The sequence below is a fragment of the Prionailurus bengalensis genome, chromosome E1 (genome assembly GCF_016509475.1).
Source record: "Prionailurus bengalensis isolate Pbe53 chromosome E1, Fcat_Pben_1.1_paternal_pri, whole genome shotgun sequence".
NCBI classification, from domain to species: Eukaryota; Metazoa; Chordata; class Mammalia; order Carnivora; family Felidae; genus Prionailurus; species Prionailurus bengalensis.
In genome coordinates, this window is record NC_057347.1 from 39,752,194 (window position 1) to 39,822,227 (window position 70,034).

The window sequence follows — 70,034 nt, forward strand, 5'->3', positions numbered from 1 at the left end:
TTAAAAGGTTACAAGTGTAGAAATTGCGAAGTGTCCAAAATATTGTGCGCTTACTCTACTTTGCTCCATTTATACACAGGATGGAGTAATTGTCCCTTTTGTTCCTGCATGAATACATTTTATGTTTATTTTAATTTTTTATTGAAGTATGATTAACATACATTGTTATATTAGTCTCAAGTGTACAATATGATGTTTCAACAATTCTATACATTATTCAGTGCTAATCACGGTAAATGTACTCTTTTTAATTTTTAAAAAAATTTTATTATTTTTTGTTTTTAGACTGCAAGCTGGGGAGAGGGGCAATGGGAGAGAGAGAATCTTAAGCAGGCTCCACCCTCAGCGCAGAGCCCAACATGACCCTGGGATCATGACCTGAGCTGAAGTTGAGTTGGATGCTCAACCCAACTGAGCCACCCAGGCACCCCATGGTAAATTTACTCTTAATCCACTTTATCTATTTCACCCACATCCCCATCCACTTCCCCTCTGGAAAGTGCCACTTTGTTCTCTGTATTTAAGGGTCTGTTTTTTCATTTGTCTCTTTTTTCCTTTGTTCATTTGTTTGTATCTTTTATTCCATATGTCAGTGAAATCATATGGTTTTTGTCTTTCTCTGATTTACTTCATTTACCGTTATATCCTCTAAATCCATCCATGTCATTGAAGATGGCAAGATCTTGTTCTTTTTTCTGGCTGAGTAATATTCCATGCTTTAAACATACCACATCTTCCTTATTCATTCATCTATTGACGGACACTTGGGATGCCTCCATATTTTGGCTGTTGTAAATAATGGTGCGATAAGTATAAGGGTGCATATATCTTCTCAAGTTAGTGTTTTCATATTCTCTGGGTAAATACTCAGTAGTGGAATTACTAGATCATATGGTAATTCTATTTTTAATTTTTTTTATGAGCCTCCATACTGTTTTCCACGGGGGTTGCACCAATTTGCATTCTCACCAGTAGTGCATGAGGGTTCTTTTTCTCCACATCCTCACCATCACTTGTTATATATTTTCTTTTTGGTTCTAGCCATTCTGATAGGTGTAAGGTGATATCTCATTGTGGTTTTGATTTCCATTTCTCTGATGATTAGTGATGTTGAGCATCTTTTCTTGTGTCCATTGGCCATTTGTATGTCTTCTTGGAAAAATATTTATTGGCATGTGTTCTTTTAAACTGCACTTCAAAGCAAATATTATAGTTGTCAAACTTCTTTGAAACCTTTCTCTTTACCATTAAATGTAAATATACTATCTGCAGAGAAAGCTTTTTTATCAGCTCTGTCAACAGATTTGGAGCTCAGCATGTAAAAGACTGTCAGTTATACTCAAATCAGTCCCCTGATGCAGGAAACAAGATACCTAATGAAGTTGCTTGCTACTAATACATTTATCAATTACTGAATTTTGTGACACAGATGTACATCTTGTGAAAATATGGCTTTAGTTAAAAATGTGTTAAAGTATGTTTTGAAGTCATCACCTTTGTTTCATCTATTATCAGAAGTATATCCCTAAATAGTTAGTGCCAAAGGAAAAAAAGTAGGTGGTGACAGTGGTTCTGACTTCTCCACATTAGCTTGAATTGTCAGGTGACCAGAGGATGTATTCTGTCTTAAAAAATAGTGATTCATAATTAAATGATGCTGTTATTGCCTACTGCCTCTTCCACTTCTGAAAATAAGTTCCTAAGGGTTATCAATTAACTAGGGGAACAGTCCTACCATTTACATTCAGAAGCTCATAATCTTTAAGGGACTCTTTCTCCTTGGGTAATTCTCCATGTATCTAGAAAAATATATTATAAATGATACCAGGAAAATTCTGATCATTGGTTCCAAATTTGGAACCAGTGTCTGAAAGGCCTAGTGGAGAAGATAATTTCAGTGGCTTAAAAATTTATCTCTGCTCAGAAACCCAACTCTGCACATCTGAGACCATGATCTACTCTGGCTGCAGCTCCTGCTGCCAGCCTTTGTGCTACAGGACCACCTTCTGTTGGACCAGTGGCTGCAGACAAACTGTTGCGGGGCCAGCTGCAGTGGACAAACCCACAGTGGGGCCAGCTGCCATGGAGCCAGCTGCTGCCAGCCTTGTTGCCACCCAACCTGCTGCAACACCACCTTCTATAGGACCTCCTGCTGTCACATATGCTGTGTGTCCAAACATACTGCCAGCCTTCCTGCTGCTAATTGCTTTGCCAAGAGGCACCATCTGCATAAAACACCAATTTGTCATTTGGGAAACAAAGTCACTGCCAATATTGCTGAAAGCCTGCGCACAGTCAACAACATTACAGGCTTGTGAATCACCTTGAGGAAGTGTGGACCATTTCTAGCTGAGTCTCATCTTCCTTCATCTTTGGATCATGTGCCAGCTTCATGCATACTGATATGGAGTCATGACCTCTGCCTTGACTCCACAGTCAAGATTGTCACCCTCTCCCTTTCAATAACATAGAGAAAGAAATTCTAGTGACTCACACATAGGTGTCTACAACTACTCAAAGTCTTCAAATCATGTTTCCTTTTTCAGTGTACTCATGGTTCTTATATACTTCTTTCTTCTTCTCGTGATCCATGTAAATGTCTCCTGAGACACAGGGAGTCTCACCTTTATTTCTCAATAAAGCCTGTACCATTCGCGTCCCATATGATGTTCATTTCTTTGTACAGTGTTCCCAATGTAGGTATTTGTACACAGGATACATACCAAATGCAGTACCCATTTGGAGCCTCATACAGTGTCTCACAAATTATTATCTCCATTTTCATACGAATAAACTTCCAGTGGCCTGTCTTAAGCTGATATGCACAGACTCAGAACCCAGACTGTGTCTCCTGCCCTTGATGAAGCGCACATATGTTCATTCTCTCCAGATGAGTTAGAAAGCACCCTGAGTCTCAAGAGTAGCAAGATGTTCATTTGAGTGTCTTCTTTGGCCAAGGAAGTAATATTCTTTTGTGTATGCAAGTGACATCTGGGAATAACTTGTGGATATCAATGTCCAACAATTCAGCTGACAGTAGCCACATGTGGGAGCAGCAGGACCTGCCCTTTGAAGCTCTTGTGAATGTAGGAGTTTTGTTGCTTTAGACTCCTAGCTCCTCAGCACTCCTCTGCATCAGACACAGGCGAGCATGCAGTGTTCCCACAAGAAACACATGGAGCTGACCACATTGTATTTGGTTCTTGGGAATCACATTCTTGCTTGGCTTCCTGGTCCTCAGGGCATATTAGCAGAGTAAAAAAGAATCAGGTAGTTTTGCCAAACCTATTTATCTCCCCAACTGTAAGGTGGTTTGTCATCATGATCAAAGTGTTACCAAGGCAATTAAAGAAGAATGATGTCAGGGACTGAGAGATCGTGCAATGGTCATGTATGACTTTGAGTAATTCGTAACTTCTGAACCATCAAAGGCAAAGGAACTCCCTCCGGATTTTGTGAAGGAACTGTGAATAACAGAGGGGGAAAAATGATGCCTGCTCTGTGGGGGTGAGGAGAATGTGAGGAAGAAAAAAGAGACAACAACATGGTCATTCCTAGGAGTCAAGAATGAAGTCTGCTGCTTCTGGTCCTGAACTACTGGTGCCAACTCAGCATTCAGGGCTATGAGGCCGATTCAGGCTCTGAGAGGAATAGGAGACAGGGCCCCGGGTCACTTCCTGGGAGCAGTGGAGGGACCTCTGATGAGCTTCGAAGGCCCCTATCCAGGACACATGCCACCACTGGAGACTAGGTACCCAGGATGCTCTGGAGAGACTGCCAAGGCCAAACGTGCCTACCGCTGCTGGTTCTCAAGAGCGCCATGTTGGCAAAATGAGATGAAAACCTGACACGACCCATGTTTCCGAATATTTGCTGGATGTTGACTAAGTGCTTCATGAGCATTCACTTTAATTCTTGGAGGAACTTACAAAGTAGGTATTAAGGTTCCCATTGTGGAAGTGAGGAAATTGAGACTGAGTGGGGTAAAAGGAAGGTCAGAGTTTTGTTTCTTCCAGAGGCTACTTGGAAGAAAAATGTCCAGGAATGTGGTTTTGCAGGGAGGTCATATTGCACTGGTCTGAGTGTAGGTAAGTGTCAAGGGAAAAGGCACTTTGAAGCCAGAATCACGGGTTGCAACTAAAGCTTTAACCTGAAAGATATATCAGAAATGATGTCTCACACATATACAGACACAGACACAAATACTGAGATTCTCCTATATCAGCAATGAGAGAGCTGGAATCTTTATAAACCAGGTCTCCAGAAGAACAGATGGAGTGTTCTTTCTCTGAGTGGCATACTGAGGCAGCCTGACATTCGGCTGTGCATGAAGAGCCCTTAGGCAAGGATTAGGAGTCAGGGCGTACCTAGGGCTGGCAAATTCAAGACATCATTGACAATCCATGGTTTTTAACGTTTAACCCAATATTTTATAAACTGGATTGGTGGATAGACAAAGTAATTGGAAGAAACAGAAGAAGATGGTGGAATATGAATGGGGGGATGAGAGGAAGTAGGAATAAAAGGGGAAGGGAGGGAGGAAGACAGAAAGCATAGAAGGAAGGGGGGAGGGAGGAAGAGAGGGAGAAAGGGGAAGAGAAGAAAGAAAGAAAATAAAGAATGAAGGGAAGGAAGGAAAAAAGAAGGGACGGTAGGAGGAAGGAATGGACAGGCATGCAGGGAGGAAGGGAGAAAGGCAGAAAAAGAAAGACAGCCTGACAGAAAAAAGAAACAGCAACCATAAATAAAGTTGTAATGAGCTCCGTGAGGACACAGACGAGGCTACCTAACAAGGCTAGGACAAGAGTCCCCAACTCACCTGGTTTTGCCCATACTGCCCCCTCCTTTATGCCCCTGAAAGCCCCACATCCTGTGAAAGCATTCGATCCTAGGTAAATCGGGGTACTGTTCAATGCCCCACCTGCTTTGCTTCTGCCTGGCCATGTGGCAGAGAAAACCCCAGACATCGGCTACGCAAGGGTCTTTGATTGAACTGAGATACGCAGGTGGGGTTGGATGCTACAGGCGACCGACATACCTATGGGAGTCTTGAATCCGAGTTCTGTCGGGAAACATACCTGGGCCCTGGGATCTACCACATTTGTCCCAGTGAACATATCAGCATCATCCCCTCACCTCAGAGATACTCGCAATCCACATACAATCTAAGGGCAAAGACGGGGGAGGGAAAACTGCTGTGACCCTAGCCACCCCAGCAGAACGTGATCACACGATGGATGCCATGATCACTGAAACAGGAATGATGCTGCTGATGTGCCCACCTTCCTCTCGTTGGAAAATGTTTCTGTGAGTTATTATCAAATAGGAAACCATTAAACACATATTTGTAACGATTCCTAACATTTAGGAAACAACTTCCTCATTTATGATTCCCCGGTGACTACGGAAATGTAAACACCAATAAGGAAAGTCCTGCCCATTGGTCTAAACTTCGGGGGTCCAGCGCATAAAAGCCCCAGAACCGGAGGAGGCACCAGAATCTGACAACCTCACCTCTGGACAGGACCTGCCCAACCTCCACCCCTAACACCATGACCCACTCGTGCTGCTCCTCTTGCTGCCAGCCTACGTGCTGCAGGACCACCTGCTGCCGGACCACCTGCTGCCAGCCCACATGCTGTGGGTCCAGCGGCTGGGGGTCCAGCTGCTGCCAGCCTTGCTGCCGCCCAGCTTGCTGTCACACCACCTGCTGCCGGACCACCTGTTGCCAGCCCTGCTGCTGTGGGTCCAGCGGCTGTGGACACAACTGTGATGGGTCTAGCGGCTGTGGGTCGAGTTGCTGCCAGCCTTGCTGCCGCCCAGCTTGCTGTCACACCACCTGCTGCCAGCCCAGCTGCTGTGGGTCCAGCGGCTGTGGACACAACTGCGGTGGGTCTAGCGGCTGTGGGTCGAGCTGCTGCCAGCCTTGCTGCTGCCCAACTTGCTGTCATACCACCTGCTGCCGGACCACCTGCTGCCAGCCCAGCTGCTGTGGGTCCAGCGGCTGTGGGTCCAGCGGCTGTGGACAAAACTGCTGTGGGTCCCACTGCTGCCAGCCAGTTTGCTGTACCCCCGTGTACTGCACGAGAACCTGCTACCACCCCACCTGCTGCTGCCTGCCTGGATGCCTAGCCCAAGGGTCTGGATCCTGCTGCCAGCCTTCCTGCTGCTGACTGCCTCGCCAAGAACCACCATCTGACTTGCCGCTTGGGAATTGGTCACCGCCAAGCGTTGCGGAAAGCCAGCCCGCAATCCCCAACATCTCGGTTAGTCGCCTGCCTGTCTACCGTCTTGTGAATCGGCCTGATGAAGTTGTGGACCGCTTCTCCCTGATTCGCTTCTTCTTTCCTTCCTCTGGGTCATGTGCCAGCTTCACCCATCCTGATACAGAGTTAGGATCTCTGTTTGGTCTCCATAGTCAAGAACTGTATCCCGTCCCTCTGAATCCGTCAGCGAAACAACTCCTCAGGAATGACCTACACCTCGTGGAAACTGCTGAAAGCCCACACGGGTGTGTTTCCTTTCTCGGTGTACTCACGAAGCTTGTACGCCTCTTGCTGCCTGTCATGTTCCCTTTCAATGTCTCCCTAGACGCGGGGAGTCTCCCCTGTACCTCTTAATAAATCCTAAGCGTTTGGAATCCCGTATTGTCTTTGTGTTTTTGTACCCTGTTTCCCATGCGAGGTTTTGTACGTCCATTTGACATCACATGCAGTGTCCGTGTGGAGCCATACACAGTCCTCCACGAGTCATCGTGCGCATTTTCAGCTGAGGAGATTTCACAGTGGAATGTCCCACAGCTGACATGGACACACTCGGATCCAAGACTGTGGTTCGGGCGCTTGCTTGAAGCGCACTTACGTTCAGATCTCCAGACGTGGTAGCGCACACCCTTAGTCTCAGCGCCGGCAAGATGTCCATCCGAGGCCTTCTTTGACCGCAGAAGTGTTATTCTCCTGTACAGGCGGGCCATCACTGGCACTAAGTTGTAGACATCAGTGTCCTACAGCTCAGCCACAGCGGCCGTATGTGAGGACAGCGGGACCTGCCCTTTAGAGCCCTGGGGAACACAGGATGCTCCTGTTGCCTTGGGTGGCATCCAGCCCCTCAGCACTCTTCTGCCTCACATACAGGTGAGCCTGCGGTGTCCTCGTGAGCAGCAGAGGCAGCTGAACACGCTTGTGTTTGGGTCGTGCAAATCACATTCTTGCTTGGCCTCCTCGTCCCCAGGACCGACTGGTATAGTAAAATGGCATCATGTGATTTTCTGCCAACCCTATGTATCTCCCCTCCCGTAAGGCAGTTTGTCATCGTGATCAAAATGTTGCCCAGAGAGTTGACGAAGCATGGTGTCGGGGCCAGAGAGATCGTGCAATGGGCATGTAGGACTTTGAGTAATCCATGAGCTCTGAACCATCTAAGGAAACAGGATAAGCTCTGGTATATTGTGGAGGAAGTGTGAGCAACCGAGGGGGGAAAAAACGATGCCTCCTCCGGGGGGGTGAGGAGAATGTGAGGAAGAAAAAAGAGACAACGACGTGGGCATTCCTAGGAGTCGAGGACGAAGGCTGGTGCTCCTGGTCCAGAGCCACTGGTGCCGCCTCAGCACTCAGGGCCGTGAGGCCGATTCAGGCTCTGAGAGGAATAGGAGACAGGGCCCCGGGTCACTTCCTGGGAGCAGTGGAGGGACCTCTGATGAGCTTCGAAGGCCCCTATCCAGGACACATGCCACCACTGGAGACTAGGTACCCAGGATGCTCTGGAGAGACTGCCAAGGCCAAACGTGCCTACCGCTGCTGGTTCTCAAGAGCGCCATGTGGGCAAAATGAGATGAAAACCTGACACGACCCATGTTTCCGAATATTTGCTGGATGTTGACTAAATCCTTCCTGAGCATTCCCTTTAATTCGTGGAGGGATTTGCAAAGTAGGTATTAAGGTTCCCATTGTAGAGGTGAGGAAATTGAGACTGAGTGGGGTAAAGGAATGTCAGACTTTGGTTTTCCAGAAGCTCCTCTTAAGTAAAGAGTCCAGGAATGTGGATTCTTTGGGGAGGTCATATCACACTGGTCCGAGTGTGGGGAAGTGTCACAGGGAAGAAACACTTTGAGGCCCGCATCACAGTTTGCAACCAAAGCTTTAACCTGAAAGGTATCTCAGAAACAGAACAACTCCAAACACGCACGCGCGCGCGCACGCACGCTCACACACACACGCTCACACACACACACACACACACACACACACACACACACAGGTTGAGATTCTCTTATTTCAGCCATGAGGGAGCTGGAGTCTTTATAACCCCACTCTCCGGAAGCAAGGGTTGAGTGTGTTTTCTCCGTGTGGCATGCTCAGGCAGCCTGACATTCTGCTGCGTGTGAAAAGGGCTCTTAGGCATTGAGGTGCAGAGCTGGTAGGCAGAAGTTGTCCCAAACACACCAGTACCCAAGAGATAGGTTTGGTGGCTTCAGACGTCTTGGGCAGACTATGGTTGTCACCCTTCACTCCACTATGTTCTTAATTAGCCGGGCGGATGGAGAAAATCATTGGAAGAAACAGAAGGAGATGGTGGAATATGAATGGGGGGATGAGGAGAGGAGTAGGGCGAAAAGGAGAAGGGAGGGAGGAAGAAAGGAAGCACAGAAGGCAGGGGGGAGGGGGGAAGAGAGGGAGAAAGGGAAGAGAAGAAAGAAAGAAACTAAAGACTGAAGGGAAGGAAGGGAGGAAAGAAGGCACGGTGCGAGGAAGGGGTGGACAGGCATGCAGGGAGGAAGGGAGAAAGGCAGAAAAAGAAAGACAGCCTGACAGAAAAAGGAAAGAGCAACCATAAATAAAGATGTAATGAGCTACGTGAGGACACTGACGAGGCTAGCTAACAAGGTTAGGACTAGAGTGCCCAACTCACCTGGTTTTGCCCATACTGCCCCCGCCTTTATGCCCCTGAAAGCCCCCCCCCCTCCGGTGAAAGCATTCGACCCCAGGAAACTCAGGGGTCCTGTTCAACAAGGACGTATATTGACTGATGCTTGCTTAGTCCCAGAGTACTGCTGCTGCTTCTCCCCACCTGCTTTGCTTCTGCCTTGCCATGTGGCAGAGAAAACCCCAGACATCGGCTACGCAAGGCTCTTTGATTGAACTGGGATACGCAGGTGGGGTTGGGTGCTACAGGAGACAGATATGCCTGTGGGCGTCTTGAATCCGGCTTCTGTGGGGAAACGGAACTGGGCTCAGGGATCTACCACATTTGTCCCAGTGAACATAGCAGCATCATGCCCCTCACCTCAGAGATCCTCGCAATCCACATACAGTCTAAGGGCAAAGCCTGGGGAGGGAACACTGCTGTGAGCCTAGCCACCCCAGCAGAACGTGATCACACGATGGATGCCATGATCACTGAAACAAGAACGATGCTGCTGATGTGCCCACCTTCCTCTCATTGGAAAATGTTGCTGTGAGTTATTGTCCAATAGGAAACCATTAGACGCTTATTTTGTAACGATTCCTAACATTTAGGAAACAGCTTCCTCGTGTATGATTCCCCCAGTGACTACGGAAAACGATGTAAACACCAACAAGGAAAGTCCTGCCCATTGGCCTAACCTTCGGGGGTCCAGCGCATAAAAGCCCCAGAAGCGGAGGAGGCACCAGAATCTGACAACCTCACCTCCGGACAGGCCCTGCCCACCCTCCACCCCTGACACCATGACCCACTCGTGCTGGTCCTCTTGCTGCCAGCCTACGTGCTGCAGGACCACCTGCTGCCGCACCACCTGCTGCCAGCCCAGCGGCTGTGGGTCCAGCTGCTGCCAGCCTTGCTGCCGCCCAGCTTGCTGTCACACCACCTGCTGCCGGACCACCTGCTGCCAGCCCAGCTGCTGTGGGTGTAGCGGCTGTGGACACAACTGCGGTGGGTCTAGCGGCTGTGGTTCCAGCTGCTGCCAGCCTTGCTGCCGCCCAGCTTGCTGTCACACCACCTGCTGCCGGACCACCTGCTGCCAGCCCAGCTGCTGTGGGTCCAGCGGCTGTGGACACAACTGCGGTGGGTCTAGCGGCTGTGGGTCGAGCTGCTGCCAGCCTTGCTGCTGCCCAACTTGCTGTCATACCACCTGCTGCCGGACCACCTGCTGCCAGCCCAGCTGTTGTGGGTCCAGCGGCTGTGGACAAAACTGATGTGGGTCCCGCTGCTGCCAGCCAGGTTGCTGAACCCCCGTGTACTGCACGAGAACCTGCTACCACCCCACCTGCTGCTGCCTGCCTGCCTGGGTGCCTAGCCCAGGGCTCTGGATCCTGCTGCCAGCCTTCCTGCTGCTGACTGCCTCGCCAAGAACCACCATCTGACTTGCCGCTTGGGAATTGGTCACCGCCAAGCGTTGCGGAAAGCCAGCCCGCAATCCCCAACATCTCGGTTAGTCGCCTGCCTGTCTACCGTCTTGTGAATCGGCCTGATGAAGTTGTGGACCGCTTCTCCCTGATTCGCTTCTTCTTTCCTTCCTCTGGGTCATGTGCCAGCTTCACCCATCCTGATACAGAGTTAGGATCTCTGTTTGGTCTCCATAGTCAAGAACTGTATCCCGTCCCTCTGAATCCGTCAGCGAAACAACTCCTCAGGAATGACCTACACCTCGTGGAAACTGCTGAAAGCCCACACGGGTGTGTTTCCTTTCTCGGTGTACTCACGAAGCTTGTACGCCTCTTGCTGCCTGTCATGTTCCCTTTCAATGTCTCCCTAGACGCGGGGAGTCTCCCCTGTACCTCTTAATAAATCCTAAGCGTTTGGAATCCCGTATTGTCTTTGTGTTTTTGTACCCTGTTTCCCATGCGAGGTTTTGTACGTCCATTTGACATCACATGCAGTGTCCGTGTGGAGCCATACACAGTCCTCCACGAGTCATCGTGCGCATTTTCAGCTGAGGAGATTTCACAGTGGAATGTCCCACAGCTGACATGGACACACTCGGATCCAAGACTGTGGTTCGGGCGCTTGCTTGAAGCGCACTTACGTTCAGATCTCCAGACGTGGTAGCGCACACCCTTAGTCTCAGCGCCGGCAAGATGTCCATCCGAGGCCTTCTTTGACCGCAGAAGTGTTATTCTCCTGTACAGGCGGGCCATCACTGGCACTAAGTTGTAGACATCAGTGTCCTACAGCTCAGCCACAGCGGCCGTATGTGAGGACAGCGGGACCTGCCCTTTAGAGCCCTGGGGAACACAGGATGCTCCTGTTGCCTTGGGTGGCATCCAGCCCCTCAGCACTCTTCTGCCTCACATACAGGTGAGCCTGCGGTGTCCTCGTGAGCAGCAGAGGCAGCTGAACACGCTTGTGTTTGGGTCGTGCAAATCACATTCTTGCTTGGCCTCCTCGTCCCCAGGACCGACTGGTATAGTAAAATGGCATCATGTGATTTTCTGCCAACCCTATGTATCTCCCCTCCCGTAAGGCAGTTTGTCATCGTGATCAAAATGTTGCCCAGAGAGTTGACGAAGCATGGTGTCGGGGCCAGAGAGATCGTGCAATGGGCATGTAGGACTTTGAGTAATCCATGAGCTCTGAACCATCTAAGGAAACAGGATAAGCTCTGGTATATTGTGGAGGAAGTGTGAGCAACCGAGGGGGGAAAAAACGATGCCTCCTCCGGGGGGGTGAGGAGAATGTGAGGAAGAAAAAAGAGACAACGACGTGGGCATTCCTAGGAGTCGAGGACGAAGGCTGGTGCTCCTGGTCCAGAGCCACTGGTGCCGCCTCAGCACTCAGGGCCGTGAGGCCGATTCAGGCTCTGAGAGGAATAGGAGACAGGGCCCCGGGTCACTTCCTGGGAGCAGTGGAGGGACCTCTGATGAGCTTCGAAGGCCCCTATCCAGGACACATGCCACCACTGGAGACTAGGTACCCAGGATGCTCTGGAGAGACTGCCAAGGCCAAACGTGCCTACCGCTGCTGGTTCTCAAGAGCGCCATGTGGGCAAAATGAGATGAAAACCTGACACGACCCATGTTTCCGAATATTTGCTGGATGTTGACTAAATCCTTCCTGAGCATTCCCTTTAATTCGTGGAGGGATTTGCAAAGTAGGTATTAAGGTTCCCATTGTAGAGGTGAGGAAATTGAGACTGAGTGGGGTAAAGGAATGTCAGACTTTGGTTTTCCAGAAGCTCCTCTTAAGTAAAGAGTCCAGGAATGTGGATTCTTTGGGGAGGTCATATCACACTGGTCCGAGTGTGGGGAAGTGTCACAGGGAAGAAACACTTTGAGGCCCGCATCACAGTTTGCAACCAAAGCTTTAACCTGAAAGGTATCTCAGAAACAGAACAACTCCAAACACGCACGCGCGCGCGCACGCACGCTCACACACACACGCTCACACACACACACACACACACACACACACACACACACAGGTTGAGATTCTCTTATTTCAGCCATGAGGGAGCTGGAGTCTTTATAACCCCACTCTCCGGAAGCAAGGGTTGAGTGTGTTTTCTCCGTGTGGCATGCTCAGGCAGCCTGACATTCTGCTGCGTGTGAAAAGGGCTCTTAGGCATTGAGGTGCAGAGCTGGTAGGCAGAAGTTGTCCCAAACACACCAGTACCCAAGAGATAGGTTTGGTGGCTTCAGACGTCTTGGGCAGACTATGGTTGTCACCCTTCACTCCACTATGTTCTTAATTAGCCGGGCGGATGGAGAAAATCATTGGAAGAAACAGAAGGAGATGGTGGAATATGAATGGGGGGATGAGGAGAGGAGTAGGGCGAAAAGGAGAAGGGAGGGAGGAAGAAAGGAAGCACAGAAGGCAGGGGGGAGGGGGGAAGAGAGGGAGAAAGGGAAGAGAAGAAAGAAAGAAACTAAAGACTGAAGGGAAGGAAGGGAGGAAAGAAGGCACGGTGCGAGGAAGGGGTGGACAGGCATGCAGGGAGGAAGGGAGAAAGGCAGAAAAAGAAAGACAGCCTGACAGAAAAAGGAAAGAGCAACCATAAATAAAGATGTAATGAGCTACGTGAGGACACTGACGAGGCTAGCTAACAAGGTTAGGACTAGAGTGCCCAACTCACCTGGTTTTGCCCATACTGCCCCCGCCTTTATGCCCCTGAAAGCCCCCCCCCCCCCCTCCGGTGAAAGCATTCGACCCCAGGAAACTCAGGGGTCCTGTTCAACAAGGACGTATATTGACTGATGCTTGCTTAGTCCCAGAGTACTGCTGCTGCTTCTCCCCACCTGCTTTGCTTCTGCCTTGCCATGTGGCAGAGAAAACCCCAGACATCGGCTACGCAAGGCTCTTTGATTGAACTGGGATACGCAGGTGGGGTTGGGTGCTACAGGAGACAGATATGCCTGTGGGCGTCTTGAATCCGGCTTCTGTGGGGAAACGGAACTGGGCTCAGGGATCTACCACATTTGTCCCAGTGAACATAGCAGCATCATGCCCCTCACCTCAGAGATCCTCGCAATCCACATACAGTCTAAGGGCAAAGCCTGGGGAGGGAACACTGCTGTGAGCCTAGCCACCCCAGCAGAACGTGATCACACGATGGATGCCATGATCACTGAAACAAGAACGATGCTGCTGATGTGCCCACCTTCCTCTCATTGGAAAATGTTGCTGTGAGTTATTGTCCAATAGGAAACCATTAGACGCTTATTTTGTAACGATTCCTAACATTTAGGAAACAGCTTCCTCGTGTATGATTCCCCCAGTGACTACGGAAAACGATGTAAACACCAACAAGGAAAGTCCTGCCCATTGGCCTAACCTTCGGGGGTCCAGCGCATAAAAGCCCCAGAAGCGGAGGAGGCACCAGAATCTGACAACCTCACCTCCGGACAGGCCCTGCCCACCCTCCACCCCTGACACCATGACCCACTCGTGCTGGTCCTCTTGCTGCCAGCCTACGTGCTGCAGGACCACCTGCTGCCGCACCACCTGCTGCCAGCCCAGCGGCTGTGGGTCCAGCTGCTGCCAGCCTTGCTGCCGCCCAGCTTGCTGTCACACCACCTGCTGCCGGACCACCTGCTGCCAGCCCAGCTGCTGTGGGTGTAGCGGCTGTGGACACAACTGCGGTGGGTCTAGCGGCTGTGGGTCCAGCTGCTGCCAGCCTTGCTGCCGCCCAGCTTGCTGTCACACCACCTGCTGCCGGACCACCTGCTGCCAGCCCAGCTGCTGTGGGTGTAGCGGCTGTGGACACAACTGCGGTGGGTCTAGCGGCTGTGGTTCCAGCTGCTGCCAGCCTTGCTGCTGCCCAGCTTGCTGTCACACCACCTGCTGCCGGACCACCTGCTGCCAGCCCAGCTGCTGTGGGTCCAGCGGCTGTGGACACAACTGCGGTGGGTCTAGCGGCTGTGGGTCGAGCTGCTGCCAGCCTTGCTGCTGCCCAACTTGCTGTCATACCACCTGCTGCCGGACCACCTGCTGCCAGCCCAGCTGTTGTGGGTCCAGCGGCTGTGGACAAAACTGATGTGGGTCCCGCTGCTGCCAGCCAGGTTGCTGAACCCCCGTGTACTGCACGAGAACCTGCTACCACCCCACCTGCTGCTGCCTGCCTGCCTGGGTGCCTAGCCCAGGGCTCTGGATCCTGCTGCCAGCCTTCCTGCTGCTGACTGCCTCGCCAAGAACCACCATCTGACTTGCCGCTTGGGAATTGGTCACCGCCAAGCGTTGCGGAAAGCCAGCCCGCAATCCCCAACATCTCGGTTAGTCGCCTGCCTGTCTACCGTCTTGTGAATCGGCCTGATGAAGTTGTGGACCGCTTCTCCCTGATTCGCTTCTTCTTTCCTTCCTCTGGGTCATGTGCCAGCTTCACCCATCCTGATACAGAGTTAGGATCTCTGTTTGGTCTCCATAGTCAAGAACTGTATCCCGTCCCTCTGAATCCGTCAGCGAAACAACTCCTCAGGAATGACCTACACCTCGTGGAAACTGCTGAAAGCCCACACGGGTGTGTTTCCTTTCTCGGTGTACTCACGAAGCTTGTACGCCTCTTGCTGCCTGTCATGTTCCCTTTCAATGTCTCCCTAGACGCGGGGAGTCTCCCCTGTACCTCTTAATAAATCCTAAGCGTTTGGAATCCCGTATTGTCTTTGTGTTTTTGTACCCTGTTTCCCATGCGAGGTTTTGTACGTCCATTTGACATCACATGCAGTGTCCGTGTGGAGCCATACACAGTCCTCCACGAGTCATCGTGCGCATTTTCAGCTGAGGAGATTTCACAGTGGAATGTCCCACAGCTGACATGGACACACTCGGATCCAAGACTGTGGTTCGGGCGCTTGCTTGAAGCGCACTTACGTTCAGATCTCCAGACGTGGTAGCGCACACCCTTAGTCTCAGCGCCGGCAAGATGTCCATCCGAGGCCTTCTTTGACCGCAGAAGTGTTATTCTCCTGTACAGGCGGGCCATCACTGGCACTAAGTTGTAGACATCAGTGTCCTACAGCTCAGCCACAGCGGCCGTATGTGAGGACAGCGGGACCTGCCCTTTAGAGCCCTGGGGAACACAGGATGCTCCTGTTGCCTTGGGTGGCATCCAGCCCCTCAGCACTCTTCTGCCTCACATACAGGTGAGCCTGCGGTGTCCTCGTGAGCAGCAGAGGCAGCTGAACACGCTTGTGTTTGGGTCGTGCAAATCACATTCTTGCTTGGCCTCCTCGTCCCCAGGACCGACTGGTATAGTAAAATGGCATCATGTGATTTTCTGCCAACCCTATGTATCTCCCCTCCCGTAAGGCAGTTTGTCATCGTGATCAAAATGTTGCCCAGAGAGTTGACGAAGCATGGTGTCGGGGCCAGAGAGATCGTGCAATGGGCATGTAGGACTTTGAGTAATCCATGAGCTCTGAACCATCTAAGGAAACAGGATAAGCTCTGGTATATTGTGGAGGAAGTGTGAGCAACCGAGGGGGGAAAAAACGATGCCTCCTCCGGGGGGGTGAGGAGAATGTGAGGAAGAAAAAAGAGACAACGACGTGGGCATTCCTAGGAGTCGAGGACGAAGGCTGGTGCTCCTGGTCCAGAGCCACTGGTGCCGCCTCAGCACTCAGGGCCGTGAGGCCGATTCAGGCTCTGAGAGGAATAGGAGACAGGGCCCCGGGTCACTTCCTGGGAGCAGTGGAGGGACCTCTGATGAGCTTCGAAGGCCCCTATCCAGGACACATGCCACCACTGGAGACTAGGTACCCAGGATGCTCTGGAGAGACTGCCAAGGCCAAACGTGCCTACCGCTGCTGGTTCTCAAGAGCGCCATGTGGGCAAAATGAGATGAAAACCTGACACGACCCATGTTTCCGAATATTTGCTGGATGTTGACTAAATCCTTCCTGAGCATTCCCTTTAATTCGTGGAGGGATTTGCAAAGTAGGTATTAAGGTTCCCATTGTAGAGGTGAGGAAATTGAGACTGAGTGGGGTAAAGGAATGTCAGACTTTGGTTTTCCAGAAGCTCCTCTTAAGTAAAGAGTCCAGGAATGTGGATTCTTTGGGGAGGTCATATCACACTGGTCCGAGTGTGGGGAAGTGTCACAGGGAAGAAACACTTTGAGGCCCGCATCACAGTTTGCAACCAAAGCTTTAACCTGAAAGGTATCTCAGAAACGGAACAACTCCAAACACGCACGCGCGCGCACGCACGCACGCTCACACACACACGCTCACACACACACACACACACACACACACACACACACACAGGTTGAGATTCTCTTATTTCAGCCATGAGGGAGCTGGAGTCTTTATAACCCCACTCTCCGGAAGCAAGGGTTGAGTGTGTTTTCTCCGTGTGGCATGCTCAGGCAGCCTGACATTCTGCTGCGTGTGAAAAGGGCTCTTAGGCATTGAGGTGCAGAGCTGGTAGGCAGAAGTTGTCCCAAACACACCAGTACCCAAGAGATAGGTTTGGTGGCTTCAGACGTCTTGGGCAGACTATGGTTGTCACCCTTCACTCCACTATGTTCTTAATTAGCCGGGCGGATGGAGAAAATCATTGGAAGAAACAGAAGGAGATGGTGGAATATGAATGGGGGGATGAGGAGAGGAGTAGGGCGAAAAGGAGAAGGGAGGGAGGAAGAAAGGAAGCACAGAAGGCAGGGGGGAGGGGGGAAGAGAGGGAGAAAGGGAAGAGAAGAAAGAAAGAAACTAAAGACTGAAGGGAAGGAAGGGAGGAAAGAAGGCACGGTGCGAGGAAGGGGTGGACAGGCATGCAGGGAGGAAGGGAGAAAGGCAGAAAAAGAAAGACAGCCTGACAGAAAAAGGAAAGAGCAACCATAAATAAAGATGTAATGAGCTACGTGAGGACACTGACGAGGCTAGCTAACAAGGTTAGGACTAGAGTGCCCAACTCACCTGGTTTTGCCCATACTGCCCCCGCCTTTATGCCCCTGAAAGCCCCCCCCCCCTCCGGTGAAAGCATTCGACCCCAGGAAACTCAGGGGTCCTGTTCAACAAGGACGTATATTGACTGATGCTTGCTTAGTCCCAGAGTACTGCTGCTGCTTCTCCCCACCTGCTTTGCTTCTGCCTTGCCATGTGGCAGAGAAAACCCCAGACATCGGCTACGCAAGGCTCTTTGATTGAACTGGGATACGCAGGTGGGGTTGGGTGCTACAGGAGACAGATATGCCTGTGGGCGTCTTGAATCCGGCTTCTGTGGGGAAACGGAACTGGGCTCAGGGATCTACCACATTTGTCCCAGTGAACATAGCAGCATCATGCCCCTCACCTCAGAGATCCTCGCAATCCACATACAGTCTAAGGGCAAAGCCTGGGGAGGGAACACTGCTGTGAGCCTAGCCACCCCAGCAGAACGTGATCACACGATGGATGCCATGATCACTGAAACAAGAACGATGCTGCTGATGTGCCCACCTTCCTCTCATTGGAAAATGTTGCTGTGAGTTATTGTCCAATAGGAAACCATTAGACACTTATTTTGTAACGATTCCTAACATTTAGGAAACAGCTTCCTCGTGTATGATTCCCCCAGTGACTACGGAAAACGATGTAAACACCAACAAGGAAAGTCCTGCCCATTGGCCTAACCTTCGGGGGTCCAGCGCATAAAAGCCCCAGAAGCGGAGGAGGCACCAGAATCTGACAACCTCACCTCCGGACAGGCCCTGCCCACCCTCCACCCCTGACACCATGACCCACTCGTGCTGGTCCTCTTGCTGCCAGCCTACGTGCTGCAGGACCACCTGCTGCCGCACCACCTGCTGCCAGCCCAGCGGCTGTGGGTCCAGCTGCTGCCAGCCTTGCTGCCGCCCAGCTTGCTGTCACACCACCTGCTGCCGGACCACCTGCTGCCAGCCCAGCTGCTGTGGGTGTAGCGGCTGTGGACACAACTGCGGTGGGTCTAGCGGCTGTGGTTCCAGCTGCTGCCAGCCTTGCTGCTGCCCAGCTTGCTGTCACACCACCTGCTGCCGGACCACCTGCTGCCAGCCCAGCTGCTGTGGGTCCAGCGGCTGTGGACACAACTGCGGTGGGTCTAGCGGCTGTGGGTCGAGCTGCTGCCAGCCTTGCTGCTGCCCAACTTGCTGTCATACCACCTGCTGCCGGACCACCTGCTGCCAGCCCAGCTGTTGTGGGTCCAGCGGCTGTGGACAAAACTGATGTGGGTCCCGCTGCTGCCAGCCAGGTTGCTGAACCCCCGTGTACTGCACGAGAACCTGCTACCACCCCACCTGCTGCTGCCTGCCTGCCTGGGTGCCTAGCCCAGGGCTCTGGATCCTGCTGCCAGCCTTCCTGCTGCTGACTGCCTCGCCAAGAACCACCATCTGACTTGCCGCTTGGGAATTGGTCACCGCCAAGCGTTGCGGAAAGCCAGCCCGCAATCCCCAACATCTCGGTTAGTCGCCTGCCTGTCTACCGTCTTGTGAATCGGCCTGATGAAGTTGTGGACCGCTTCTCCCTGATTCGCTTCTTCTTTCCTTCCTCTGGGTCATGTGCCAGCTTCACCCATCCTGATACAGAGTTAGGATCTCTGTTTGGTCTCCATAGTCAAGAACTGTATCCCGTCCCTCTGAATCCGTCAGCGAAACAACTCCTCAGGAATGACCTACACCTCGTGGAAACTGCTGAAAGCCCACACGGGTGTGTTTCCTTTCTCGGTGTACTCACGAAGCTTGTACGCCTCTTGCTGCCTGTCATGTTCCCTTTCAATGTCTCCCTAGACGCGGGGAGTCTCCCCTGTACCTCTTAATAAATCCTAAGCGTTTGGAATCCCGTATTGTCTTTGTGTTTTTGTACCCTGTTTCCCATGCGAGGTTTTGTACGTCCATTTGACATCACATGCAGTGTCCGTGTGGAGCCATACACAGTCCTCCACGAGTCATCGTGCGCATTTTCAGCTGAGGAGATTTCACAGTGGAATGTCCCACAGCTGACATGGACACACTCGGATCCAAGACTGTGGTTCGGGCGCTTGCTTGAAGCGCACTTACGTTCAGATCTCCAGACGTGGTAGCGCACACCCTTAGTCTCAGCGCCGGCAAGATGTCCATCCGAGGCCTTCTTTGACCGCAGAAGTGTTATTCTCCTGTACAGGCGGGCCATCACTGGCACTAAGTTGTAGACATCAGTGTCCTACAGCTCAGCCACAGCGGCCGTATGTGAGGACAGCGGGACCTGCCCTTTAGAGCCCTGGGGAACACAGGATGCTCCTGTTGCCTTGGGTGGCATCCAGCCCCTCAGCACTCTTCTGCCTCACATACAGGTGAGCCTGCGGTGTCCTCGTGAGCAGCAGAGGCAGCTGAACACGCTTGTGTTTGGGTCGTGCAAATCACATTCTTGCTTGGCCTCCTCGTCCCCAGGACCGACTGGTATAGTAAAATGGCATCATGTGATTTTCTGCCAACCCTATGTATCTCCCCTCCCGTAAGGCAGTTTGTCATCGTGATCAAAATGTTGCCCAGAGAGTTGACGAAGCATGGTGTCGGGGCCAGAGAGATCGTGCAATGGGCATGTAGGACTTTGAGTAATCCATGAGCTCTGAACCATCTAAGGAAACAGGATAAGCTCTGGTATATTGTGGAGGAAGTGTGAGCAACCGAGGGGGGAAAAAACGATGCCTCCTCCGGGGGGGTGAGGAGAATGTGAGGAAGAAAAAAGAGACAACGACGTGGGCATTCCTAGGAGTCGAGGACGAAGGCTGGTGCTCCTGGTCCAGAGCCACTGGTGCCGCCTCAGCACTCAGGGCCGTGAGGCCGATTCAGGCTCTGAGAGGAATAGGAGACAGGGCCCCGGGTCACTTCCTGGGAGCAGTGGAGGGACCTCTGATGAGCTTCGAAGGCCCCTATCCAGGACACATGCCACCACTGGAGACTAGGTACCCAGGATGCTCTGGAGAGACTGCCAAGGCCAAACGTGCCTACCGCTGCTGGTTCTCAAGAGCGCCATGTGGGCAAAATGAGATGAAAACCTGACACGACCCATGTTTCCGAATATTTGCTGGATGTTGACTAAATCCTTCCTGAGCATTCCCTTTAATTCGTGGAGGGATTTGCAAAGTAGGTATTAAGGTTCCCATTGTAGAGGTGAGGAAATTGAGACTGAGTGGGGTAAAGGAATGTCAGACTTTGGTTTTCCAGAAGCTCCTCTTAAGTAAAGAGTCCAGGAATGTGGATTCTTTGGGGAGGTCATATCACACTGGTCCGAGTGTGGGGAAGTGTCACAGGGAAGAAACACTTTGAGGCCCGCATCACAGTTTGCAACCAAAGCTTTAACCTGAAAGGTATCTCAGAAACGGAACAACTCCAAACACGCACGCGCGCGCACGCACGCACGCTCACACACACACGCTCACACACACACACACACACACACACACACACACACACAGGTTGAGATTCTCTTATTTCAGCCATGAGGGAGCTGGAGTCTTTATAACCCCACTCTCCGGAAGCAAGGGTTGAGTGTGTTTTCTCCGTGTGGCATGCTCAGGCAGCCTGACATTCTGCTGCGTGTGAAAAGGGCTCTTAGGCATTGAGGTGCAGAGCTGGTAGGCAGAAGTTGTCCCAAACACACCAGTACCCAAGAGATAGGTTTGGTGGCTTCAGACGTCTTGGGCAGACTATGGTTGTCACCCTTCACTCCACTATGTTCTTAATTAGCCGGGCGGATGGAGAAAATCATTGGAAGAAACAGAAGGAGATGGTGGAATATGAATGGGGGGATGAGGAGAGGAGTAGGGCGAAAAGGAGAAGGGAGGGAGGAAGAAAGGAAGCACAGAAGGCAGGGGGGAGGGGGGAAGAGAGGGAGAAAGGGAAGAGAAGAAAGAAAGAAACTAAAGACTGAAGGGAAGGAAGGGAGGAAAGAAGGCACGGTGCGAGGAAGGGGTGGACAGGCATGCAGGGAGGAAGGGAGAAAGGCAGAAAAAGAAAGACAGCCTGACAGAAAAAGGAAAGAGCAACCATAAATAAAGATGTAATGAGCTACGTGAGGACACTGACGAGGCTAGCTAACAAGGTTAGGACTAGAGTGCCCAACTCACCTGGTTTTGCCCATACTGCCCCCGCCTTTATGCCCCTGAAAGCCCCCCCCCCTCCGGTGAAAGCATTCGACCCCAGGAAACTCAGGGGTCCTGTTCAACAAGGACGTATATTGACTGATGCTTGCTTAGTCCCAGAGTACTGCTGCTGCTTCTCCCCACCTGCTTTGCTTCTGCCTTGCCATGTGGCAGAGAAAACCCCAGACATCGGCTACGCAAGGCTCTTTGATTGAACTGGGATACGCAGGTGGGGTTGGGTGCTACAGGAGACAGATATGCCTGTGGGCGTCTTGAATCCGGCTTCTGTGGGGAAACGGAACTGGGCTCAGGGATCTACCACATTTGTCCCAGTGAACATAGCAGCATCATGCCCCTCACCTCAGAGATCCTCGCAATCCACATACAGTCTAAGGGCAAAGCCTGGGGAGGGAACACTGCTGTGAGCCTAGCCACCCCAGCAGAACGTGATCACACGATGGATGCCATGATCACTGAAACAAGAACGATGCTGCTGATGTGCCCACCTTCCTCTCATTGGAAAATGTTGCTGTGAGTTATTGTCCAATAGGAAACCATTAGACACTTATTTTGTAACGATTCCTAACATTTAGGAAACAGCTTCCTCGTGTATGATTCCCCCAGTGACTACGGAAAACGATGTAAACACCAACAAGGAAAGTCCTGCCCATTGGCCTAACCTTCGGGGGTCCAGCGCATAAAAGCCCCAGAAGCGGAGGAGGCACCAGAATCTGACAACCTCACCTCCGGACAGGCCCTGCCCACCCTCCACCCCTGACACCATGACCCACTCGTGCTGGTCCTCTTGCTGCCAGCCTACGTGCTGCAGGACCACCTGCTGCCGCACCACCTGCTGCCAGCCCAGCGGCTGTGGGTCCAGCTGCTGCCAGCCTTGCTGCCGCCCAGCTTGCTGTCACACCACCTGCTGCCGGACCACCTGCTGCCAGCCCAGCTGCTGTGGGTGTAGCGGCTGTGGACACAACTGCGGTGGGTCTAGCGGCTGTGGTTCCAGCTGCTGCCAGCCTTGCTGCTGCCCAGCTTGCTGTCACACCACCTGCTGCCGGACCACCTGCTGCCAGCCCAGCTGCTGTGGGTCCAGCGGCTGTGGACACAACTGCGGTGGGTCTAGCGGCTGTGGGTCGAGCTGCTGCCAGCCTTGCTGCTGCCCAACTTGCTGTCATACCACCTGCTGCCGGACCACCTGCTGCCAGCCCAGCTGTTGTGGGTCCAGCGGCTGTGGACAAAACTGATGTGGGTCCCGCTGCTGCCAGCCAGGTTGCTGAACCCCCGTGTACTGCACGAGAACCTGCTACCACCCCACCTGCTGCTGCCTGCCTGCCTGGGTGCCTAGCCCAGGGCTCTGGATCCTGCTGCCAGCCTTCCTGCTGCTGACTGCCTCGCCAAGAACCACCATCTGACTTGCCGCTTGGGAATTGGTCACCGCCAAGCGTTGCGGAAAGCCAGCCCGCAATCCCCAACATCTCGGTTAGTCGCCTGCCTGTCTACCGTCTTGTGAATCGGCCTGATGAAGTTGTGGACCGCTTCTCCCTGATTCGCTTCTTCTTTCCTTCCTCTGGGTCATGTGCCAGCTTCACCCATCCTGATACAGAGTTAGGATCTCTGTTTGGTCTCCATAGTCAAGAACTGTATCCCGTCCCTCTGAATCCGTCAGCGAAACAACTCCTCAGGAATGACCTACACCTCGTGGAAACTGCTGAAAGCCCACACGGGTGTGTTTCCTTTCTCGGTGTACTCACGAAGCTTGTACGCCTCTTGCTGCCTGTCATGTTCCCTTTCAATGTCTCCCTAGACGCGGGGAGTCTCCCCTGTACCTCTTAATAAATCCTAAGCGTTTGGAATCCCGTATTGTCTTTGTGTTTTTGTACCCTGTTTCCCATGCGAGGTTTTGTACGTCCATTTGACATCACATGCAGTGTCCGTGTGGAGCCATACACAGTCCTCCACGAGTCATCGTGCGCATTTTCAGCTGAGGAGATTTCACAGTGGAATGTCCCACAGCTGACATGGACACACTCGGATCCAAGACTGTGGTTCGGGCGCTTGCTTGAAGCGCACTTACGTTCAGATCTCCAGACGTGGTAGCGCACACCCTTAGTCTCAGCGCCGGCAAGATGTCCATCCGAGGCCTTCTTTGACCGCAGAAGTGTTATTCTCCTGTACAGGCGGGCCATCACTGGCACTAAGTTGTAGACATCAGTGTCCTACAGCTCAGCCACAGCGGCCGTATGTGAGGACAGCGGGACCTGCCCTTTAGAGCCCTGGGGAACACAGGATGCTCCTGTTGCCTTGGGTGGCATCCAGCCCCTCAGCACTCTTCTGCCTCACATACAGGTGAGCCTGCGGTGTCCTCGTGAGCAGCAGAGGCAGCTGAACACGCTTGTGTTTGGGTCGTGCAAATCACATTCTTGCTTGGCCTCCTCGTCCCCAGGACCGACTGGTATAGTAAAATGGCATCATGTGATTTTCTGCCAACCCTATGTATCTCCCCTCCCGTAAGGCAGTTTGTCATCGTGATCAAAATGTTGCCCAGAGAGTTGACGAAGCATGGTGTCGGGGCCAGAGAGATCGTGCAATGGGCATGTAGGACTTTGAGTAATCCATGAGCTCTGAACCATCTAAGGAAACAGGATAAGCTCTGGTATATTGTGGAGGAAGTGTGAGCAACCGAGGGGGGAAAAAACGATGCCTCCTCCGGGGGGGTGAGGAGAATGTGAGGAAGAAAAAAGAGACAACGACGTGGGCATTCCTAGGAGTCGAGGACGAAGGCTGGTGCTCCTGGTCCAGAGCCACTGGTGCCGCCTCAGCACTCAGGGCCGTGAGGCCGATTCAGGCTCTGAGAGGAATAGGAGACAGGGCCCCGGGTCACTTCCTGGGAGCAGTGGAGGGACCTCTGATGAGCTTCGAAGGCCCCTATCCAGGACACATGCCACCACTGGAGACTAGGTACCCAGGATGCTCTGGAGAGACTGCCAAGGCCAAACGTGCCTACCGCTGCTGGTTCTCAAGAGCGCCATGTGGGCAAAATGAGATGAAAACCTGACACGACCCATGTTTCCGAATATTTGCTGGATGTTGACTAAATCCTTCCTGAGCATTCCCTTTAATTCGTGGAGGGATTTGCAAAGTAGGTATTAAGGTTCCCATTGTAGAGGTGAGGAAATTGAGACTGAGTGGGGTAAAGGAATGTCAGACTTTGGTTTTCCAGAAGCTCCTCTTAAGTAAAGAGTCCAGGAATGTGGATTCTTTGGGGAGGTCATATCACACTGGTCCGAGTGTGGGGAAGTGTCACAGGGAAGAAACACTTTGAGGCCCGCATCACAGTTTGCAACCAAAGCTTTAACCTGAAAGGTATCTCAGAAACGGAACAACTCCAAACACGCACGCGCGCGCGCACGCACGCTCACACACACACACACACACACACACACACACACACACACACACAGGTTGAGATTCTCTTATTTCAGCCATGAGGGAGCTGGAGTCTTTATAACCCCACTCTCCGGAAGCAAGGGTTGAGTGTGTTTTCTCCGTGTGGCATGCTCAGGCAGCCTGACATTCTGCTGCGTGTGAAAAGGGCTCTTAGGCATTGAGGTGCAGAGCTGGTAGGCAGAAGTTGTCCCAAACACACCAGTACCCAAGAGATAGGTTTGGTGGCTTCAGACGTCTTGGGCAGACTATGGTTGTCACCCTTCACTCCACTATGTTCTTAATTAGCCGGGCGGATGGAGAAAATCATTGGAAGAAACAGAAGGAGATGGTGGAATATGAATGGGGGGATGAGGAGAGGAGTAGGGCGAAAAGGAGAAGGGAGGGAGGAAGAAAGGAAGCACAGAAGGCAGGGGGGAGGGGGGAAGAGAGGGAGAAAGGGAAGAGAAGAAAGAAAGAAACTAAAGACTGAAGGGAAGGAAGGGAGGAAAGAAGGCACGGTGCGAGGAAGGGGTGGACAGGCATGCAGGGAGGAAGGGAGAAAGGCAGAAAAAGAAAGACAGCCTGACAGAAAAAGGAAAGAGCAACCATAAATAAAGATGTAATGAGCTACGTGAGGACACTGACGAGGCTAGCTAACAAGGTTAGGACTAGAGTGCCCAACTCACCTGGTTTTGCCCATACTGCCCCCGCCTTTATGCCCCTGAAAGCCCCCCCCCCCTCCGGTGAAAGCATTCGACCCCAGGAAACTCAGGGGTCCTGTTCAACAAGGACGTATATTGACTGATGCTTGCTTAGTCCCAGAGTACTGCTGCTGCTTCTCCCCACCTGCTTTGCTTCTGCCTTGCCATGTGGCAGAGAAAACCCCAGACATCGGCTACGCAAGGCTCTTTGATTGAACTGGGATACGCAGGTGGGGTTGGGTGCTACAGGAGACAGATATGCCTGTGGGCGTCTTGAATCCGGCTTCTGTGGGGAAACGGAACTGGGCTCAGGGATCTACCACATTTGTCCCAGTGAACATAGCAGCATCATGCCCCTCACCTCAGAGATCCTCGCAATCCACATACAGTCTAAGGGCAAAGCCTGGGGAGGGAACACTGCTGTGAGCCTAGCCACCCCAGCAGAACGTGATCACACGATGGATGCCATGATCACTGAAACAAGAACGATGCTGCTGATGTGCCCACCTTCCTCTCATTGGAAAATGTTGCTGTGAGTTATTGTCCAATAGGAAACCATTAGACACTTATTTTGTAACGATTCCTAACATTTAGGAAACAGCTTCCTCGTGTATGATTCCCCCAGTGACTACGGAAAACGATGTAAACACCAACAAGGAAAGTCCTGCCCATTGGCCTAACCTTCGGGGGTCCAGCGCATAAAAGCCCCAGAAGCGGAGGAGGCACCAGAATCTGACAACCTCACCTCCGGACAGGCCCTGCCCACCCTCCACCCCTGACACCATGACCCACTCGTGCTGGTCCTCTTGCTGCCAGCCTACGTGCTGCAGGACCACCTGCTGCCGCACCACCTGCTGCCAGCCCAGCGGCTGTGGGTCCAGCTGCTGCCAGCCTTGCTGCCGCCCAGCTTGCTGTCACACCACCTGCTGCCGGACCACCTGCTGCCAGCCCAGCTGCTGTGGGTGTAGCGGCTGTGGACACAACTGCGGTGGGTCTAGCGGCTGTGGTTCCAGCTGCTGCCAGCCTTGCTGCTGCCCAGCTTGCTGTCACACCACCTGCTGCCGGACCACCTGCTGCCAGCCCAGCTGCTGTGGGTCCAGCGGCTGTGGACACAACTGCGGTGGGTCTAGCGGCTGTGGGTCGAGCTGCTGCCAGCCTTGCTGCTGCCCAACTTGCTGTCATACCACCTGCTGCCGGACCACCTGCTGCCAGCCCAGCTGTTGTGGGTCCAGCGGCTGTGGACAAAACTGATGTGGGTCCCGCTGCTGCCAGCCAGGTTGCTGAACCCCCGTGTACTGCACGAGAACCTGCTACCACCCCACCTGCTGCTGCCTGCCTGCCTGGGTGCCTAGCCCAGGGCTCTGGATCCTGCTGCCAGCCTTCCTGCTGCTGACTGCCTCGCCAAGAACCACCATCTGACTTGCCGCTTGGGAATTGGTCACCGCCAAGCGTTGCGGAAAGCCAGCCCGCAATCCCCAACATCTCGGTTAGTCGCCTGCCTGTCTACCGTCTTGTGAATCGGCCTGATGAAGTTGTGGACCGCTTCTCCCTGATTCGCTTCTTCTTTCCTTCCTCTGGGTCATGTGCCAGCTTCACCCATCCTGATACAGAGTTAGGATCTCTGTTTGGTCTCCATAGTCAAGAACTGTATCCCGTCCCTCTGAATCCGTCAGCGAAACAACTCCTCAGGAATGACCTACACCTCGTGGAAACTGCTGAAAGCCCACACGGGTGTGTTTCCTTTCTCGGTGTACTCACGAAGCTTGTACGCCTCTTGCTGCCTGTCATGTTCCCTTTCAATGTCTCCCTAGACGCGGGGAGTCTCCCCTGTACCTCTTAATAAATCCTAAGCGTTTGGAATCCCGTATTGTCTTTGTGTTTTTGTACCCTGTTTCCCATGCGAGGTTTTGTACGTCCATTTGACATCACATGCAGTGTCCGTGTGGAGCCATACACAGTCCTCCACGAGTCATCGTGCGCATTTTCAGCTGAGGAGATTTCACAGTGGAATGTCCCACAGCTGACATGGACACACTCGGATCCAAGACTGTGGTTCGGGCGCTTGCTTGAAGCGCACTTACGTTCAGATCTCCAGACGTGGTAGCGCACACCCTTAGTCTCAGCGCCGGCAAGATGTCCATCCGAGGCCTTCTTTGACCGCAGAAGTGTTATTCTCCTGTACAGGCGGGCCATCACTGGCACTAAGTTGTAGACATCAGTGTCCTACAGCTCAGCCACAGCGGCCGTATGTGAGGACAGCGGGACCTGCCCTTTAGAGCCCTGGGGAACACAGGATGCTCCTGTTGCCTTGGGTGGCATCCAGCCCCTCAGCACTCTTCTGCCTCACATACAGGTGAGCCTGCGGTGTCCTCGTGAGCAGCAGAGGCAGCTGAACACGCTTGTGTTTGGGTCGTGCAAATCACATTCTTGCTTGGCCTCCTCGTCCCCAGGACCGACTGGTATAGTAAAATGGCATCATGTGATTTTCTGCCAACCCTATGTATCTCCCCTCCCGTAAGGCAGTTTGTCATCGTGATCAAAATGTTGCCCAGAGAGTTGACGAAGCATGGTGTCGGGGCCAGAGAGATCGTGCAATGGGCATGTAGGACTTTGAGTAATCCATGAGCTCTGAACCATCTAAGGAAACAGGATAAGCTCTGGTATATTGTGGAGGAAGTGTGAGCAACCGAGGGGGGAAAAAACGATGCCTCCTCCGGGGGGGTGAGGAGAATGTGAGGAAGAAAAAAGAGACAACGACGTGGGCATTCCTAGGAGTCGAGGACGAAGGCTGGTGCTCCTGGTCCAGAGCCACTGGTGCCGCCTCAGCACTCAGGGCCGTGAGGCCGATTCAGGCTCTGAGAGGAATAGGAGACAGGGCCCCGGGTCACTTCCTGGGAGCAGTGGAGGGACCTCTGATGAGCTTCGAAGGCCCCTATCCAGGACACATGCCACCACTGGAGACTAGGTACCCAGGATGCTCTGGAGAGACTGCCAAGGCCAAACGTGCCTACCGCTGCTGGTTCTCAAGAGCGCCATGTGGGCAAAATGAGATGAAAACCTGACACGACCCATGTTTCCGAATATTTGCTGGATGTTGACTAAATCCTTCCTGAGCATTCCCTTTAATTCGTGGAGGGATTTGCAAAGTAGGTATTAAGGTTCCCATTGTAGAGGTGAGGAAATTGAGACTGAGTGGGGTAAAGGAATGTCAGACTTTGGTTTTCCAGAAGCTCCTCTTAAGTAAAGAGTCCAGGAATGTGGATTCTTTGGGGAGGTCATATCACACTGGTCCGAGTGTGGGGAAGTGTCACAGGGAAGAAACACTTTGAGGCCCGCATCACAGTTTGCAACCAAAGCTTTAACCTGAAAGGTATCTCAGAAACGGAACAACTCCAAACACGCACGCGCGCGCGCACGCACGCTCACACACACACGCTCACACACACACACACACACACACACACACACACACACACAGGTTGAGATTCTCTTATTTCAGCCATGAGGGAGCTGGAGTCTTTATAACCCCACTCTCCGGAAGCAAGGGTTGAGTGTGTTTTCTCCGTGTGGCATGCTCAGGCAGCCTGACATTCTGCTGCGTGTGAAAAGGGCTCTTAGGCATTGAGGTGCAGAGCTGGTAGGCAGAAGTTGTCCCAAACACACCAGTACCCAAGAGATAGGTTTGGTGGCTTCAGACGTCTTGGGCAGACTATGGTTGTCACCCTTCACTCCACTATGTTCTTAATTAGCCGGGCGGATGGAGAAAATCATTGGAAGAAACAGAAGGAGATGGTGGAATATGAATGGGGGGATGAGGAGAGGAGTAGGGCGAAAAGGAGAAGGGAGGGAGGAAGAAAGGAAGCACAGAAGGCAGGGGGGAGGGGGGAAGAGAGGGAGAAAGGGAAGAGAAGAAAGAAAGAAACTAAAGACTGAAGGGAAGGAAGGGAGGAAAGAAGGCACGGTGCGAGGAAGGGGTGGACAGGCATGCAGGGAGGAAGGGAGAAAGGCAGAAAAAGAAAGACAGCCTGACAGAAAAAGGAAAGAGCAACCATAAATAAAGATGTAATGAGCTACGTGAGGACACTGACGAGGCTAGCTAACAAGGTTAGGACTAGAGTGCCCAACTCACCTGGTTTTGCCCATACTGCCCCCGCCTTTATGCCCCTGAAAGCCCCCCCCCCCTCCGGTGAAAGCATTCGACCCCAGGAAACTCAGGGGTCCTGTTCAACAAGGACGTATATTGACTGATGCTTGCTTAGTCCCAGAGTACTGCTGCTGCTTCTCCCCACCTGCTTTGCTTCTGCCTTGCCATGTGGCAGAGAAAACCCCAGACATCGGCTACGCAAGGCTCTTTGATTGAACTGGGATACGCAGGTGGGGTTGGGTGCTACAGGAGACAGATATGCCTGTGGGCGTCTTGAATCCGGCTTCTGTGGGGAAACGGAACTGGGCTCAGGGATCTACCACATTTGTCCCAGTGAACATAGCAGCATCATGCCCCTCACCTCAGAGATCCTCGCAATCCACATACAGTCTAAGGGCAAAGCCTGGGGAGGGAACACTGCTGTGAGCCTAGCCACCCCAGCAGAACGTGATCACACGATGGATGCCATGATCACTGAAACAAGAACGATGCTGCTGATGTGCCCACCTTCCTCTCATTGGAAAATGTTGCTGTGAGTTATTGTCCAATAGGAAACCATTAGACACTTATTTTGTAACGATTCCTAACATTTAGGAAACAGCTTCCTCGTGTATGATTCCCCCAGTGACTACGGAAAACGATGTAAACACCAACAAGGAAAGTCCTGCCCATTGGCCTAACCTTCGGGGGTCCAGCGCATAAAAGCCCCAGAAGCGGAGGAGGCACCAGAATCTGACAACCTCACCTCCGGACAGGCCCTGCCCACCCTCCACCCCTGACACCATGACCCACTCGTGCTGGTCCTCTTGCTGCCAGCCTACGTGCTGCAGGACCACCTGCTGCCGCACCACCTGCTGCCAGCCCAGCGGCTGTGGGTCCAGCTGCTGCCAGCCTTGCTGCCGCCCAGCTTGCTGTCACACCACCTGCTGCCGGACCACCTGCTGCCAGCCCAGCTGCTGTGGGTGTAGCGGCTGTGGACACAACTGCGGTGGGTCTAGCGGCTGTGGTTCCAGCTGCTGCCAGCCTTGCTGCTGCCCAGCTTGCTGTCACACCACCTGCTGCCGGACCACCTGCTGCCAGCCCAGCTGCTGTGGGTCCAGCGGCTGTGGACACAACTGCGGTGGGTCTAGCGGCTGTGGGTCGAGCTGCTGCCAGCCTTGCTGCTGCCCAACTTGCTGTCATACCACCTGCTGCCGGACCACCTGCTGCCAGCCCAGCTGTTGTGGGTCCAGCGGCTGTGGACAAAACTGATGTGGGTCCCGCTGCTGCCAGCCAGGTTGCTGAACCCCCGTGTACTGCACGAGAACCTGCTACCACCCCACCTGCTGCTGCCTGCCTGCCTGGGTGCCTAGCCCAGGGCTCTGGATCCTGCTGCCAGCCTTCCTGCTGCTGACTGCCTCGCCAAGAACCACCATCTGACTTGCCGCTTGGGAATTGGTCACCGCCAAGCGTTGCGGAAAGCCAGCCCGCAATCCCCAACATCTCGGTTAGTCGCCTGCCTGTCTACCGTCTTGTGAATCGGCCTGATGAAGTTGTGGACCGCTTCTCCCTGATTCGCTTCTTCTTTCCTTCCTCTGGGTCATGTGCCAGCTTCACCCATCCTGATACAGAGTTAGGATCTCTGTTTGGTCTCCATAGTCAAGAACTGTATCCCGTCCCTCTGAATCCGTCAGCGAAACAACTCCTCAGGAATGACCTACACCTCGTGGAAACTGCTGAAAGCCCACACGGGTGTGTTTCCTTTCTCGGTGTACTCACGAAGCTTGTACGCCTCTTGCTGCCTGTCATGTTCCCTTTCAATGTCTCCCTAGACGCGGGGAGTCTCCCCTGTACCTCTTAATAAATCCTAAGCGTTTGGAATCCCGTATTGTCTTTGTGTTTTTGTACCCTGTTTCCCATGCGAGGTTTTGTACGTCCATTTGACATCACATGCAGTGTCCGTGTGGAGCCATACACAGTCCTCCACGAGTCATCGTGCGCATTTTCAGCTGAGGAGATTTCACAGTGGAATGTCCCACAGCTGACATGGACACACTCGGATCCAAGACTGTGGTTCGGGCGCTTGCTTGAAGCGCACTTACGTTCAGATCTCCAGACGTGGTAGCGCACACCCTTAGTCTCAGCGCCGGCAAGATGTCCATCCGAGGCCTTCTTTGACCGCAGAAGTGTTATTCTCCTGTACAGGCGGGCCATCACTGGCACTAAGTTGTAGACATCAGTGTCCTACAGCTCAGCCACAGCGGCCGTATGTGAGGACAGCGGGACCTGCCCTTTAGAGCCCTGGGGAACACAGGATGCTCCTGTTGCCTTGGGTGGCATCCAGCCCCTCAGCACTCTTCTGCCTCACATACAGGTGAGCCTGCGGTGTCCTCGTGAGCAGCAGAGGCAGCTGAACACGCTTGTGTTTGGGTCGTGCAAATCACATTCTTGCTTGGCCTCCTCGTCCCCAGGACCGACTGGTATAGTAAAATGGCATCATGTGATTTTCTGCCAACCCTATGTATCTCCCCTCCCGTAAGGCAGTTTGTCATCGTGATCAAAATGTTGCCCAGAGAGTTGACGAAGCATGGTGTCGGGGCCAGAGAGATCGTGCAATGGGCATGTAGGACTTTGAGTAATCCATGAGCTCTGAACCATCTAAGGAAACAGGATAAGCTCTGGTATATTGTGGAGGAAGTGTGAGCAACCGAGGGGGGAAAAAACGATGCCTCCTCCGGGGGGGTGAGGAGAATGTGAGGAAGAAAAAAGAGACAACGACGTGGGCATTCCTAGGAGTCGAGGACGAAGGCTGGTGCTCCTGGTCCAGAGCCACTGGTGCCGCCTCAGCACTCAGGGCCGTGAGGCCGATTCAGGCTCTGAGAGGAATAGGAGACAGGGCCCCGGGTCACTTCCTGGGAGCAGTGGAGGGACCTCTGATGAGCTTCGAAGGCCCCTATCCAGGACACATGCCACCACTGGAGACTAGGTACCCAGGATGCTCTGGAGAGACTGCCAAGGCCAAACGTGCCTACCGCTGCTGGTTCTCAAGAGCGCCATGTGGGCAAAATGAGATGAAAACCTGACACGACCCATGTTTCCGAATATTTGCTGGATGTTGACTAAATCCTTCCTGAGCATTCCCTTTAATTCGTGGAGGGATTTGCAAAGTAGGTATTAAGGTTCCCATTGTAGAGGTGAGGAAATTGAGACTGAGTGGGGTAAAGGAATGTCAGACTTTGGTTTTCCAGAAGCTCCTCTTAAGTAAAGAGTCCAGGAATGTGGATTCTTTGGGGAGGTCATATCACACTGGTCCGAGTGTGGGGAAGTGTCACAGGGAAGAAACACTTTGAGGCCCGCATCACAGTTTGCAACCAAAGCTTTAACCTGAAAGGTATCTCAGAAACGGAACAACTCCAAACACGCACGCGCGCGCACGCACGCACGCTCACACACACACGCTCACACACACACACACACACACACACACACACAGGTTGAGATTCTCTTATTTCAGCCATGAGGGAGCTGGAGTCTTTATAACCCCACTCTCCGGAAGCAAGGGTTGAGTGTGTTTTCTCCGTGTGGCATGCTCAGGCAGCCTGACATTCTGCTGCGTGTGAAAAGGGCTCTTAGGCATTGAGGTGCAGAGCTGGTAGGCAGAAGTTGTCCCAAACACACCAGTACCCAAGAGATAGGTTTGGTGGCTTCAGACGTCTTGGGCAGACTATGGTTGTCACCCTTCACTCCACTATGTTCTTAATTAGCCGGGCGGATGGAGAAAATCATTGGAAGAAACAGAAGGAGATGGTGGAATATGAATGGGGGGATGAGGAGAGGAGTAGGGCGAAAAGGAGAAGGGAGGGAGGAAGAAAGGAAGCACAGAAGGCAGGGGGGAGGGGGGAAGAGAGGGAGAAAGGGAAGAGAAGAAAGAAAGAAACTAAAGACTGAAGGGAAGGAAGGGAGGAAAGAAGGCACGGTGCGAGGAAGGGGTGGACAGGCATGCAGGGAGGAAGGGAGAAAGGCAGAAAAAGAAAGACAGCCTGACAGAAAAAGGAAAGAGCAACCATAAATAAAGATGTAATGAGCTACGTGAGGACACTGACGAGGCTAGCTAACAAGGTTAGGACTAGAGTGCCCAACTCACCTGGTTTTGCCCATACTGCCCCCGCCTTTATGCCCCTGAAAGCCCCCCCCCCCTCCGGTGAAAGCATTCGACCCTAGGAAACTCAGGGGTCCTGTTCAACAAGGACGTATATTGACTGATGCTTGCTTAGTCCCAGAGTACTGCTGCTGCTTCTCCCCACCTGCTTTGCTTCTGCCTTGCCATGTGGCAGAGAAAACCCCAGACATCGGCTACGCAAGGCTCTTTGATTGAACTGGGATACGCAGGTGGGGTTGGGTGCTACAGGAGACAGATATGCCTGTGGGCGTCTTGAATCCGGCTTCTGTGGGGAAACGGAACTGGGCTCAGGGATCTACCACATTTGTCCCAGTGAACATAGCAGCATCATGCCCCTCACCTCAGAGATCCTCGCAATCCACATACAGTCTAAGGGCAAAGCCTGGGGAGGGAACACTGCTGTGAGCCTAGCCACCCCAGCAGAACGTGATCACACAATGGATGCCATGATCACTGAAACAAGAACGATGCTGCTGATGTGCCCACCTTCCTCTCATTGGAAAATGTTGCTGTGAGTTATTGTCCAATAGGAAACCATTAGACACTTATTTTGTAACGATTCCTAACATTTAGGAAACAGCTTCCTCGTGTATGATTCCCCCAGTGACTACGGAAAACGATGTAAACACCAACAAGGAAAGTCCTGCCCATTGGCCTAACCTTCGGGGGTCCAGCGCATAAAAGCCCCAGAAGCGGAGGAGGCACCAGAATCTGACAACCTCACCTCCGGACAGGCCCTGCCCACCCTCCACCCCTGACACCATGACCCACTCGTGCTGGTCCTCTTGCTGCCAGCCTACGTGCTGCAGGACCACCTGCTGCCGCACCACCTGCTGCCAGCCCAGCGGCTGTGGGTCCAGCTGCTGCCAGCCTTGCTGCCGCCCAGCTTGCTGTCACACCACCTGCTGCCGGACCACCTGCTGCCAGCCCAGCTGCTGTGGGTGTAGCGGCTGTGGACACAACTGCGGTGGGTCTAGCGGCTGTGGTTCCAGCTGCTGCCAGCCTTGCTGCTGCCCAGCTTGCTGTCACACCACCTGCTGCCGGACCACCTGCTGCCAGCCCAGCTGCTGTGGGTCCAGCGGCTGTGGACACAACTGCGGTGGGTCTAGCGGCTGTGGGTCGAGCTGCTGCCAGCCTTGCTGCTGCCCAACTTGCTGTCATACCACCTGCTGCCGGACCACCTGCTGCCAGCCCAGCTGTTGTGGGTCCAGCAGCTGTGGACAAAACTGATGTGGGTCCCGCTGCTGCCAGCCAGGTTGCTGAACCCCCGTGTACTGCACGAGAACCTGCTACCACCCCACCTGCTGCTGCCTGCCTGCCTGGGTGCCTAGCCCAGGGCTCTGGATCCTGCTGCCAGCCTTCCTGCTGCTGACTGCCTCGCCAAGAACCACCATCTGACTTGCCGCTTGGGAATTGGTCACCGCCAAGCGTTGCGGAAAGCCAGCCCGCAATCCCCAACATCTCGGTTAGTCGCCTGCCTGTCTACCGTCTTGTGAATCGGCCTGATGAAGTTGTGGACCGCTTCTCCCTGATTCGCTTCTTCTTTCCTTCCTCTGGGTCATGTGCCAGCTTCACCCATCCTGATACAGAGTTAGGATCTCTGTTTGGTCTCCATAGTCAAGAACTGTATCCCGTCCCTCTGAATCCGTCAGCGAAACAACTCCTCAGGAATGACCTACACCTCGTGGAAACTGCTGAAAGCCCACACGGGTGTGTTTCCTTTCTCGGTGTACTCACGAAGCTTGTACGCCTCTTGCTGCCTGTCATGTTCCCTTTCAATATCTCCCTAGACGCGGGGAGTCTCCCCTGTACCTCTTAATAAATCCTAAGCGTTTGGAATCCCGTATTGTCTTTGTGTTTTTGTACCCTGTTTCCCATGCGAGGTTTTGTACGTCCATTTGACATCACATGCAGTGTCCGTGTGGAGCCATACACAGTCCTCCACAAGTCATCGTGCGCATTTTCAGCTGAGGAGATTTCACAGTGGAATGTCCCACAGCTGACATGGACACACTCGGATCCAAGACTGTGGTTCGGGCGCTTGCTTGAAGCGCACTTACGTTCAGATCTCCAGACGTGGTAGCGCACACCCTTAGTCTCAGCGCCGGCAAGATGTCCATCCGAGGCCTTCTTTGACCGCAGAAGTGTTATTCTCCTGTACAGGCGGGCCATCACTGGCACTAAGTTGTAGACATCAGTGTCCTACAGCTCAGCCACAGCGGCCGTATGTGAGGACAGCGGGACCTGCCCTTTAGAGCCCTGGGGAACACGGGATGCTCCTGTTGCCTTGGGTGGCATCCAGCCCCTCAGCACTCTTCTGCCTCACATACAGGTGAGCCTGCGGTGTCCTCGTGAGCAGCAGAGGCAGCTGAACACGCTTGTGTTTGGGTCGTGCAAATCACATTCTTGTTTGGCCTCCTCGTCCCTAGGATCTAATGGTATAGTAAAATGGCATCATGTGATTTTCTACCAAACCTATTTTTCTTCCCTCCCTTAAGGCAGTTTGTCAGTTCTTCATAAATCTGGACCACTGGTTATCCAGGAAGTATATTTATTGATGTTTTCTGAGTCTCAGTATACTCTGTGGTTTCTATCTTCCTCTTTGATTCTGCTTTCACATTTGGAAAAGATGTTGTCAGACATCCTCCACTCATATGTCTTTGATTCAAATGGGATACCAAGATGGACTAGGGTGGTACAAGAGACAGATCACTGTGAAAGGGTTGAATCAGGCTTTTGTGAAGAAACAGACTTAGTCTCAGGCATGATTTTAATTTTTTACTGTGAACATATCAACATCATCCCTCACTTCAGCAACATCCCAATCTGTGTTCAACCTATGGAGCAACCTGGGGATATCTACTGACCTCACCTACCAACCACACCCCAGGCCAGTAGGAATAATATCACATGATGAAATTATTGTAGCAAGAGTGTTGCTCTTGATGTGACCACCTTGCTTTTATCTGGGTATTTATTTTCTTTCCTTCTCTCTTCTTTTTTTTTTTTTATCATAGGCATTGTGCCCAACATGGAGCCCAATGTAGGTCTTGAGCTCATCTTCCTGAGATTAACACCTTAGCTCGGATCAAGAGTTGGACATTTATCCAATTAAGCCAACCCATAACCCTATAACTGAAAATTTTTCTGTGAGTCATTCTCAAATAGGAAACACATTAAACACTTATTTTCTGTAAATCATAACATTTAGGGAACAGCTTCCTCATTTTTTCCACACCTCCCCCAGTGATCTTCGAAATCAATGTAAACAATAACAACAACAAGAAAAGCCGTTCCCATGATCCAAACTTCAGGGGTCTAGGGCACAAAAGCCTCAGAACAGGAAGGGGCACTAGAATCTGAGAAACTTGCCTCTGAACAGGACCTGCCCACCCTCTACCCCTGACACCATGATCCACTCATGTTCCTTCTCTTGCTCCCAGCCTACCTTCTGCAGGACCACCTGCTGTGGATCCAGTGGCTGTGGGTCCAGCTGCTGCCAGCCTTGCTGCTGCCCCAGTTGCTGCTGTACAGCTTGCTCCCAGCCAGATTGCTCTATCCCTGTGTACTGCAAGAGAACCTACTACCACCCCCACGTGCTCCTGCCTGCCTGGGTGCCTAGCTCAAGGTTGTGCATTCAGCTGTTGTCAGCCTACTGCTGCCAACCTGCTACCACAGCCCCTGCTGCAGGACTACCTGCTGCTGCACTGTGTGTGTGTCCAGCTCTTTTTAGCCTTCCTGCTGCTGATCGACTTGTTGTAGACCCACCACTGTCCAAAGATATATTTCTAGACCAGTTTACCAAAGTTGCTGTTCCTGTAAGAACTTTCTCCCTAAACTTTACTGGGAACACATGCTTATTCTTCACTTTCATCATCTTTTACTGCAATGCTTGTGATTCTATTAAGGGAATGAAGTCTACTTAAATTTGATCTTATTCTTATTTTCTCTTGATCACTGTAAGAATTGCTGATCTCCATCTGGTCAACTCCAGATGCTGGTCAACATCTGTTGATTCATAGTTTCAGCCTTGGAAAAGTGACCATCACTTTTCACTTCTATGGCATTTAAATTGTCTTTTTATTTTATTTTTTGTTTACATTTTATTTAGTTAACATATAGTGAAATATTGGTTTCAAGAATAGAATTCAGTGATTCACCACTTGCATACAACATCCAGTGCCCATCACAGCAAGTGCCCTCCTTAATACCTGTTACCCATCAAGCCTATCTCCCTCCTGCCTCCCTCTGTCAGACCATAGTTTGTTCTCTATCAGTAAGAGTCTCTTGTGGTTTATTTCTCTCTCTCTCTTCTCTTTTTTACCCTCCTCAATGTTCATGTGTTTTATTTCTTAAATTCCACATATGAGTGAAATTATATGGTATTTGTCTTCCTCTGAATATTTCACTTAGCAGAGTACATTCTAGATCCATCTACATCATTGCAAATGGCAAGATTTCATTCTTTTTGGTGGCTGAGAAATATTCTATTGTATATATATACCACATCTTCTTTATCCATTCATCAATCGATGGACATTTGGGTTCTCTCCATAGTTTGGCTATTGCTGATAATGCTGCTATAAACATTAGGGTGCATGTACCCCTTCAAATTTGTATTTTTGTGTCCTTTGGGTAAATACCTAATAGTGCACTTGCTGGGTCATAGGGTAGTTCTATGTTCAGTTTTTTAAGGAACCTCCATACTATTTTCCAGAATGGCAGCATCAGTTTGCATTCCCACAAACACCTGTTGTTTCTTGTGTTGTTAAGTCTAGCCATTCTGACAGGTGTGAGGTAATATCTCATTGTGGTTTTGATTTGTATTTCCCTAATGGTGAGTAATGTTGAGCATCTTTTCATGTGTCTGTTAGCCATCTGGATGTCTTTTTTTTTTTTTTGAGAGACAGAGACAGAGACAGAGAGACAGAGAGATGGAGCACAAGCAGGAGACGGGCAGAGAGAGAGGGAGACACAGAATCCGAAGCAGGCTCTAGGCTCTGAGCTATCAGCACAGAGCCCAACGTGGGCCTCAAACTCATAAACCGCGAGATCATGACCCGAGCTGAAGTCAGTAGCTTAACTGACTGAGCCACCCTAGCACCCCAGATGTCTTTTTTAGAAAAGTGTCTCTTCATGTTTTCTTCCCATTTCTTATCTGGATTATTTGCTTTTTGGTGTTGAGTTTGCTAAATTCTTTATGGATTTTGGATACTAACCCTTTATCAGATATATCATTTGCAAATATAGTCTCCATTCTGTAGTCTGCCTTTTAGTTTTGTTGGTTGCTTCCTTCACTGTGCAGAAGGTTTTTATCTTGATGAAGTCCCAATAGTTCGTGTTTGCTTTTGTTTCTCTTGCCTTTGGTAACGTGTCTAGTAAGAAATTGCTCTGACTGAGGTCACAGAGGTTGCTGCCTGTGTTCTCCTCTAGGATTTTGATGGTTTCCTATATCATAGGCCAGTATCCCTGATGAACATGGATGCAAAAATTCTCAACAAGATACTAGAGAATCTAGTTCAATAGTACATTAAAAGAATTATTCACCATGATCAAGTGGGATTTGTTCCTTGTTTGCAGGACTGGTTCAGTATTCACAAATCAATGTGACACACCACATTAGTAAAAGAAAGGATAAGAATCATAAGAATCATCTATCATCGATAGATGCATAAAAAAGCATTTGACAAAATACATCCATTCTTTTTTTTTTTTTTTAATTTTTTTTCAACGTTTATTTATTTTTGGGACAGAGAGAGACAGAGTATTAATGAGGGAGGGGCAGAGAGAGAGGGAGACACAGAATCGGAAACAGGCTCCAGGCTCCGAGCCATCAGCCCAGAGCCCGATGCGGGGCTCGAACTCCCGGACCGCGAGATCGTGACCTGGCTGAAGTTGGACGCTTAACCGACTGCGCCACCCAGGCGCCCCGACATCCATTCTTTAAAAAACACTCAACAAAGTAGGGTTAGATGACACATACCTCAATGTCTTAAAGGCCGTATATAAACTACCCACAGCTAATACCATCCTAAGTGAGGAAAAACTGAGAGCCTTTCCCCTATGGTCAGAAACAAGACAAGGATGTCCACTCTCACCATTACTACTTAACATAGTGCTGGAAGTCTTAGCCTTAGAAATCAGACACAAAAAGAAATAAAAAGCATCCAAATCAGCAAGGAGGACATCAAACTTCCACTGTCACAGATGACATGATACTCTATGTAGAAAACACAAAAAACTCCACCAAAAAATTGCTAGAACTAATATGTGAATTCAGCAAAGTCACAAGATATAAAATCAACATGCAAAAATCTGTTTTATTTCTATATACCAATAAATAAGCAGCAGAAAAAGAAATAAAGGAATCGTTTCTATTTGCAATTGCACCAAAAACAATAAGATATCTAGGAATAAACCTAACCAAAGAGGTAAACAATCTGTATTCTGAAAACTATAGAACACTTATGAAAGAAATTGAGGACACAAAGAAATGGAAAAGCATTCACTGCTCACATACTGGAAAGACAAACACTGTTAAAATGTCTATACTACCAAAAGCAATCTACACATTTAATGCAATTCCTATCAAAATACCACCAGCATTTTTCAAGGAGCCAGAACAAACAATACAAAAATTTGTATGGAACCACAGAAGACCCTAAATAGCCAAAGAAATCCTGAAAAAGAAAAACAAAACTAGAAGCATCACTATTCCAGATTTCAAGCTATATTACAAAGTTGTAGTCATCAAGATAGTATGGCACTGGCACGAAAACAGACACATAATGCAACAGAATAGAAAACCTAGAAATGGACCCACAACTATATGGTCAACTAATCTTTGACAAAGCAGGAAAGAATATCCAATGGAAAAAAGACAGTCTCTTCAACAAAAAGTGTTGGGAAAACTGGATGAGGACATGCAGAAGAATGAAACTGGACCACTTTCTTACACCATACACAAAAATAAATTCAAAATGGATGAAAAACATAAATGTGAGACCAGAAACCATTAAACAATTTTTTTTAAGTTTGTTTTTGGTGGGGGGAGGGAAAGAGAGACAGAGAGAGAGAAAATGTGAGTGGGGAGGAGCAGAGAGAGAGGGAGAGAAACCCAAGCAGATTCCATGCTCTCAGGGCAGAGCCCAATGTGGGCTCAAACTCGCAAACCATGAGATCATGACGTGAGTCAAAATCAAGAGTTGGAGCTTAACCGACTGAGCCAGCCAGGTGCCCCTAACCAACCTCTTACATGTGTATATTTAGCTCTCCACAGTGATCATTATTGATCATCTTTTTAGATATATGCATTATATTTAGTAGCTTCTGCCAGGTTACTATACTCTTCACAATGACTGAATTTTCTTCTTTCCATTCTTTCCTAATAAAATCTGTATTATCCTGCATCCAATGTTTGTGTGTTTGTGTGTTTGTGTGCATTTCCTTTATGAATTCCTTTTTGAAGCTTTTCTTTGGGTTTCATTCTTTTGGGGGGGGGGGGTCATTCTATATTTAATATCTCATTCAGTTATCACTATAGTCCTACAAATTAGGCAGAGCCAAGATTATAATTCCATTATCATTCTCAGTTCAAGGATCAGGAAATTATTTGCCATACAGCTATTAATTGACATAAGCAAGTCCTTTTATTTCAGGTCAAAGATATTTTTATTTACCTTTCCGTAAGTAGAAATAACACTAGTGATGGGGCATGGGGAAGACGTACATTTTGAATTATTTCTCTAACAATGGAAATAAAACTACTTCAGTCTACAAAGACCTTCCTAAATATTCTTCCCACCTTTATGACCAGTAAAGACTGCCTTTAAGAGTTTTAGTTAATGAAGGGAGGCTTTACATCTCTGGGTTCTAATCTGCCACTAGTGCAATCTGTCACCAAAAGTAACCTGAGTATCATTGGCCCCAAAAGTGTTCCTGGCCTTATTCTTGACTAAAGGAGCCTCTTCTTTGATGTTATGGATTGGCATACTGGTATCATTTCATTCATCCTAACAGAAATTGGGATGAAGAATTACATTTGGAAAGAACACAAGCTCAGGCCACAATTCCTGGTCTCCCAAACTTTGAGGCAATTTGGTCTCCTCACCTGGACATTGTTAACAGAAGATAAGTTTGTAGAGGCCTGAGAACTGAAGTACCCTGCAATATGCATATAACCCTTTTATCCCATCGTAATATTTGAGCTGTAAATGGAAAGAGAACAATTTATTGTGTTCTATGAGATAAAGACACATAAGCTAAAGGAAATCAAAATCAGAATTTTCAGGAAAAAGAGGAAAAAAGAGAAATGAAAAAAAGGAGAAGAAAGGATGTGCTATTCAAACCCAAGATGGACATTAAGTTAGTTCCCAAGTGGAAGAAACCTGGATTTTTGTATTAAAAGCTGAATAATAAAGACAATAGCTAAGGCACCCAGCAGTACAAGGGTTAATATGGCTCTGTACAGAAAATAAGCAATTTTGATTATAACCATCTTCTTTTTTTTTTTTTAATTTTTTTTTTCAACGTTTATTTATTTTTGGGACAGAGAGAGACAGAGCATGAACGGGGGGGGGGGGGGGGGGGGGGTCAGAGAGAGAGGGAGACACAGAATCGGAAACAGGCTCCAGGCTCCGAGCCATCAGCCCAGAGCCCGACGCGGGGCTCGAACTCACGGACCGCAAGATCGTGACCTGGCTGAAGTCGGACGCTTAACCGACTGCGCCACCCAGGCGCCCCTATAACCATCTTCTTAAGAGATATAAAAATTCTTTGGATTAGTTAACACACTAGATGTGACAGAGAGTGTGATCTTCCTAGAGGGTGTATTGAATATTTTGCCAGATTACTAAACTTTACAATGTGGAGAATGGATGGGAAGAATTAGTAACATTTCCTGAGGGCCTACCACACACTGGCTACTGAGATAGATGCTTTATCTGCACTATCTTTCATTCTCACACAACCCTGAAAAATGGGTATTATTGCCCCCCATATTAGAGCTGAGGAAATCAGTGTTGAATAATGTAACTTGTAGGAAATTTCATGAACATCAAAACCATCTTGGCTTCAAAAACAAAGCTTTTCTGTGGGGTACAGATGAAATCATAAAGATATAAATCAGTGGAACCCAATTCAGAGTCCAGAAAGAGACACACACTTATTATGCATTGATTTTTGAAGAAAGGTGCCAAGTTTATATGCACAGCAAGTGTGATCTTTTAAACAAATGGTGCTGGAACAATTAAACATCCACGGGCAAAAAAAAAAAAAAAAAAAAAGAATTTCAACCTGTAGTTTGTATCATATACAAAAGCCTATTCAAATGGATTGTAGACCTAAATTTAAAGCCCCAAACTACAAAACTTCTGGATAGAAACAGGAAAAAATTCTGTAGAGCTTCTAGCTTCCACCCCCACCCCATTAAGGAGCCTGCTTTTGTCATGCCACTTGTAAGATGCTTCTAGTTTGCATTATCCATTTGCTGTACTAAGATCCCTCAACAATTGTGCAACTATTCATCTCCAATTTTATCTTCAACTGTAAGTTCTTTATCATGGAAGAGAAGATGATAGATCTTGATTATGAGAATTAGAATCATATAGAAGAGTATTCAAATTCCGGTTCTGCTACTCACTAGCTATGTGTTTTGGGGAAAATATAGACTATGTTTATGCCCCTTTATGAAAGTTTCTCCTGTATTTTGTGTCATCTGTCCTTTATGTATCTTTCTTTTTCCCACTTCCACCTTAAATAGTATGTCCACCCATGGATTAGTCTGGAATCATTTCTTTCTCTTTTTTCCCCTCCTTTATTTTTTTAACATTTTTTAATGTTTGTTTTTGAGAGAGAGAGAGACAGAGACAGAGTTGAGCGGTGGAGGGGCAGAGAGAGGGAGACACAGAATCTGAAGCAGTTCCAGGCTCTGAGCTGTCAGCACAGAGCCCAATGCAGGGCTTGAACCCACAAGCCATGAGATCATGACCTGAGCGGAAGTTGGACGCTTAATCAACTGAGCCACCCAGGCACCCCTTTTTCCTTTCATTATGTCAGCCATTCTTTAGGCAGATATCTCTATAAGAGATCACAATTCTTATGTTTTCAAGGAATACAGCAGAAATAAATCTTATTCAAAATCCTTAATAACATAGAATGTATCTTTCTTTCCCTCAATAACCTTGGTTCTGCCTCCTTTATTTACCCTTGTGTCCATGACTTAGCATAAACTATACCTCAAATTTATAAATTAAACCTCCAGATCAAGGCACTATCAAGAAACAATGTCACATCCAGAGTTTGGTGCTGACTTCAGTGATACATGACTAAAGGGTACATGATTTGTTTACAAGCACATTTGATTCCTGTGGAAACCTAAAGTAATATGACATATGATCATGGAATACCTTGAATTTTATCAACTGATAGCCTTGGTAGCAGCTATTATGCCACATACAGAATTTTTACTACAACAGATCAACAATTTCTGGCCTGAAAAGGCAGTGGAGAGTGGATATACTCCCAGTGAAAAGAGCTGTGAGCAGCACACATGGCTATGCATTTTGTTTGAAGGAAAATGGACTGAGGGAATGGTGTTCATGGCCTGTTGGCAAGTGGTAAAAAGCTTGATTGCTTGGTCTGAGATCTGAAAGCAGCAAGGTTGAAAGATTAGAGAATCACTAGACAGAGTTGGGTGTGTGGACATAAAGTGTTCCCTCTCTATGTCCCCAAATCACTGCCCACCAGAGAGTATCCATCTCTTGAGAGGCTTTGGATGAGTCTGGGATAATGTGCCCCATTTCTCTCCTCAGATGCTCCAGTACTTACACAGGAAACCATGAACTGAGTAGCCACATTGGCATGAATAGAGGCTTTGCATGGAACCAACAGCATGTGCTCTCTGTTGCCATGACTGTCTCTGCTGAATGTGCTGTTTTTCAGCAGCAGAGACTGATGTCAAGCCCTTAATTGGATAACATCCCTCCTGAAAATGAACCATACCACATTGAAGCAAGTTGGTTTAAAGTTTAAAGGATGCTACAGGATCTGTGTTTTGCAGGGAATTACTTAGTTCTTTTTTGCTCTAAAAAGGTACTCAGGAGAAGGAAGCCTTACAAGAATTTGATTTACATGATACCAAAGGACAAATCCAATAAATGAGTCTCTCTCTCATGAGGACACAATGGATGCTCAAAATTATTTGATGCAGAAGAATTACCTAAGGGGCTGGTTAAGCCTGAGACAGAAGATTTCCCTGAATGCATGAGAGCTCTTAAAGGCAACCACTGCTTGTCGACTGAAACATCTGCTCATTGATGCACACTGAGGTATGGGGCACTGATTTGGGAAGAACTTGGTAAACACAAATATTATCTGCATACATAAGGGAATATTCCTTCCATTGTTAGGAATCAGTTTAAATGCATACCTTGCTGGTATTCAGTCCCAGTTTCACCTCAACTTGTCCTGATAGGTAAATGTATGTGCCCTTGAATAGGAGCAGAAAAGCCAGTCTTTAACTTGAATCTGTTCATTTTTACCTACATACCATCACACAGTGAAATTTTCTCTTCTGAAAAATGGAAAATCTTACTTGAGGGATGCTGTCATAGGGCCCAGAATAAACAATGCATGAGATATGCAATATGTATATAGGTCCCTATGTCAGGAATGCTGCACAGTGGAACGAAACACAACTTGGGATGAAAATGGCACAGATTTATTAAGAAATATAGGAAAGAGTTCCTGTGTCTATGAAGAAAATTCCAAGTGATCATGGAAAGAATAAAGTGGATTATATAAATCATAAATACATTAAAATGAAACATGATAAGATGATTATTATGAAGATAGTTGCAGAAACCTAAGAAAAACTCATGAGATTTGTTTGAGTTACATGGAGGGGGAAGATGAAGATCATGATCCAGTGTCAAAGCAGAGACCAATGCTTCATATTGAGAATTCACCAAAGTGGCACATGATTCATCTACACAGGAGGAAGAGAACTGGAGAAAGTACTCTACACTCTATCAAGCTGATTCACAAGTTCTCAAACAGACATATGAGTAACAGGAATTAAGGTGATAGTATGCTGGTTCTCAGCAAAGTCTAGGAAGTGAATTTGTTCTCCAGAGCAAAGTTGGTTAACAAAGGTTGTGTGCAGAGGAGAGTGGTTTGTAAGGAGGCAATCAGTGGCAGGAAGGCTGGCAGCAGTTAGACACACAACAAGGACGCCAGCAGATGGTACTATGGCAAGTGGTCTGACAGCAAGTTGGGCGGCAGCAAGGCTGGCAGCAGCTGGACCCCCAGCACGTGGGCTGGTAGCAGGTGGTCCTGCAGCATGTAGGCTGGCAGCAAGAGGAGCAGCACGAGTGGGTCATGGTGTCAGGGGTGGAGGGTGGGCAGGTCCTGTCCAGATGTGAGTTTCTCTGATTCTGGTGCCTCCTCCTGATCTGTGGCTTTTATGCATTGGATCCCCCAGAGTTAGAACAATAAGTAGAATTTACCTTGCTGTTGTTCATGCTGTTTTCAATAGTCACTGGGGGATAATAAAAGAGGAAGCTATTCCCTAAATGTTATTATGATCTTCAGAGAATACATGTTTAATGTGTTTCCTATTTGAGAATAACTCATGGAAACATTTTCAGATGAAAGCAAGATGGTCACATCAGCAGCAACACTCTTGCTACAATAATTTCATTATGTGATATAGTTCCCACTAGCCTGGGATGTGGTTAGTGGGTCAGTTCAGTGGTCTTTCCCCAGTTCTGGTCCTTACATTGCATGTAGATTGGGAATATCTCTGAGGTGAGGAGTGTGATGTTGATGTGCTCACAGTGATGAATTAAAATCATGCCTGAGACCAAGTCTGTTTCCTCACAAAAGCCTGATTCAATATTTTCACAGGCATCTGTCTCTTGTAGCCCCCTAGTCCATCTTGGTATCCAACTTCAATCAAAGACACGAGTGGAGGATGTCTGACGTCATTTCTTCCACATGTCAAGGCAGAATCAAGCAGATAGATAGAACCCACAGTAGTACACTAAGACTAAGAAAGCATCAATCAACATACTTCCTGGATGACCAGTAGTCCTGATTTACCCAGAAATGAAGTCTTTCCCAGGATATGGGACTTTCAGTGATATAACTGGAGGAGTTTGGGAAAACCAGGATGAGGTGACATGACAGCATCCTTCCTTCCTTCCTTCCTTCCTTCCTTCCTTCCTTCCTTCCTTCCTTCCTTCCTTCCTTCCTCCCTCCCTCCCTTCTTCCCTTCCTTCCTTCCTTCCTTCCTTCTTCCTTCCTTCTTTCTTCTTTCCTTCCTTCTTTCTCTCTCACTCTACCTTCCTCTCTCCCTGCCTACCTCCTCCTCCTCTTTTACCTCTTCTCTTTTCCTCCTCTGTCTTCTCCTTATAAAAATTGTATCTGTCCACCATCCTTCAGAGTAAATATTGGGTGTGAGGGAAGAAAACTGTAGACTACAGATGGTGTCTTGAATATGCCATCATTATAACTTGTATATTAGTGTGTTTGGGGCAATTTCTACACACCAGATCTGCATCTCTATGTCTAAGGGCTCTTTTCATGACAGTAGAATGTCATGCTGCCTGTGGGTGCCACTCTGAGAAAACACTTAGCCCTTGTTCTGGAGATTTGGCTTATGCGACTTCAGGTCTCTTGCTCCTGAAATAGGGGAATCCCTACATGGGTGTTTGACATTATTTCTGATATATTTCTCAGGATTAAGCTTAATTTGAAAACTGTGACACTGGCCTCCTCTCCATGTCACTGCCTCACACTCCTACCTGTGTGATCTGACCTCCCCAAAGAAACTACATTCACTGGATCTTTTCTTCAGAGTAGCTTCTGGGAGAAACCAAACTCTGACATTACTTTACCCTGCTCAGTCTCAATTTCCTGATCTATACAATGGGAGACTTAACCTACTGTGACATTTCCTTCAAGAATTAAAATTAATGTAAATGAAGCATTTGGTCAATACCTAGAAAGTAGTAGGCAACATGAGTCATGTCAGTTCTTTAGCTGGTCATGAAAACACCCAGTTCTTAAGAACCAGCAGTAGGCAAGTTTGGTCTTAGCAGTCCCTCCAGAGCATCCTGGATACCTAGTCTCCAACATTGACATGTGTCCTGGACATGAGGCTTTACAGCTCATCAGAGGTCCCTCCACTGCTCCCAGGAGGTGACCCAGGGCATAGTCTCATATTCCTCTCAGAGCCTGAATCAAGAATCACATTCCTGGGGCGCCTGGGTGGCGCAGTCGGTTAAGCGTCTGACTTCAGCCAGGTCATGATCTCGTGGTCCGTGAGTTCGAGCCCCGCGTCAGGCTCTGGGCTGATGGCTCGGAGCCTGGAGCCTGTTTCCGATTCTGTGTCTCCCTCTCTCTGACCCTCCCCCGTTCATGCTCTGTCTCTCTCTGTCCCAAAAATAAATAAACGTTGAAAAAAAAATTAAAAAAAAAAAGAATCACATTCCTGAGTGCTGAGGTAGCACCATTAGTTCAGGAACAGAAGCACCAGCCTTCTGTCTAAATGACTTCTATGAATACCCACCTTTTTTTCTCTTTCTCCTTCCTCACATTCTTCTCCCCCCTGCAATAGGCATCTTTATTTTCCTCAAATGCTTCATAGTTCCTTCACAAAATAATGGAGGGTGTTCTGTTCCCTTAGATGGTTCAGAGCTCATGGATTACTCAAAGTCATACATGCCCATTGCATGGTCTCTCAGTCCTTGATTCATCCTTCCTTAATTGCCTGGGTAACATTTTGATCATGATGACAAATTGCCTTATAGTTGGGAAGCATAATATGTTTGGCAGAAAATTACCTCATACCTTTGTACTCTGCAATTAGGTCCTGAAGACCCAAGGAGTCATATAAGAATGTGATTTCCACAATCCAAAAACAAGTGTGTTCAGCTATGTCTCTTTCTCAGGAGGATGCCACATCCTCACCTGTATGTGATGCAGAGGAGTGCTGAGGGGCTGGATGGCACCCAAGGCAACAAAGGATCCTATGATCATAAGAGCTGTAAAGGGCAGGTCCCACTGCCCTCACATTGGCTGCTGAAGGCTGATCTGTAGGACACTGATGTCTGCAACTTAGTTCCAGACATCACCTGCATATATAGGAGAACAATACTTCCATGGTCAAAGAAGACACTCGAATGAACATCTTGCTGGTTTTAACACTCAAGGTGTTTTCTAAATCATCTGGAGTTATGAATGTAAGTGCACTTAAGCAAGGTTATAAGATGCAGTCTGAGATAGAAGTCTGTCCATATCAACATATGATATTCCCCTGTGAAATACATTCATCTGAAAATGGAGATTAAAATGTGTGGGGGCCTGTATCAGACTCCAACAGACACTGCATGTGATATGCAGTCTATGTATGAATCCCTATATTGGGAACACTGCACAATAAAACAAAGACAATATGGGATGCCGTATGGTATAGGATTTATTAAGAAATATAAGTGAGACTCCCTGCATCTAAGGAGACATTGAAAGAGACCATGACAGGAAGAAAGCAGCATACAAGAACCAAGAGTACACTGAGAAAGAAAACATATTAGAGTAGACTTTTCATAGTTGCAAAAACCTGTATGTCAATTATGAGGATTTGTTTCTCTAAGGTACTTCGAGGGACAGGATGAAGATCTTGACTATGCACTCAAAACAGGCCTCATGACAGGATCAGAATGCATGAAGCTGGCAGGTGACCCATAAGAAGATGGAAGAAGAGAATCAGGGAGAGGGAGTCCACACTTTATCAAGCTGATTCACAAGATTGTAAAAAAGAGAGATAAATAACAGAGATATTGGGTATTGCATGCTGGCTTTCTGTAACGTTGAGCAGTGACTATTTCCCAAATGGTAAATCAGATGGTGGTTCTTGGTGAGGCAATCAGCAGCAGGAAGGCTGGCAGCAGGATCCAGAGCCCTGGGCTAGGCACCCAGGCAGGCAGCAGCAGGTGGGGTGGTAGCAGGTTCTCGTGCAGTACACGGGGGTACAGCAAACTGGCTGGCAGCAGTGGGACCCACAGCAGTTTTGTCCACAGCCGCTGGACCCACAGCCGCTGGACCCACAACAGCTGGGCTGGCAGCAGGTGGTCCGGCAGCAGGTGGTTTGACAGCAAGTTGGGCGGCAGCAAGGCTGGCAGCAGCTGGAGCCACAGCCGCTGGACCCACCGCAGTTGTGTCCACAGCCGCTGGACCCACAGCAGCTGGGCTGGCAGCAGGTGGTCCTACAGCAGGTGGTCCTGCAGCAGGTGGTGTGACAGCAAGTTGGGCGGCAGCAAGGCTGGCAGCAGCTGGACCCACAGCCGCTGGACCCACAGCATGTGGGCTGGCAGCAGGTGGTCCGGCAGCAGGTGGTCCTGCAGCACGTAGGCTGGCAGCAAGAGGAGCAGCACGAGTGGGTCATGGTGTCAGGGGTGGAGGGTGGGCAGGTCCTGTCCAGAGGTGAGGTTGTCAGATTCTGGTGCCTCCTCCGGATCTGGGGCTTTTATGGCTGGACCCCCGAAGGTTAGACCAATGGGAAGGACTTTCCTTGTTGGTGTTTACGTTGTTTTCCATAGTCACTGGGGGCAATCATAAATGAGGAAGTTGTTTCCTAAATGTTAGGAATTGTTACAAAATAAGTGTTTAATGTGTTTCCTATTTGAGAATAACAAATAGAAACATTTTCAGATTAAAGGAAATTTGTCACATCAGCAGCATCATTCTTGCTTCAATGATCATTGCATCCATCATGTGATCAAGTTCTGCTGATCTGGGTAGGGTCATAGCAGTGTTCCTTCCCCAGCCTTGATCCTTATATTATATTTGGTTTGGGAGTATCCCCAAGGTGAGGGGCATGATGCTGATATGCTCACTGGGACAGATTTAGTAGATCCCTGATCCTAGGTTGGTTTCCCCACAGAAGCCTGATTCAAGACTCCCACAGGCATATCTGTCTCTTGTAACACTCTACCCCACCTGTGTATCCCAGTTCAATCAAAGACTCTTGGGTGAGATGTCTGGCATCATCTCTTTCATATGGCAAGGTATAACCAAAGTAGGTGGGTAGGAGCAGCAGCAGTTTACTGGGACTAAGCAAGCATCAGTTAATGTATCTCCTCATGACCAGTAATTTTGATTTATCTTGGAACAAATGGTTTCCCAGGATTTGCAGACTTCAGTTAAATAACTGGGTCAGTGGGCCAACCAGGATGAGTTGGCGACTTTACTTCTAACCTTGTTAACCAGCAGAGTGTGTGGCCTCACCTCACTGATAGCACATTTTCAGTTAATATTTGTTGTTTATATTTCTTTTTTATTTGCTTTCATTTGATATGGGAATTGGATTAGTTAAGGTGATACTTATTTTATCTTTTGGATCTAACATGTTTAAAATTTTTAGGTATACCATTCATTTAAAAAGTATGCAAGTTATTAATCCATCTTGATAGATTATCACAAAATGAACACACCCATATCAATATGACCAGAATAAGAAATAGAAATTAAATCCAGTCTCTCTAATTTATACTTCTTCACTTTTCCCCAAAGGTGACTAATCACTGTGTTGACTTGTAACCGTATAGGTCAGTTTGGGCTTTTTAAAACCTTCATATATATGAAATAGTATAGAATTGGCTCCCTTTACATTATGATTGAGAGACTACCAATGTAATTATTTGTTGTTTATTCTTTGTCATTGCTGTTTCTTTCACTGAATGAATATGACATAACTAATTTCTTGACTTTCCTGTTGATAAACATGTAAGTTTTTTGAAGTTTGGGACTATTAAAAAATAGTGCTTCTATGAATGTTTTTTTGCAGGTTGTTTGGTAAACATATATAAACATATCTTTGGAATCCACCTAGGAGCAGATTGCGGATAGAATTGCTTGGTCAAAATATTTATCTCATTTCTGTTTCATGTGCATGTCAATCTTTTGATTTTTCTGGAAATTTTTCTTATTTCTTTCCCATTATGGATGGGCCAAGTTGAAGGCAGAAACCTTCTTTAAAAGACCACAATTATTATATTTTCAAGTTTTACCACAAAACACATTGAATCCATTGTGCTTATTTTTAGTAGAGAGTAGTTTCTTCTCCCTTCATTCTTCCTGTGATAATCTGGCATTTTGTTTGTGTTGTTTAACTCTATATCCCTGACTCAACATAAATTGTACTTCAAATTTACAAATTATAAGCCTACATGTTCTCATTCTCCCTCCCAAAGTCCATATATTATAGAGAAAGGATAAGAGTATGTGAAAACAATAGTCATTCATATGTCATTGACCATAACATTTTTCCCCTTGGCCTTTTTATGGCATTATATGTAAGCAAGTGCCAAGGTTAACCTCACTAGATAAGGTGTTTTCTAGAAATGCAGTGTTTTGTAGTGGCCTACAGAACATGAACTGAGGATTCTAGAACTGCCTGGTAGACTACTGTGAATAGAGTCAAAAGGTTCAGAGAAACATATATGTTAGAATGGATTTATTTCATATCATCCCACAAACTAATCATGTTCCCTGAGAGGTTCCAAAATAGATTCCTTCACAGAAGCAGTAAAACATATGCATCATTGAAAAGGTCAGTGGTGGTAGTCATCTGTGGCCAGGATTGATGGTATAAACTGATGATGGAGAACTGGGAAATGGGGGATGACAGAGAGCAGAGTTGTGGTAGATATAATTACTAAAATAGGAAGAAATGTCAATCAGTGGTCCTTGACTCACAGAGATCTGACTAATAGACTATGGCTTCCTTAAAGGTGAGGTAATTATGCAGCCAACAAGAGTATTACCCTGACACCAGTATATACACTGGAAAAGGATCAAGGACAGGTGACTCAGAGGCTGCTGTTAGTGACTTCAATAGAAAATGATGACCTCCCATTCAGTTTCCAGACCCAAGTCAGTTCTCAGACTAGAGCCCTTCGATTGAAGGAGAGGGTTAGTCTTCTTGAGAAAGATACTGCAAGAATGAAGTGTGTGTGTGTGTGTGTGTGTGTGTGTGTGTAGCATTGTTCCCCCCCAGTCCTTCCACAACAGATTTATAATCATATGCCAGAGTAACTGTACACTTGGGAAAGGTGAGAACCCAGATATATCTAAAGGTGTTGGATTCAGAGTTTGAGCAGACACTGACACCAGGACTCCTTGTGTTAAAATGCATGCATATGGAGGCCAGGTAATAAATGGAGTTCTGATTCATGTCCATCTCATGTGGGTCTAATTAGTGTTAAGGTCCATTTTATACTCATTTCCCTTCTACTTGAGTAGGTAGTGAGTGACAGAATCCTTCCATTGTGTATCATTTGGGTCCTCTGAGAATCAGACACTGAAACAGTGGTAAGAATGTAAGAAATTCACTGGGGAGTGATGCCTATGAAAGGTTTAAAAAGAATGGGGGAAATAAGGTGGATTAGACAGCAAAAACCTACAGACTGCCATGTAGATGTAACATCTTTCAAAAAAAGTACGAAAGAGGCAGCATTAGGCAAGGAGGATATAAGACTGCCATGCAGGTCTAACAAAACATTGGTCAACCCGATGGAGATATCCAGAGCAAAGATAGCCATTAACAAGTCTCATGTTGGGAAGAAAATGCTAGGCCCTAGTACCTTCATGGTGTGCAATTATCCAGGAGTTTACAGAAAGAACAGGGCCTTATCTGTAAAGCTGATGTAGATCCTGAAGTTGCTAACAGTTGGAAACTCAGCTACCTGCACTCTTTGCAGCAGAAGTACATCTCCAGACATGTGAAATGAAAACCATAATAGAAACAAAGGCGAAATAGGAGCCCCTAAAAATTCCTTGCTTCCTGATCAATGTATTAACCAGAAGCAATAGCAATCCATGGAGTTTAGTGCTTCCTCGAAGACTTAAAGAATACAGGGATGGTAGCTCCCAGCACGACTGTATTTGATTGCCTGTCTGGCCCCTGCAAAAACCTAAAGGATCATGGTATATAATAATGGAATACCTTAAATTAAATCAATTTATAGACCCATTAATAGCTATTTTTTTCTGCAATAGTTCACCTTCTAACTTATGAGGATAAGGCCCCAATAATAGGGTTGATACTCTTTTAATAAGAGACAGAGACCAAAGCCCTCTCACTGTCTCCTTGCCATTTGAAGATACAGCCATAAAGCAGCCATCAGCAAACCAGGAAGAAGGTCCAACCAAACATGTAACCAGCCAGCACTTTGATCTTTGACTTATCAGCCTCCAGAACTGTGGCATATAAATATTACTGTGTGATCCAACCAGTCTATGGAAGTTCATTATAGCACCTGAAACTGACTGGCACAACTAATCATGTATCTTTGATCTCAGTGTGCTCAAGCCAACTTCCAGTTGCCACATATACATCTCTGTGTCTAAGGGTTCTCTTCATGCAACAGCAGAACGTCATGCTGTCTGTGCATACCATGTTGAGAAAAACCCAACCAATGATTCTGGAGAGTTGTCTATGAAGATTCCATCTCCATTTTCATCAAGTAGGGTAACTCTAAAATGTATATTTTACATCATTTCTGATAATTTTCACTCAGGTATAATCAGTTGCAAACAGTGATAGATTCATGTGCACCCTTATTCACCCCATTTCTTCAATTCTCTGTTAGTGTGCAGTGCACATCCTAAACAAACTGTATTTTATTCTTTTTCTCAAAATATATTCTCTGAGGTTACAAACTATGACTTTAATTTACCTCTCTTGGTCTTAATTTCTTCTTTTCTAAAATATTTAGAATATTTACACTTCCTTGAAAGTTTATTCAGATTTAAAGATAATGCACATAGAGCATTTGTTTAATACCTAACAAGTAGTAGACAACACACGTTGTGTCATTTCCTCATCCCATAACCTAAACACCTAGCTTTTAAGACCCATCGGTAGATACGTTTCACTTTGTCAGTCTTGCCAGAGCATCCCAGATACCTAGAACTCAAACATTGGCATGTGCCCTGGATATGAGGCTTCACAGCTCATCAGAGATCCCTCAACTGCTCCCAGGAGGTGACTCAGGGATTAAGTTACCTATTCTTCTTAGAGCCTCAATCAAGCCTCACATCCCTGTGTGCTGAGGCAGCACCATTAGTTCAGGACCAGAAATGCCAGCCTTCTATCACAACCCCTATGAATGTCCACATCATTTTCTCTTTATCCTTCTTCACATTCTTCTCACTTCCCTGGAACAGGCATCTTTTTCTCCCCTCAAATGCTTCACAGTTCCTTCACAAAATACCGGAGGTTGTTCTGTTCCCGTAGGTGGTTCAGAGCTCATGGATTACTCGAAGTCTACATCCCCAAGCATGACCTCTCAATCCCTGACGTCGTCCTTCCTTAATTGTTTTGGTAGCATTTTTTTAAATATGAAATTTATTGTCAAATTGGTTTCCATACAACACCCAGTGCTCATCCCAACAGGTGCCCTCCTCAATACTCATCACCCACCCTCCCCTCCCTCCCACCCCCCATCAACGCTCAGATTGTTCTCAGTTTTTAAGAGTCTCTTATGGTTTGGCAGCATTTTGATCACAATGACAAATTGCTTTACCGTTGGGGAGCAAAATATGTTTGGCATAAAATTACCTGATACCTTTTTACTCTGCCATTAGGTCCTGAGGACCAGGAAGTCATACAAGAATGTGATTTCCATGACCCAAACACAATTGTGCTCAGCTGTGTCTCTTTCTTGTGAGGACACTGGATGCTCACATGTATCTGATGCAGAGGAGTGCAGAGGGGCTGGACAGCACCCGAGGAAAAAAAGGATCCTGTATTCACAAGAGCTCTAAAGGGCAGGTCTCGCTGCTCTGACACGTGGCTGCTATTGGATGATTTTTAGGGAACTGATGTCTACAACTTAGTGCTAGATGTCACCTGCATATATAGGAAAACAGTACTTTCGTGGTCAAAGAAGACACTCAGATGAACATCTTGCTAGTGCTTACTCCCAGGGTTTTTCTAACTCATCTGGAGATATGAATGTAAGTGCACCTCAGTAAGGGCAAAAGACAGAGTCTGGGATCTTAGTCTGTTCATATCGCTTATGACATTCCACTGTGAAATTTCATCACCTGAAAATGGAGATCATGATTTGTGGAGGACTGTATGAGGCTCTAATTAGACATTGCATGTGATATTCCACCTGTGTATAAATCCTTACATAGGAAACACTATACAAAAAAAAAAAAGACAAGTGGTGCCTTGGTGGCTCAGTAAGTTGAACATCCAACTCTTGATTTAGGCTCAGGTCATGATCTCATGCTCAGCATGGACCCTACTTCGGATTCTCTTTCTCCCTCTCTCTGCCCCTCCCTCGGTCTCTCTCTCTCTATCAAAATAAATAAATGTTTAAAAAAAAGACTTGAAAAAATAAAATAAATTTTAAAAATTAAAAAAAAGACATTATGAGATGACAAATGGATTTATTAAAAAATATATGTGAGGCACCTAGGGAGACATTCAAAGGGATCATGACAGGAAGAAAGCAGCATACAAGAACCATCAGTGCACCGAGAAAGAAAACATATTAGTGCACACTTCCCATTTTTGCAAAAACTTAAGTGTCAGTTATGTGGGTTTGTTTCTCCAAAGTACTTGGAGGGACAGGATAAAGATCTTGACTACAGAGTTAGGCAGAAATCATGGTTGTATGAGGATGTGTAAAGCTGGCATGTGAGCCTTAAAGAGGAAGGAAGAAGATAATCAGGGAGAAGAGGTTGACTTTCATCAAGCTGATTCACAAGCTTGTAAACAGGCAGATGAGTAACAGAAATGTTTGTGATTGCATGCTGGTTTTCAGCAATGTTTGACAGTGACTTTGTTTCCCAAACAAAAATCAGTGTTGTGACCAGATGGTGGTTCTTGGTGAGGCAATCAGCAGCAGGAGGGCTGGCAGCAGGATCCACAGCCTTGGGCTAGGCACCCAGGCAGGCAGCAGCAGGTGGGGTGGTAGCAGGTTCTCGTGCAGTACACGGGGGTACAGCAAACTGGCTGGCAGCAGTGGGACCCACAGCAGTTTTGTCCACAGCCGCTGGACCCACAGCCGCTGGACCCACAACAACTGGGCTGGCAGCAGGTGGTCCTGCAGCAGGTGGTGTGACAGCAAGTTGGGCAGCAGCAAGGCTGGCAGCAGCTCGACCCACAGCCGCTAGACCCACCGCAGTTGTGTCCACAGCCACTGGACCCACAGCAGCTGGGCTGGCAGCAGGTGGTCCGGCAGCAGGTGGTCCTGCAGCACGTAGGCTGGCAGCAAGAGGAGCAGCACGAGTGGGTCATGGTGTCAGGGGTGGAAGGTGGGCAGGTCCTGTCCAGAGGTGAGGTTTTCAGATTCTGGTGCCTCCTCCGGATCTGGGGCTTTTATGCGTTGTACCCCCGAAGTTTAGACCAATGGGCAGGACTTTCCTAGTTGGTGTTTACATTTTGTCCATAGTCACTGGGGGAATCATAAATGAGGAAGTTGTTTCCTAAATGTTAGGAATCATTACAAAATAAGTGTTTAATGTGTTTCCTACTTGAGAATAACTCATACAAACATTTTCAGATGAAAGGAAAGTGATCACATCAGCAGCATTGTTCTTGCTTCAATGATCATCACATCATGTGATCTAGTTTCTGCTGGTCTGGGTAGGGTCAGAGCAGCTGTCCCTCCCAGCTTTGGTCCTAGGTTGTATGTGGTTTAGGAGTATCCCTGAGGTGAGGGGCATGATGCTGATATGCTCACTGGGACAAATTTAGTAGATGTGTGAGCCCAGGCCTGTTCCCCCCCAAAAGCCTGATTCAAGACTCCCACAGGCATATCTATCTCCTGTAACACCCTACCCCACTTGTATGCCAGTTCAATCAAAGACAATTAGGTAGCAGATATCTGGCCTCATCTTCTCCATATGGCAAGGCATAACCAAAGCAAGTGGGAAGAGGCATCAGCAGTACACTGGGACTTAGCAAACATTAGTTAGTGTACCTCCTATTGACCAGTAGTCCTGATTTACCTAGGCTTGAGTGTTTTCTCAGAATAAGGGAATTTCAGTGGTATAACTAAGGAAGTATGGGCATACCAGGGTGATTTGGTGACTCTAGTCCTAACCTTGTTAACTAGCCTGCACAGTGCCTTCACTGATGTAACAGATTACCTCTTTATTTATGTCAGTTCTTTTTCTTTCTTCCTCCCTTTGTTCCTTCACTTGTTTGTTCCTTTCTTCCTTCCTTCCTTTCTTCCTTCCTTCTTCCTTCCTTCATTCCTCTCATATCTTCCTTCTTCCTTTCTTTTGTTCTTTTGTTCTTGCTTTTTTATTTCTTTTCTTTCTTTCTTTCTCTTTCTTTCTTTCTTTCTTTCCTTCTTCCCTTCCCTCCTTCCTTCTTTCTTTCTTTCTTTCTTTCTTTCTTTCTTTCTTTCTTTCCTTCCCTTTCTTTTCCTTCCTTCCTCCCTGGTTCCCTCTCTCCCTCCCTTCATCACTCTCTTTCCCTCCATTCCTTTCCTTCCTTCAAGCTGTTATTTCCTTTCTCCAATTTTCCTTTTATACCTTCCATTCCTCTTCCTTTTTTGTCTTTCTTCCTTTTCCTCTCTTTTCTTTTCCTCCGTCCTTCCTTTTCCTGTGTTTCCTCTTGATGCCTCCCTACTCCTGCTTCTGCCCTCCATCTTCTATTGTCTTATTGTTCTGTGTCTTCAAGAAATTGCATCTGCCCACCAATAGAATTAAGAAAATGTTGAAATGAGTGGTGAAAACGATAGACTGCCAAAGGTGTCTTGACTACACCAGGGCTATGTCTTGGATATTAGTATGTTTAGGATAATGTACCTACCATATCTGCACCTCTATGCCTAAGTGCTCTTTTCATACACAGCAGAATGTCAGGCTGCCTGAGCATGCCACATGGAGAAAAACACTCCACCCGTGCTTCTGGAGAGTTGGTTTATAAAGACTCCTGCTCCCTCATTGCTGAAATAGGAGAATCTCAATGTGTGTGTGTGTGTGTGTGTGTGTGTGTGTGTGTGATTTCTGAGATATCTTTCAGTTTAGCTTTAGTTGCAAACTGTGATGCTGGTCTCAGAGTGCTTCTTCCCTGTGACATTTCGCTACACTCCGACCAGTGTGATGTGACCTCCCCAAAGAAACCACATTCCCAGACTCCTTTATTCAGGGTAGTTTCTGGGAGAAACCAAACTCTGACATTCCTTTACCCCACTCAGTCTCAATTTCCTCACCTCTACAATGGGAACCTTAATACCTACTTTGCAAATCCCTCCAAGAATTAAAGGGAATGATCAGGAAGGATTTAGTCAACATCCAGCAAATATTCGGAAACATGGGTCGTGTCAGGTTTTCATCTCATTTTGCCAACATGGCGCTCTTGAGAACCAGCAGCGGTAGGCACGTTTGGCCTTGGCAGTCTCTCCAGAGCATCCTGGGTACCTAGTCTCCAGTGGTGGCATGTGTCCTGGATAGGGGTCTTCGAAGCTCATCAGAGGTCCCTCCACTGCTCCCAGGAAGTGACCCGGGGCCCTGTCTCCTATTCCTCTCAGAGCCTGAATCGGCCTCACGGCCCTGAGTGCTGAGGCGGCACCAGTAGTTCAGGACCAGAAGCAGCAGACTTCGTTCCTGACTCCTAGGAATGCACACGTCGTTGTCTCTTTTTTCTTCCTCACATTCTCCTCACCCCCACGGAGGAGGCATCGTTTTTTCCCCCCTCGGTTGCTCACACTTCCTCCACAATATACCAGAGCTTATCCTGTTTCCTTAGATGGTTCAGAGCTCACGGATTGCTCAAAGTCCTACATGCCCATTGCACGATCTCTCTGGCCCTGACACCATGCTTCGTCAACTCTCTGGGCAACATTTTGATCATGATGACAAACTGCCTTATGGGAGGGGAGATACATAGGTTTGGCAGAAAATCACATGATGCCATTTTACTATACCATTAGGTCCTGGGGACGAGGAGGCCAAACAAGAATGTGATTTGCACGACCCAAACACAAGTGTGTTCAGCTGCCTCTGCTGCTCACGAGGACACCGCAGGCTCACCTGAATGTGAGGCAGAAGAGTGCTGAGGGGCTGGATGCCACCCAAGGCAACAAGAGCATCCTGTGTTCCCCAGGGCTCTAAAGGGCAGGTCCCGCTGTCCTCACATATGGCCACTGTGGCTGAGTTGTAGGACACTGATGTCTACAACTTAGTGCCAGTGATGGCCCGCCTGTACAGGAGAGTAACACTTCTGCGGTCAAAGAAGGCCTCGGATGGACATCTTGCTGGTGCTGAGACTAAGGGTGTGTGCTACCACGTCTGGAGATCTGAACGTAAGTGTGCTTCAGCAAGTGCCCGAACCACAGTCTTGGATCTGAGTGTGTCCATGTCAGCTGTGGGACTTTCCACTGTGAAATCTCCTCAGCTGAAAATGCACATAATGATTTGTGGAGGACTGTGTATGGCTCCACATGGACACTGCATGTGCTGTAAAATGTACGTACAAATCCTTGCATTGGAAACAGGGTACAAAAACACAAAGACACTGGATTATCTGTTTTTCGGGTGTTGAGTTTGGTAAGTTCTTCATAGATTTTGGATACTAACCCTTTATCCAATATGTCATTTGCAAATATCTTTTCCCATTCCATCGGTCATCTTTCAGTTTTGTTGATTGTTCCCTTTGCGGTGCATACGGGTTTTATCTTGATGAGGTCCCAATAGTTCATTTTCGCTTTGAATTCCCATGCCTTTGGAGATGCTTTTAATAAGAAATTGCTGTGGCTGAGGTTGAAGAGGTTGTTGCCTGTTTTGTCCTCTAGGGTTTTGATGGTTTCCAGTCTCATATTTAGGTCTTTCATCCATTTTGAGTTTGTTTTTGTGTATGGTAAAAGAAAGTGGTCTAGTTTCATTCTTTTGCATGTTGCTTTCCAGTTCTCCCAGCACCATTTGCCAAAGAGACTGTCTTTTTCCCATTGAATACTCTTCCCTGCTTTGTCAAAGATTAGTTGGCCATACATTTGTGGGTCCAATTCTGGATTCTCTATTCTGTTCCATTGGTCTGTGTGTCTGTTTTTGTGCCAATACCATAGTGTCTTGATGATTACAGCTTTGTAGTAGAAGCTAAAGTCTGGGTTTGTGATGCCTCCCGCTTTGGTTTTCAGTATTTCTTTTCAGTATTACTTTGGCTCTTCAGGGTCTTTTGTGGTTCCATACAAATTGTAGGACTGTTTCTTCTAGCTTTGAAAAGAGTGCTGGTGCAATTTTGATTGGGATTGCATTGAATGTTGTAGATTGCTTTGGGTAGTATTGACATTTTAACAATATTTATTCTTCCAACCCATGAGCATGGAATGCTTTTCCATTTCTTTGCATCTTCTTCAATTTCCTTCATAAGCTTTCTCTAGTTTTCAGCATACAGATCTTTTACCTCTTTGGTTAGGTTTATTCCTAGGGATTTTATCATTCTTGGTGCAGTTGTAAGTGGGATCAGTTTCTTTATTTCTCTTTCTGTTACTTCACTATTGGTGTCTAAAAACTCAATGGATTTCTGTACATTGATTTTGTACCCTGCGACTTTGCTGAATTCATGTATCAGTTCTAGGGGGTCTTCTTTTGGAGTCTTTTGGGTTGTCCATGTAGAGTACCATGTCGTCTGCAAAAAGGGAAAGTTTGACTTCCTCTTTGCCAATTTTCGTGCCTTTTATTTCATTTTTGCTGCCCGATTGCTAATGCTAGGGCTTCCAACACTATGTTAAACAACAGTGGTTAGAGTGGACATGCCTGTCGTGTTCCTGCTCTCACGGGGAACACTCTCAGTTTTTCCCCATGGAGGATGATATTAGCTGTGGGCTTTTCATATATGGCTTTTATGATGTTTAAGTATGCTCTTGACACAATGGACAGAAGACACAAATAGACACTTTTCCAAAGAAGACATCCAGATGGCCAACAGACACATGAAAAGATGCTCGGCATCACTCCTCATAAGGGAAATGCACATCAAACCACACTGAGATACCACCCCACACCGGTCAGAGTGGCTAAAGTGAACAAATCAGGAAACTACACATGCTGGCAAGGATGTGGAGAAACGGAACCCTCTTGCACTGTTGGTGGAAATGCAAAGTGGGGCAGCCGCTCTGGAAAGCAGTGTGGAGGTTCCTCAAAAACTTAAACATAGAACTACCCTATGACCCAGCAGTAACACTTCTAGGAATTTACCCAAGGGATACAGGAGTGCTGATGCCGGGGGCACATGACCCCAATGTTTCTAGCAACGCTTTCAACAATAGCCAAAATATGGAAAGAGCCTACATGTCCATCAACTGATGAATGGATAAAGAAGATGTGATTTATATATACAATGGAATACCACTGGGCAATGAGAAGAATGAAATCTGGCCATTTGCAGCAACATGAATGCAACTGGATGCATTACACTGAGTGAAATCAGTCAGTCAAAGAAGGACAGATCTCCTACGTTATCACTCATATGTGGATCTTGAGAAACTGAACAGAAGTCCATGGGGGAAGGCAAGGGCAAAAACAATAGTTACAAACAGAGAGAGAGGGAGGCAAACCACAAGAGACTCTGAAATACAGAGAACAAACTGAGGATGGATGGCAGGGGTGCGGGAGAGGGGAAAATGGGTGATGGGCATTGAGGAGGGCCCTTGTTGGGATGAGCACTGGGTGTTGTATGTTAGCCAATTGGAAAATAAACTATATTAAAATAATAAAATAAAATAAAATACAATAAAAAACAAAGACAATAGGTGATTCCAAATGATAGAGAATTTATTAAGAGATACAGGTGAGACTCCCCGCATCTAGGGAGACATTGAAAGGGAATATGACAGGCAGCAAGAGGCATACAAGCTTCTTGAGTACACTGAGAAAGAAAACATACCCGTGTGGGCTTTCAGTAGTTTCCACGAGTTATAGGTCATTCCTGAGGAGTTGTTTTGCTAACGTATTTAGAGGGACAGGATAAAGTTCTTGACTATGGAGACCAAACAGAGATCCTAACTCTGTATCAGGATGGGTGAAGCTGGCACATGACTCAGAGGAAGGAAAGAAGAAGCGAATCAGGGAGAAGCAGTCCACACTTCATCAGGGTGATTCACAAGATTGTAAACAGGCGGATGAATAACCGAGATGTTGGGGATTGCGGGCTGGCTTTCCTCAACGCTTGGCAGTGACCAATTCCCAAGCGGCAAGTCAGATGGTGGTTCTTGGCGAGGCAATCAGCAGCAGGAAGGCTGGCAGCAGGATCCAGAGCCCTGGGCTAGGCACCCAGGCAGGCAGCAGCAGGTGGGGTGGTAGCAGGTTCTCGTGCAGTACACGGGGGTACAGCAAACTGGCTGGCAGCAGCGGGACCCACAGCAGTTTTGTCCACAGCCGCTGGACCCACAGCCGCTGGACCCACAACAGCTGGGCTGGCAGCAGGTGGTCCTGCAGCAGGTGGTTTGACAGCAAGTTGGGCGGCAGCAAGGCTGGCAGCAGCTCGACCCACAGCCGCTAGACCCACCGCAGTTGTGTCCACAGCCGCTGGACCCACAGCAGCTGGGCTGGCAGCAGGTGGTCCGGCAGCAGGTGGTGTGACAGCAAGTTGGGCAGCAGCAAGGCTGGCAGCAGCTGGACCCACAGCCGCTAGACCCACCGCAGTTGTGTCCACAGCTGCTACACCCACAGCAGCTGGGCTGGCAGCAGGTGGTCCGGCAGCAGGTGGTCCTGCAGCACGTAGGCTGGCAGCAAGAGGAGCAGCACGAGTGGGTCATGGTGTCAGGAGTGGAGGGTGGGCAGGTCTTGTCCAGAGGTGAGGTTGTCAGATTTTGGTGCCTCCTCCAGTTCTGGGGCTTTTATGCGCTGGACCCTCGAGGTTTAGACCAATGGGCAAAACTTTCCTTGTTGGTGTTTACATCGTTTTCCACAGTCACTGGGGAATCATAAATGAGGAAGTTGTTTCCTAAATGTTATGAATCATTACAAATAAGTGTTTAATGTTTTCCTATTTGAGAATAACTCGCAGAAACATTTTCAGGTGAAAGGGAGGTGGTCACAACAGCAGCATCATTCTCATTTCAATGACCATTGCATCATGTGATCTAGTTCCTGCTTGTTAGGGTTAGAGCAGTGGTCCCTCCCCAGCTTTTATCTTTAGGTTGTATGTGGATTGGGAGTATCCTTGAGGTGATGGGCATGATGCTGGTATGTTCACAGGGACAAATTTAGTAGTGCATGAGCCCAGGTCTGTTTCCCCACAAAAACCTGATTCAAGACTTCCACAGGCAAATATGTCTCCCATAGCACCCTACTCAACTTGTATCCCAGTTCAACCAAAGTCTGTTGGGTAGAGGATGTCTGGCATCATCTCTTCCATGTGGCAAGACAGAACCAAAGCAGGTGGGTAGATGCAGCAGCACTACACTGGGACTAAGCAAGCATCAGTAAGTGTGAGTCCTTTTTGACCAGTACTCCTAATTTACCTAGATTGAATGCTTTCACAGGATGTGGGACTTTCAGGTGTTATAAGTGGGGCAGTATGGGCAAACCAGGGTGAATTGGTGACTTAGTCCTTACCTTGTTAGCTAGCCTTGTCAGTGTCTTCACGTAGCTGATTACACTTTTATGTACATTTGCTCTCTTTCCTTCCTTCCCTTCCCTTCCCTTCCCTTCCCTTCCCTTCCCTTCCCTTCCCCCTCCTCTCCTCTTCTCTCCTCTCCTCTCCTCTCCTCTCCTCTCCTCTCCTCTCCTCTGTTCTGAAGTTTCTTTCCTTTTCTTTTTCCTTTTCCTTTCGTTTTTTCTTTTCTTTTCTGTCTCCTTCCTTCATTTCTTCCTCTCTCCTTGCCTCCTTACTCCTCCTCCTCCCCTTCCCCTCCATCCTCCTCCATCTTATCTTTGTTTCTTCCAGAAAATGTATCAGCTTATTAATCAAATTAAGAAAACGTTGGAAAGAGTGATGAAAACCATAGATTGTCCAAGATGTATTGAATATACCAGCCATATATCTCAGAAATTTGTGTGTTTGGGACAATTTCTACCCACCAGATCTGCATCTCTGTGCCTATGGGCTCTTTTCACGGACAGCACAATGTCATGCTACCTGTGTGTGCCACACTAAGAAAATACTCAACTCTTGCTTCTGGAGATTTGGTTTATAAAGACTCCAGCTCTGGGGGCGCCTGGGTGGCTCAGTCAGTTAAGTGTCTGACTTCAGCTCAGGTCATGATTTCATGGCTCGTGGGTTCGAGTCCCACATCGGGTTCTGTTCTGACATCTCAGAGCCTGGAGCCTGCTTCAGATTCTGTGTCTTCCTCTCTCTCTCTACTCCTCCCCCACTTGCACCCTGTCTCTCTCTCTCAAAAAATAAACATTAAAAAAAAAAAGAACCAGCAGTAGGCAAGTTTGCCCTTGACAGTCTCTCCAGAGGATCCTGGATGCCTAAGCTCCAACGTTGGCATGTGTCCCAGACATGACCCTTTGTAGCTCATCAGAGGTCCTTCCACTGCTCCCAGGAGTGGAATGCTGAGGGAGCACCATTATTTCAGGACCAGAAGCACCAGCCTTCTGTCCATCATGACTCCTATGAATGCCCACATTTTTTTCTCTTTCTTCTTTCTCACATTCTTATCACTTCCCTGGAACAGGCATCTTTTCCCCACCAAATGCTTCATGGTTCCTTCACAAAAAAAATGGAAGGTGTTCTGTTCCTTAGATGGTCCAAAGCTCATGGATTTCTCAAAGTCATACATGCCCATTGCATGGTCTCTCAGTCTCTGACATTGTTTTTCCTTAATTGTCTTGGTAACATTTTGATCATGATAACAAATTGCCTTACAGTTGGGAAGCATAATATGTTTGGCAGAAAACTAACTAATACCTTTTTACTCTGCCATTAGGTCCTGAGGACTAGGAAGCCATACAACAATGTGATTTATTGCATGTGATTTTTGCTTCACATGCAAAAACAAGTGTGTTCAGATGTGTCTCTTTCCCATGAGGACACCGCCTGCTCACCTATATCTGATGCAGAGGTGTGCTGAGGGCCTGGGCAGCGCCCAAGGCAACAAAGCGATCGTGTGTTCACAAGAGCTCTACAGGGCAGGTCCCGCTGCCCTCATATGTGGCTTCTGATGTCTGAATTGTAGAACACTGATGTCTACAACTTTGACCCAGAGTCACCTGCATATACAGGAAAACAATACTTATGTGGTCAAAGAAGACACTCAAATGAACATCTTGCTGGTGCTCAGACCCAGGGTGTTTTCTTTTTTTAATGTTTTAAATTTTTTTTTAAATTTACACCCAAATTAGTTATCATATAGTGCAACAATGATTTCAGGAGTAGACTCCTTAATACTCCTTATCCATTTAGCCCATCGCATCTCTCACAACCCCTCCAGTAACCCTCTGTTTGTTCTTCATATTTAAGAGTCTCTTAAATTTTGTCCCTCCCTGTTTTTGTATTATTTTTGTTTCCCTCCCCTTATGTTCATCTGTTTTGTCTCTTAAAGTCCTCATATGAGTGAAGTCATATGATTTTTGTCTTTCTCTGACTAATTTCACTTAGCATAATACCCTCCAGTTCCATCCACGTAGTTACAAATGGCAAGATTTCATTCTTTTTGATTGGCAAGTAATACTCCATTGTATATGTATACAACATCTTCTTTATCCAGTCATCCATCGATGGACATTTGGGCTCTTTCCATACTTTAGCTATTGTTGATAGTGCTGCTATAAACATTGGGATGCATATGTCCCTTCAAAGCAGCACACCTATATCCCTGGGATAAATGCCTAGTAGGGCAATTGCTGGGTCATAGGGTAGTTCTATTTTTAAGTTGTTGAGGAATCTCTATACTGTTTTCCAGAGTGGCTGCACCAGCTTGCATTCCCACCAGCAGTGCAAAAGGGTACCTCTTTCTCTGCATCCTCGCCAACATCTGTCGTTGCCTGAGTTGTTAATGTTAACCGTTCTGACAGGTGTAAGGTGGTATCTCATGGCGGTTTTGATTTGTATTTCCCTGATGGTGAGTGATGTTGAGCATTTTTTCATGTGTCGGTTGGCCATCTGAGTGTCTTCTTTGGGGAAGTGTCTATTCATGTCTTTTGCCCATTTCTTCACTGGATTATTTGTTTTGGGGGTGTTGAGTTTGATAAGTTCTTTAGAGATTTTGGATACTAACCCTTTATCTGATATGTCATTTGCAAATATCTTCTCCCATTCCATGGGTTGCCTTTTAGTTTTGCTGATTGTTTCCTTTGCTGTGCAGAAGCTTATTTTGATGAGGTCCCAGTAGTTCATTTTTGCTTTTGTTTCCCTTGCTTCCAGAGACGTGTTGAGTAAGAAGTTGCTGTGGGCAAGATCAAAGAGGTTTTTGCCTGTTTTATCCTCAAGGATTTTGATGGCTTCCTGTCTTACATTTAGGTCTTTCATCCATTTTGAGTTTTTTTGTGTGTACGATGTAAGAAAGTGGTCCAGGTTCATTTTTTCTGCATGTTGCTATCCAGTTTTCCCAGCACCACTTGCTGAAGAGACTGTCTTTATTCCACTGGATAGTCTTTCCTGCTTTGTCAAAGATTAGTTGGCTATACGTTTGTGGCTCCATTTCTGGATTCTCCATTCTGTTCTATTGATCTGAATGTCTGTTCTTGTGCCAGTACCATACTGTTTTGATGATTACAGCTTTGTAGTATAGCTTGAAGTCTGGGATTGTGATGCCCCCTGCTTTGGTTTTCTTTTTCAAGATTGCTTTGACTTTTCAGAGTCTTTTCTGGTTCCAAACAAATTTGAGGATTACTTGTTCTAGCTCTGTGAAGAATGCTGGTGTTATTTTGATAGGGATTGCATTGAATATGTAGATTGCTTTGGGTAGTATTGACATTTTAACAATATTTGTTCTTCTTACCCAGGAGCATGGAATCTTTTTCCATTTTTTTGTGTCTTCTTCAATTTCTTTCATAACCTTTATATAGTTTCCATTGTATAGATTTTTCACGTCTTTGGTTAGATTTATTCCTAGGTATTTTATGGTTTTGGGGGCAATTTTAAATGGGATCGATTCCTTGATTTCTCTTTCTGTTGCTTCATTGTTGGTGTATAGGAATGCAACCAATTTCTGTGCATTGATTTTATATCCTGCAACTTTGCTGAATTCATGAATCAGTTCTAGCAGTTTTTTGGTGGAATCTTTTGGGTTTTCCATATAGAGTATCATGTCATCTGCAAAGAGTGAAAGTTTGGCTCCCTCCTGGCCGATTTGGATGCCTTTTATTCCTTTGTGTTGTCTGATTGCTGAGGCTAAGACTTCCAATACTATGTTGAATAACAGTGGTGAGAGTGGACATCCCTGTCGTGTTCCTGACCTTAGGGGGAAAGCTCTCAGATTTTCCCCATTGAGGATGATATTAGTGTTGGGTCATTCATATATGGCTTTTATGATCTCAAGGTATGATCCTTCTATCCCTACTTTCTTGAGGGTTTTTATCAAGAAAGGATGCTGTATTTTGTCAAATGCTTTCTCTGCATCTATTGAGAGGATCATATGGTTCTTGAACTTTCTTTTATGATGAACTTTGATATGATGAATCACATTAATTGTTTTACAGATATTGAACCAGCCCTGCATCCCAGGTATAAATCCCACTTGGTCGTGGTGAATAATTTTTTTAAGTATTGTTGGATCCAGTTGGCTAATATCTTGTTGAGGATTTTTACATCCATGTTCATTAGGTAAATTGGTCTATAGTTCTCCTTTTTTGTTGGGTTGGTTTTGGAATCAAGGTAATGCTGGTTTCATAGAAAGGGTATGAAAGTTTTCCTTTCATTTCTATTTTTTGGAACATCTTCAAGAGAATAAGTGTTAACTCTTCCTTAAATGTTGGTAGAATACCCCTGGAAAGCCATCTGGCCCTGGACTCTTGTTTTTTGGGAGATTTTGATTATTAATTCAATTTCTTTACTGGTTATGGGTCTGTTCAAATTTTGTTTCTTCCTGTTTCAGTTTTGGTAGTGTATATGTTTCTAGTAATTTGTCCATTTCTTCCAGATTGCCCATTTTATTGGCATATAATTGCTCATAGTATTCTCTTATTAATGTTTTTATTTCTGCTTTGTTGGTTGTGATCTCTCCTCTTTAATTCATGATTTTATTTATGGGTCCTTTCCTTTTTCTTTTTGATCAAACTGGCTAGGGGTTTATCAATTTTGTTAATTCTTTCAAAGAACCAGCTTCTGGTTTCATTGATCTCTTCTACTGCTTTTTGATTGCTATAGCATTAATTTATGCTCTAATCTTTATTATTTCCTGTCTTCTTCTGGTTTTGAGTTTTATTTGCTGTTCTTTTTTCAGCACTTTAAGGTGTAAGGTTAGGTTGTGTATCTGAGACCTTTCTTCCTTCTTTAGGAAGGCCTGGATTGCTATATACTTTCCTCTTATGACCATCTTTGCTGCATCCCAGAGGTTTTGGGTTGTGGTGTTATCATTTTCATTGGATTCCATATACTTTTTAATTTCCCCTTTAACTTCTTGGTTAGCCCATTCATTCTTTAGTAGGATGTTCTTTAGTCTCCAAGTATTTGTTACCTTTCCAAATCTTTTCTTGTGGTTGATTTCGAGTTTCATAGTGTTGTGGTCTGAAAATATGCACGGTATGATCTCGATCTTTTTGTGCTTGCTGAGGGATGATTTATGTCCCAGTATGTGGTCTATTCTGGAGAACATTCCATGTGCACTGGAGAAGAATGTATATTCCACTGCTTTAGGATGAAATGTTCTGAATATATCTGTTAAGTCCATCTGGTCCAGTGTGTCATTCAAAGCCATTGTTTCCTTGTTGATTTTCTGATTAGATGATGTGTCCATTGTTGTGAGTGGGGTTTTGAAGTCTCCTACTATTATGGCATTACTGTCAATGAGTTTCCTTATGTTTGTGATTAATTGATTTATATATTTGGGTGCTTTCACATTTGGCGCATAAATGTTTCCAATGTTAGGTCTTCTTGGTGGATAGACCCCTTGATTATGATATAATGCCCTTCTGCATCTCTTGATACAGTCTTTATTTTAAAGTCTAGATTGCCTGATATAAGTATGGCTAC

The 70,034-nt window shown here is 47.7% G+C and overlaps 5 protein-coding genes and 6 pseudogenes across 7 annotated transcripts; 8 read left to right on the forward strand and 3 right to left on the reverse strand.

Annotated features, from left to right (window-relative positions):
- The first annotated feature begins 4,671 nt into the window (after nt 1-4,671).
- Nucleotides 4,672-6,640, forward strand: LOC122485547 (keratin-associated protein 9-9-like). Of its 2 annotated transcripts, XM_043584430.1 has the most exons (2): nt 4,672-5,991; nt 6,139-6,640. In XM_043584430.1, exons 1-2 carry the CDS (start codon nt 5,553-5,555, stop codon nt 6,171-6,173), a joined length of 474 nt encoding a protein of 157 aa, XP_043440365.1. In that variant the 5' UTR covers nt 4,672-5,552; the 3' UTR covers nt 6,174-6,640. The 2 variants fall into 2 exon arrangements, with proteins under 2 accessions (XP_043440365.1, XP_043440364.1); XM_043584429.1 differs by having other exon boundaries at nt 4,690-6,640.
- Nucleotides 6,641-8,738: 2,098 nt separating this feature from the next.
- LOC122485550 lies at nt 8,739-10,781 on the forward strand (annotated as a pseudogene).
- Nucleotides 10,782-13,120: 2,339 nt separating this feature from the next.
- LOC122485548 (keratin-associated protein 9-9-like) lies at nt 13,121-15,058 on the forward strand. Its single transcript, XM_043584431.1, has 2 exons — nt 13,121-14,421; nt 14,531-15,058. The coding sequence occupies exons 1-2, from the start codon at nt 13,850-13,852 to the stop codon at nt 14,589-14,591; spliced, it is 633 nt and encodes a 210-aa protein (XP_043440366.1). The 5' UTR covers nt 13,121-13,849; the 3' UTR covers nt 14,592-15,058.
- Nucleotides 15,059-17,395: 2,337 nt separating this feature from the next.
- Nucleotides 17,396-19,202, forward strand: LOC122485554 (annotated as a pseudogene).
- Nucleotides 19,203-21,300: 2,098 nt separating this feature from the next.
- On the forward strand, nt 21,301-23,345 carry LOC122485553 (annotated as a pseudogene).
- Nucleotides 23,346-25,672: 2,327 nt separating this feature from the next.
- LOC122485555 lies at nt 25,673-27,479 on the forward strand (annotated as a pseudogene).
- Nucleotides 27,480-29,816: 2,337 nt separating this feature from the next.
- Nucleotides 29,817-31,623, forward strand: LOC122485551 (annotated as a pseudogene).
- Nucleotides 31,624-34,369: 2,746 nt separating this feature from the next.
- LOC122485552 lies at nt 34,370-35,761 on the forward strand (annotated as a pseudogene).
- A 13,624-nt stretch (nt 35,762-49,385) lies between these two features.
- Nucleotides 49,386-50,443, reverse strand: LOC122485557 (keratin-associated protein 9-9-like). Its single transcript, XM_043584435.1, has one exon. The coding sequence runs from the start codon at nt 50,367-50,369 to the stop codon at nt 49,851-49,853; it is 519 nt and encodes a 172-aa protein (XP_043440370.1). The 5' UTR covers nt 50,370-50,443; the 3' UTR covers nt 49,386-49,850.
- Nucleotides 50,444-56,369: 5,926 nt separating this feature from the next.
- On the reverse strand, nt 56,370-57,282 carry LOC122485559 (keratin-associated protein 9-4-like). Its single transcript, XM_043584439.1, has one exon. The coding sequence runs from the start codon at nt 57,237-57,239 to the stop codon at nt 56,838-56,840; it is 402 nt and encodes a 133-aa protein (XP_043440374.1). The 5' UTR covers nt 57,240-57,282; the 3' UTR covers nt 56,370-56,837.
- A 5,425-nt stretch (nt 57,283-62,707) lies between these two features.
- Nucleotides 62,708-63,942, reverse strand: LOC122485556 (keratin-associated protein 9-9-like). Of its 2 annotated transcripts, XM_043584434.1 has the most exons (2): nt 63,617-63,940; nt 62,708-63,586 (listed from the first exon to the last, which is right to left on the reverse strand). In XM_043584434.1, the coding sequence occupies exons 1-2, from the start codon at nt 63,706-63,708 to the stop codon at nt 63,175-63,177; spliced, it is 504 nt and encodes a 167-aa protein (XP_043440369.1). In that variant the 5' UTR covers nt 63,709-63,940; the 3' UTR covers nt 62,708-63,174. The 2 variants fall into 2 exon arrangements, with proteins under 2 accessions (XP_043440369.1, XP_043440368.1); XM_043584433.1 differs by having other exon boundaries at nt 62,708-63,942.
- Between the last annotated feature and the right edge of the window lie 6,092 nt (nt 63,943-70,034).

Bases quoted from the DNA above. Each gene is read 5' to 3' on its own strand.
- LOC122485547 (XM_043584429.1), top strand. From the start codon at position 5,553: ATGACCCACTCGTGCTGCTCCTCTTGCTGCCAGCCTACGTGCTGCAGG.
- LOC122485548 (XM_043584431.1), top strand. From the start codon at position 13,850: ATGACCCACTCGTGCTGGTCCTCTTGCTGCCAGCCTACGTGCTGCAGG. The intron at 14,422-14,530 runs TGGGTCCAGCGG...ACCTGCTGCTGC, and splicing joins TGCTGCCAGCCCAGCTGTTG to CTGCCTGCCTGGGTGCCTAG.
- LOC122485557 (XM_043584435.1), bottom strand. From the start codon at position 50,369: ATGACCCACTCGTGCTGCTCCTCTTGCTGCCAGCCTACGTGCTGCAGG.
- LOC122485559 (XM_043584439.1), bottom strand. From the start codon at position 57,239: ATGACCCACTCGTGCTGCTCCTCTTGCTGCCAGCCTACGTGCTGCAGG.
- LOC122485556 (XM_043584433.1), bottom strand. From the start codon at position 63,708: ATGACCCACTCGTGCTGCTCCTCTTGCTGCCAGCCTACGTGCTGCAGG.